The sequence below is a fragment of the Lolium rigidum genome, chromosome 1 (assembly GCF_022539505.1).
Source record: "Lolium rigidum isolate FL_2022 chromosome 1, APGP_CSIRO_Lrig_0.1, whole genome shotgun sequence".
Taxonomy (NCBI): domain Eukaryota; kingdom Viridiplantae; phylum Streptophyta; class Magnoliopsida; order Poales; family Poaceae; genus Lolium; species Lolium rigidum.
In genome coordinates, this window is record NC_061508.1 from 336,224,880 (window position 1) to 336,296,968 (window position 72,089).

Here is a 72,089-nt window from a genome sequence, read left to right on the forward strand (position 1 = left end):
TTTCATCCTCCACCACTACAAGCAAGTTAAGTATAGGCAAGCTAGCTTAAAGCCGGATGAATGTTGGCTACATCATAGCAGAAGAGGGCAAAAAGAAGGGACCTTTTGGTGGGCGGCGTCGATGGTCGTGGATGAGCCTCTTCTTGGAAGGGATGTCCAGGTCGTCCCTTTTCTCCCGTTGTATGCCGTCGGCAGCGGCATGCACACGCTGATGTAGCCGCTCCACGCTCCGGACGGCGGTGGCGGTCCAAACCCTGTTTTCAATTCAGTAAATTAACCATCAAACACCGAGATTATGTTCACACATACTAGTTGGAATTCATGAAAACCACCCGTCTCAAAGGGTAGTTGAACATTATGGATTTGAGGATTCATCTAGCAACATTTTTCAATTACTTCTAGCAAGTCCAGCATTTGGTCAGCTTTGCGTACAAATTGAAAAATTGCCGGCCACCGCATGTTAAGTCTGAATGGCTAAATTTTGGAAACTTTCACATAGAGAATGCAAGATATCTTATCGATCTGAAAGTGTCTTGACAACATGTTTGTCTCTCGTCGCCGGAGTTAGTTCATTCTAACTGAATATGTGTTCTACCAAGGCTTCAACTATCACCAACTACACAGAATATGTGAATAGCAGAAATGTTGATTACACTTACACAGGAAAAAAAACCTTAGCGGAGGACTGATATTCATAGGAAAAACTGCTGGATTTGTCGGCATCTCGGCATTTGACGAACCAAGTCTAGAAATCTTCGTCACGAACCAGCAGTTGGCTGCTACAATGCCGATATACAAAATTTAGGGATTTTTCCTGCCGTTAAGCATTTCAATACACAGGGGTGTAGTCTGACAGAAATGGATGAACCAAAAACCATGTCAAGATGGCAATTTCTACATATGTAAACAATCCTATGTAATCGTCAGTAAACTAACTCAACAAGTCGTAATTTGAGCTTAAGTGCACAAGATATCTGGCTATAGCCCCACCATGATCGCGCTCACTGAAGCAAACAGAGCCTCCAAACTGAAATCAGAATCCAAGGCCCCAGAATCCTACCGTGAAACCTTATATGTTTAAGTCAAATTCAGACAAAGCGCAAGACGTCTTGTCTCTAGTAGTCTAGAGAACAAAATCCAGTACTACACTAAGCAAGCAACATCGTCCTCCACATAGGATCGGACTGAGAGCCCTTTGGAACTAGCACACCAACCTTACTCGTACCTGACAGTTCCAATCAGATAATGCGGATCGGACAACACAGCACTAGCACGCGACCAAGCTACGCGATTCAATTGGCATCCGGATCAACGGTGGCTAGAACATAGGAGAAGGGGCAAAAAAGTGACCTTTTGGTGGGCGTCGTCGTCGTCGTGGACGAGCCCCTCCTGGCCGGGCATCTCCAGGTCGCCCCCCTCCTCTCGTAGTGCGTCGGCGGCGGCGGCGCCCACGCCCTGCTGCAGCCGTACATCGGTCCGTATGGCCGCGGCGGTTCAGCAGACGAGCCTATAGGGCTTAGCGGAGGCCGCGGAGTTGGTCCTCCATGTCCATCTCCGGCAACCGCCTCGTCCGTCTCCGTACGGGTATGCATCGAGTCAGGGAGGCGGCGGGCGCAACAATGGTTGCGCGGGGCTGTCCGAAGAGAAGGGCACTGCGGCAAGGATGGCGGGAGGATAGCAGAGGGACAGCGGCGGCGCGGTTTGGAATCGGAAATGCGCGGTGGATCGAGCGAATTGGTGAGTGAGAGAGATGTGGAGAGCGGCGGCGCTCTGAATGTGTGGGGAATCGAGGAGCTGCTGCTGCGGCGGCGACTGCGAGGAAGGAAGGGGAATCGAGGAGAGATGCCTCGGGACTCGCCATGAGAGACTTCAATTGACGAAAGCTTTCCGCGTTCAGTGGAGCGACTGGCGTGAATGCGATTCTTGTGATCTACTACACGCTCTGTTGCAAAAGAAGAGGAAGATAAGACCCCACACTATCTATATACTACTATACTACATTATTATTTACCGATGGATTAAAGCTGAGGAAAATATAGGTTGACTTTATTTGACTTTCTCTTATTTTATAGTAACAAAATATGGCATATAAGATCAAAGACCGGCTCAAACAGAGGTCAAGTTGTTACAATTTTTTGTTTGATTATTACGCACTGTGAGTTTTTTTATTATAATCCAAAAACTTATTGCAGGATATATAATCTAATTTGAGAAGGAAGTGTTGGATCCGTCGCATAGTTATTATCTATCATTTTATTTTCTATTTAGTTGACATGCATTAAGGGTTGTTATTTGATGTTAGGGGATGGTCCAAAAATAGGACTATCAAAAGCACGAATATTTTCGACTTATAGTGTGAAACCAGCATGTCGGGGCCACCAGCCCAATTAATTCGAGAACATGGGTTATTAATCATGTTGCTATGACCTACCCTAAAACTTGAAGAAAAAATTCAAATGGTATAACCTCTTTTGGAAGTAGATAAAATGGTACACAATGCGGGGTCCATGAATTAGGTTTCGCCTAAACTCACGCGGTGAAGGTCGGGTCGAAAATCATCCCCACTTGCATGAGGTCAAACTTTATGCATATGATGGTGGTGTAAAGTGCAGAAGCTAATTCACAACTCTCATGTATGACCTTCTTTTCACAAACAGGACTATCCCGCATCAAATATTATGAACTTGGAGTGCAAACCCCCAACATTGGGGCCACCAACACAATTGTTATGAGAATACGGGATCTTTTGGGGTTGATCACGTTCTTGTGACCAATGGTGCAATCCCCAACTGTATAGACAATGGATAACAAGTCTCCTCTTTCAAATTATATCTAGTGGTAGACGACGCGAGGAACATAGATTAGGGTTTCACTTGAAATAATGGAAGGAAGGGTCATAAGCCTCTCGTCCTAGTGGTTCCCATCTGCATGAATATTCTCAATTTATAATGTGAAACCCCCATATTGAGCCCAAATCTTGTGAGAACATGCATGGGCTATTTTTGGGTTCATCATGCTCCTATGACCTACACCTACATAAACAAAGAAAATTCAAATGGTATATCCCTTTTTAGGCATATCTAGGGTAGATGAAGTGGGGCCCATGGATTAGGTTTCTCCTCAAATAGTGCGGGGAAAGCTAGACCCACTTGCATGAGGTCTTAATACTAAAAGCATATAAGGGTGGTGTAAGTGGAAAGAATAGAAGAAAGAAAAGAAAATTGTAGAAAGATAAGGGAAATATAATAAATAGGTAAAAGTGGTTTATCTAGTGTTTGTTATTGGTAGTCGTCAAACATTTAAATGTATTTAAAATAACATAGATAAATATTTGTGGAGCATCCCATTAGGGGTACACTCGGCAAACATGGGCCATCGTCACGAAACCACGAGAGAAGGGACACTTGACATGTATTTTGTCGAGCATGAGATGTTGCGAATGTTTTTCCTATTCGTCGAGCATCACATGCTTGTCGGGTGAGTTTTAGAAAAATACTTAGCATCTTGTCTACATTACCGAGTATTTCTTGTTTATTGTGTTTGTTTCTAGCTATACTCGGCATGCCCGTAGTGTAACTCGTCAAAATACCAGAGAATCGGCATAGACGAGTAATGTTTCTCTATGACCCAGGTAGCAGGACCAAAACGAGAAGCATTTGCAACCCAGGTAGCAGGATCAAAAACCCCTCCATTCCTCTGCCACCTCCATCGGCCTCCCTGCTCGCGGCCAACACGATATGTGAATGTGTTGGCGCCTCACCTTGCCCCAATCTCCCCATCCGCCACCTCGACCATCGCTCTAAGATTCATCACAACCACATGGCTTGAACATACATGTTGACGACACTTTCGTATTGCATGGTCCCAGTCGTGTGTAATTATTTTGGCTTCACCAACAACATTTTTCTGCCGCCCCTGTAGTCTTGGCTATGGAATGCCTTTTCGTTGTGTTGGAGAAAAACCTCGGTGTATGTTCTTGGTTAGCGTTTGCACAATCCCATAGGTTCTTTCGGTGGTATTCTTGTCTTTGGTGTCGTGAGGTCCTCCATAGGGCTCATGGAGTCTAGCATTCCGGCTCGTGATTTCTCGAGGCGTCGTCTTGGTATACATATTCTTGGTATGCACTGACATGGACATCACGCTGACGCATGTGCCGGGTCTCGGACCCGTAGGTCCTTCACCATACTCGGGTCACAGGTTCTTCCGTTGAGGTGTCCACGCCTACCCTATAATCAGTTTTATCCTCGAACTCATTGTGCCTCGACGAAATTATTTAGAGGATCGTATCCGGAAACAATCAAGTGGAAGCTATTCCTAGTGTGACAAGTGCAACGATGATGTAGTAAGTATGCGAATGCGTGAATTTTTTTTAGCCCGTGTTGCATTGCAGAACCACACGTACATATATAGACAGTTGAGCTAGCTACTCGCCACATACATCCATACCTCTGTTAATTCGTACGTACTCCCAAAACAGGCGCCAAACCAAATTTGCCACGATGACTAGAGAGGGCAAATTTGATTTGATTTTCGGTCCAACATTTTCTTTGAGAGCCAAAAAAAAAAAGGGGGAACTTTGGCCCGAAATAACGAGACCAAATTCGGCTCCACCCAACACTCTCAACCTCCCTCTCCTCCCGAGTCCCGATCCCATTTGCGCCTCCTCCATAGCCGGGAGACCCTGGCCGGCTCCGGCGAGCTCTCGCGCCGCCGACCATCGCTTCGGCACCCTAACCTCCTCCTCTCTCTGTTGCACGCCGTGGAACCTCTGAATCGCTGCCCCACCACAAACCCTAGTTGCCCACTCGCCCAAGATCCCGGCTTGTCCCCTCCGGCGCCGGCCGCCGGCATGTCCCCTCTGTCGCTGCCTCATCTCCCACACCACTGCCCCCTCCTTCCTGTACAGCCTCCGACCCCGTCCTCCCCTCCCGCATCAGATCAACGCAGCCGCTACAGCCTCGCTGATTCGCCATCCGCCGCCACATCCTCGCTGATTCGAGATGCGCCGCCGTCCAGGAGCCACGGCGTCGCGGCGGCTTGTTCGCCGGCGCGCGCGTGCACCGGTAGGTCGGTGCGCGACGCTCCGTCGAACTCGCTCCCTGCGTCGCGCGTATGGCCGACGGAAGTTGCTGCACGCCGGCGTGGCGTCTCTGGTCACCAGGACTCGACGGCGCAGTCCTCCTTGCCGTTCACCTGTCTCTAGCGGCTGAAGGTATGATGTGCCCGAACCCCAGCCCCCAATCCTCTTCTCCCCAATCTGAAAAATCAAAGGTTTCTTGAGCAGCTAGAAGAGTGGATGGACAAATCGGCGGAGAATTCTCGGAGCAGTACGCCCAACAGTCCAGCAGTAATCGTCATCAAGGTATGGTATGATGCTGCTCTCCCGTTTCCTCTTGTGTGGACATATTTGTTTACCGAGGGTTCTAGTCATGTTTATTTGCAGCCTTGGTTTCAGAAATAGATAGAGCTTTAAACGAAATTTCAGGACAGCTTGGTTCTGATGCACAGTAATGAGTTTTGGTTCTGATGCACTTGACCAAATGGATATATATGTTGAGCTGCTGTTGCAAGTATATATAGTAATTAGGAAATATACCTTGTAAATAAACTCGGCCTAGTACGGATGAGTGGTTTGTTGTGTAGAATGAGCTGTGACGTGTGAAAGAAACAAGAGCGTTTTCTTGTAAAATCTGTTGCTCACCAGGTTAGTTTCAGTTACACCCCCCAGATGTTACTTACTGCTGGTACATGATGACCTGATGATTTTCACTTGCTGTACATATCTAGCTTAGTAAATCTTGTGTGTATGGTATTGAAAGGTGTATATTCATGCAGGCATGTTGTATCTTGTTCATTATGGTGGTACTCTATGATTCATCGAGATGAAGTAACTGTTTTGCTGTCACTAGTTGCTTGGGAAAATTAAGATGTTTAGTTTGGTGTAGCATGCTTATCTTGATCTTTACCATCTACTTCTTGTCCAGGGAAGGGGAAGTTGAGATTGTAAAGCTGATTGTTTTTTTAGAAGGAGCTGATTGCCGGCCGTGCCCGTGACCGCTTCTTTGACTTGTTTGTTCTTGCTCCGGCGGCGACGTGTTGTGGTGTTGCTGTGTGTTTATGCTCCGACAATTGCAACGAGAGGGAAGGAGCACCGGTGGCGCGGCTGTGTGGGTGCTACGTTGTTTATGTAATTGCTGTAGTTTATGGTCATAATAATCGGACTAACTTGTATCATTTATAATGATTCTCGTCGGAGCTCCTAGATATAGTGTAACGTTTTGGCTCGCGGTTTCGCGATGCATTTGTCCCGGTTTGTTGATTTTCATGGCCGGTGCTAGACTTGTGCATGGCCTTTCGGCGGGCATCATGGGAAATTATTTCGATGGACCTTATCCAGGGAAAAGAATCAATTGGAATACTAACTGTACTTGGTAGGTTTGTAATAATCGGACTCATCACCGCGGAACGAGACCAAGGGTGGAAGTGAGGATGTGGATGGGGATTTTTTTTCTTTGAGATGTCGGGTGGGGTGGGGATGAGGATTGGGGACGGAGTGGAAGAGAGGATGTCCACACTGAAGCCATCCTGCCGTGTGATTTTGATCCGACGGGCGCGGCGAGTGAGCACCGTGTGCGTGTGAGACTAAAACGAGCCCAGTCAATAATTAGATTTGGCGTACCATTTATAATGATTTTTTTCTTTTGCGTTATAATGAATTAAACCTGTAGCTTGGTGAGTAGTCCAGAAATTAGGATGTGATGTGGTGGATGTCCAGAAATTAGGCACGCGGTCATGGTGAATTAATTAAGCAATAATCAGCTACTTTTGGTAGTAGTAGGAAATTTCAACTTGGAGTAGTAGTAGGTAGGTTAGTAATAATCGGAGTTTGCACGTATGGGCAAGGAAGAAAAAGAAGATAGCTGGCTGCCAACCAACGGAAGGGAAGAAGCGCCAGCCGGTGAATTAAAAGCGAGGGATTTAATTGAATTGAATCAGCCAGCGAAGGAAACGAAGCGCGCGCCGCACCGATAAGCCAGCCAACGAAACGACCTGGAGAACATGACCTCCCTGATCGACAACCTTGACGGCAACAGTGCACTCTGCGGCGGCGATCCGCAGCTCAGGCTTCCAAGCGGTTGCTCCGATTTGTACAAGGGCTACGTCTCCATCTTCCTCCAGCAGGCGAGCCACGAAGAGACCGGAGCTGCCACGGCAAAGGGCCAATTGAGCATACTCGACCGGGACGGGATGCCATCCTGCACCAAACACATAACAGATCGAGCGCACCTTCAAGGGGCCTCCCTTCGGCTGGGGCGAAATAGACTTCGTGAAACACCAGGATCTCGACAAGGACAAGCGTCTCCACGATGGTTGCCTTACCGTCCTTTGTGACGTCACCGTCACGGAGCACTACACGCACGTCCATGTCGAGGTTGCCGCGTCAGCAGCGCCGCCGTTCGACCTGCGCGGGCAACTCGCAGAAGCCATGTGGAATATCCAGAAAGTAGATGTCCAGGTCGAGGTCCGCGGGGAGACGTTTCCCGGCCACCGGTGGGTACTTGAGGCCCAATCGCCCGTCTTCAAGACGGAACTGTCGACCGCCGACGTGACCACCAAGCTACGCATCGATGACATGGACGCCGAGGTGTTCAAGGCTCTGCTCCGGTTCATGTACACGGACTCGCCTCCGGAGACCACCCAGCTCCAGGAGGCGGCCATGGCGGAGAAGATTCTTGTCTCCGCGGACAGGTATAAGCTGGACAAGCTGAAACTCATCTGCGAGAAGACGCTGTGTCAGCACATCGACATGAGCTCTCTGGCTGCCACTCTAGCGTTGGCCGAGCGGCACCGTTGCTCCGTGCTGACCGCGACGTGCATCAAGTTCCTCTCTTCCCCCGGTAATCTCGAAGCGTTCATAGCGGCGGATGGGATCAAACAGCTAAAGGAACGTTGCCCCTCTGCTCTGTTGGACCTCGCGGTGAAGAACTGAAGATCATGGCGCTACAGAAACATTATGGACGGCCTCGTGTAAAAGGCTGCTAGATGGACAATTACAGCACTTAGTCCCCATAGTATTACAGTACTATTAAGCAGGATTCTAGTGTTAGAGATATTATAATATACTTGTGCGCAATGGTTGGATGAAATGTTATCGATTAGTTTGTCTCAGATAAATAGAGGACTTGATTAAATATGTTTTTTTGGAATATGAATGGAAGACTACAGTAATACCTCTAGAAGATGCATATAGATCATAACTTTACTCTTTTGTTTGCAGCATTTGATTCTAGCCCTGCTTCAAGAAGAACTTGCAAGAAAAGAAACAGACAAACAGTAAATTGTTTTCTTAGGGAAATAGGTCCGACTTTGTTGAACAATCTTAGTATTTATGCGTAAAAATGAACAGTCCTTCGGTGTATTATGCTCATATGTGTTGAATAAGCGATTCTCATGGTGAAGTTAACAACATCAAAGGATTGGATCCTTCTCCTGGGTAATTTTACTACACGATTCTAGCACCAGATATATCTTAAAGATGTTCAGCTTATGAAATGACAGTATAAAAATGGAAAATGAAAGTTGTTTGTGAATATTAGATTAATGGTCTTGAGCCAACTCTAGACAACACTTGCAAAATAAGACACTAGGGTCACACTTCCAAGGCTCTAATAGGGCAGGCAACCAACCAAATTCTACGCAATGTATTCTACCGAAAACTCCTTTGAGGGGGTGTTTGGATACTCGCAAGCCCGTTTCCGACACGAATATAGAATTTGGCACGTTTGATTTCCATGCTTGCATCGATTTCTTGTATACCAAATTTTTTAAAGCTGCCCAAAAGTTGGCCCAAAAACCCGCTCGAATCAACACCTGAAAATATAAATAAGTCCTTTTTCAATTACAATTGTTCATTTATCTCTTATATTATTCTAAAATTCACCTGAAAATTGAAATCCATTTTTTAACGGGATTCTTACTCAAACTGAAAAATTCTATAAACTCGTGTATCATATGATGAATCTACTTTCGTTTATACTTCCATATCTCAATCTATCTTTTTTAGATATTACCTAAAATAGTTGATGATTTTTTCATAACTTAGGTAAGTGCTTTAGTAGGAATTTAACCCTTTCATGCTTATTTTAACTAGTTGGTTAGAACAACGCTTAGCTGGAGCGCCAAGGAATTTGGTGAGATCAAAGAGCAGATTGTATGGGCAAATACTATAATTGCAATGCTTGATCAAGCAGAAGAGACTAGAAGCCTTTCGTTCCAGGAGATGTGGCTGTGAAGAGAGCTAAAAACCAAACTACTTGGTCTATGCTCTGTTGAAAAGAGCGGCGAGACAGAGATCTAGGCTTACATGGCTCAGTCTGGGAGATGCTAACACAAATTATTTTCATATACATGCAAGGCGTAGGATAAGAAATAACTTCATTGGTAGCTTGAAGGATGGGCATCAGGTCATTTCGTCAAAGAAGAACATTGAGGACACCCTCTACCAACATTACAAATAGTGTCTCGGCACACCTATGGAGAGACCTTTCACACTGGATCTGGACTATATCGGTATGGATCACTTTGATCTTTCTAATCAAGAAAATGAGTTCTCCGAAGAAGAAATTTGGTAGGCCATTAAGGACTCTCGCAAGGAGAAATCCCCTGGTCCTGATGGGTTTATCATGGCTTTTTATCACAAATGCTGGTCAATAATAAAGGCGGACCTTTTGGAAGCATTAAGATGTTTTTACCACCTCGACGGTCATGCGCTAGATCAAATCAATAGCGCATATACTGTCCTACTCCCTAAGAATCCTGGAGCTTGTGAGCCTGGAGATGTTAGGCCTATTAGCCTAGTTCATGGTCTTACTAAATTGCACTCAAAAGTTTTGGCCACAAGATTAAGCCCGGTGCTCCCAAACATCATTGGGAATAATCAAGGGGCCTTCTTGAGGGGTTGATCCTTGCATGCCAATTACAAGTTGTCAAAGAGTCAGCTAAGTTTTTAAGGAACAAAAAGTGCAGCAGAGCCTTTCTCAAACTGGATATAGCAAAAGCTTTTGACACACTTGCATGGCAATTCCTCCTGGAAGTTCTTCAACAGAGGGTTTTGGAGTAGTATGGAGGAATTGGATTTCGCTGCTGTTAGGTTCAGTGTCATCAAGTATACTCTTAAATGGAATCCTAGGTACCAAAATATGGCATGTGAGAGGGCTGCGTCAAGGATACTCTATCTCTCACCGATGCTCTTCATCATTGCTATGGATGCTCTCAATCTCATCTTCGATAAAGTAGAAACCATGGGAATTATGGCATCTTTCCCAGCAGGTCATCCTATACCACAAAACCAATCTATTTATGCAGACAATGCCATTGTCTTCCTCAAAACCTCAAGGGTCGAAACAGAGACGGAGAAGACTGTTGACACTCCCTTTCTTGGAGCTTTACGTTAAACTCCGTCCGACAGATGGCTCACCATTATCTGATCCAACGCAGTACAGACAACAGGTCGGCAGTTTGGTTTTCAGAGCCATTGAAAAAAAATGAAACAGCCATATAGTCCGTATATAACACGAGCATGCACCTCCTGTTTTGCCGCACATACCTATAAACCTCCTACATCTCCAAATTGCCGTCTCCTCCGTCAAACACGGAAGCTCCCATCATGTCAATGGCGGCGCGCTTGTCCGCCCTTCGCAGCGCCGGTCGGCGGCAGGTCTCCGCTTCAACCATGGGCGTCAGGCAGGTGACCGGCTCCCACGTGCTGCGGATCGACGGATTCACGCAACTCAGCAAGACGCTGGCGAATAACACTGAGATGAGATCAGGCACGTTCAACGTCGGCGGCCACGGCGGGTGTCTTGCATGCTATCCAAACGGTTGCTCCGATTTGTACAAGGGCTACGTCTCCATCTTCCTCCAGCAGGCGAGCCACGAAAAGACCGGCGCTGCCACGGCAAAGGGCCAGTTGAGCATACTCGACCGGGACGGGATGCCATCCTGCACCAAACACATAACAGAGCGCACCTTCAAGGGGCCTCCCTTCGGCTGGGGCGAAATAGACTTCGTGAAACACGAGGATCTCGACAAGGGCAAGCATCTCCACGACGGTTGCCTCACCGTCCTTTGTGACGTCACCGTCACGGAGCACTACACGCACGACCATGTCGAGGTTGCCGCGCCAGCAGCGCCGCCGTTCGACCTGCGCGCGCGGGCAACTCGCAGAAGCCATGTGGAATATCCAGAAAGTAGATGTCCACATCGAGGTCGGCGGGGAGACGTTTCCCGGCCACCGGTGGGTACTTGAGGCCCAATCGCCCGTCTTCAAGACGGAACTGTCGACCGCCGACGTGACCACCAAGCTACGCATCGATGACATGGACGCCGAGGTGTTCAAGGCTCTGCTCCGGTTCATGTACACGGACTCGCCTCCGGAGACCACCCAGCTCCAGGAGGCGGCCATGGCGGAGAAGATTCTTGTCTCCGCGGACAGGTATAAGCTGGACAAGCTGAAACTCATCTGCGAGAAGGCGCTGTGTCAGCACATCGACATGAGCTCTCTGGCTGCCACTCTAGCGTTGGCCGAGCGGCACCGTTGCTCCGTGCTGACCGCGGCGTGTATCAAGTTCCTCTCTTCCCCTGGTAATCTCGAAGCGTTCATCGCGGCGGATGGGATCAAACAGCTAAAGGAACGTTGCCCCTCTGCTCTGTTGGATCTCGCGGTGAAGAACTGAAGATCATGGCGCTACACAAGCATTATGGACGGCATCGTGTAAAAGGCTGCTAGTTGGATAAATAAAGTAGTTAGTCCCCAGCCTCCCCATAGTATTTTACTGTTAAGCAGGATTCTAGTGCTAGAGATATTATAATACATGCACATTGGTTAGATGAAATGTCGTCGATTAGTTTGTCTCCAACAGATAGAGGACTTGATTCAGTATGTTTTTTTTTTGGAATATGAGAAGACTACAGCATGCATTACCTCTAGAAGATGCATATAGATCATAACTTTACTCTTTTGTTTGCAGCATTTGATTCTTGCCCTGCTTCAAGAAGAACTCAGAAGAAAAAAAACAGACAAACAGTAAATTGTTCTCCCGCTGCCCACGGCTACGCGTGTTCGAGCTCAGGCACAAGGTAACCACCTGGCCCGGACGGCGTCCGCGCGCACGGAGGAGAGTCCGCTCGGCCACGGTGCAGGAGCCCGATGCGCTGTTTCTTTGCCAATACTAAAACAAGGAGCCATGTTTCTTTGCCAATACTAAAACGAGGAGCCGACAATCTTCACATCATAGCTCTGGATTTAAAAAAAAAAAAAACTGCTCTGACTACTGAAACCAGGCAAGAGAAAGAAACAGAGGCCCTTACCTTCAGAGAAGAAGGATCGGCCGGAGACGCAGGGATATGTTGATGAAACAGCAGATCGAATCCACGGCGAGTGACCGGCTCATGCAACCAACACCACCTCCTCCTCCTCCTTCTCCGCCAAAGTCCAAAGTCACAAGTCACCTCACGCGCATACCGCACGCGGCTTGTCACTGTAGCCTTGTATTTATAGAGCCGCTGGTGTGATAGGTTCTGATAAGGTTTGAAGTTTGGAGGAAAAATGAGGAAGGACGTGGGCGGGAACAAGATTGTGGGGTGGTAATCGTCTGGATGATGCATGCGTCGCCTAGTAAAACGAGGGCCAGCCCGGCGGTTAGCTTGCCAGAAATTAATTTGCATTCAATCATGCCGGTGGAGCAAACAGATTGGCTCCACTCCCGTAATTCATGGGAACAGCCAAATCCATAGAAAAAAAAAACATTTTCGGTACGCATCCCAAATTCGCATGTAGATTTTGGTTCTTAAAACAACGGAACGCACCTGGCTTTGTTAAAACGGGAATGCGAGCAGCCGAAGAAATTCATCGCCAGCGACGATACACATAAAGCCTTTGCATGCGATTGGGATAGAAGGATGGGGGAATCCTTTCCATTGAAAAATCAATCAGAAAAAAATTGTCGCTTAACTGCATGACGCAAGTGTGTGTTTTATCAAGATAGATATGAGATCGTGACACAAAGCATCTCGCTCACGGCGTCATTAACTTGAGCATAGAACGATCAGGACACTTTTTTTTTGTTTTAACTTGAGCATAGAACGATTAGGACATTTTTTTGCTGCTCCCGTACGTCATGTAGTGGATGTTGCCACTGCACGCCTCAGCCATGATAATCAGTTGATTGTGTAGCTCCATTAATTAATATTACGGCCTGGACGGAGAACAACATATACTGAGTAGTTTCTTCAGATTCACATATTCAGCACCTCCATTAACAATCTTTAAAACCTACATATAGGTTCAGCTTGCATCTCCGGCACCACTATTAAAAATCTTGTATCCAGCTTCCTCATTCAAAGTTTTGGAGTCATGGAACACTACTTATCTCTGGCAGTACATGAAAAGAAAAGAAATAGCAGCATGTGTGCTCTGTGGTTCATATCCAATTACATATACTCTATTGAACTCCATTTCACAGCACATGCATCCATCTACTCATACATAGAAGTTTCTTCACATTGAGTGATTCGACGATCAACCGATCCTCAGGGCTGAGCAATGATCATCTCATGGATGCCAGAAACAACACTCGTTTAGACATCTCTAGAAAGAACACACGGACGCCAACTAGACAGCAATCATGGATACACATGGCTTCTTTCACCACATCAAATCAACATAGATAATGTCCTCCGCCACCCTAATGCTTAACTTTCTTTCTATGCCCGTTCCCTGGGAGCTCGCTATTGTCCACGCAGTGGACCATCAATCCGCGAGCATGATGCCATTCATGGACTTTGCCCTCTTTTCTTTAGGGTTTTCTCATCATGTTCCAACAAGTAGCAAGATGTCGCAGAATCTGAAAGCAGAAAGAGAGAACATAAAAGGTCAAAACACTTTCTGTGGAATGCTTAGTTCAAACTATACATTGTCCCTGTTCAAAAAAAAAATCTATACATTCTCAAAAAAAAGAATAGAACTGTGAATGTCGATATAGAATGATTTCAAGTCACCGATTCAGCAAACCAGTGGCTAAGAATCACAAGCATCAAAACCTATAGCAGACTCTCAAAGATGCTGATACTCTCATCATGTTAAAAATTAAATAAAGAGTGTACAACAATTTGGGTAAAAAGACATGAGAAGTAGAAGGCTAGAAAATTTCTTTCATTTGCTAAACATCACATATATCAATCTGTACATGACTTAGTGTTACACAGGTTAACTTTTAGCTTATTGCAGCTATAAAATGCAGTTTAGTTCAAATATATAGTCATAAATCTACTTTCGGCATCACAACTCAGTTACAGCTTTCCCCTACAACACGTGGTAAATCAATGAAGACATGATCATCTACTCCAAGCAAGGGGCTGAACCATTAGGTGTTCTACAAAATTCTATTGCGTCTCTCATGAATAGAAGCTTCGTATGGTTGAATTGGATCTTCTTGTAAGTAATAGAAGAAATAAATAGGAGATAAAACACAAAACAATCACACAAAACAAAGACACTGTCTTTTCTATCCTAATTTGCATATACCATTACCAGTAAGATCAAATGAATGGGAAGCTCACTAAACTCAGCTCATGCATAGAGCAGGAACACAAACAAAGTACGTATAGGAGAAATGATAGAATCAGAAACTTAATGGCAATTCGATGGCCATGGTATCACAAAGCATGCACAAGAGAAAGGTTAGGAACCAGAAACTGACCTAGGAGATGGAGAAGAATGCTACCGCTATCGTTGTTGCGGCGCGGTGAACTCGTTATCATCAGACAACAGCAAGGACAGAGGTGAAGGGGGAATGGCCAGCTAGGAATACAACAGCAATACTGGGAAATGTTAACTTCTAGGAAAAGAAGTAATAAGATGTTGAACAATAAAAACATATATATCTAGTCCTACAAATAATGTGAGTTCGAATGACCACAAGTGTAGGAAAGCACATGAAATAGATATCAAGAATAGCATGTAAGTAAGGAAGTGACCAAATGAAAGTAATACACTGCAACACATCCGCAAGAGGATGAATTTGACCAAAGGAAAGTAATATGTGAGAAAATTACTACCAGTAGCAAATTCCAGACCTCACCACCAACATAGTGATATACCCACATAAGCAATTAAAGCATCAGGACACCGGGAGCAATTAGATCAAACTCCTCGTAATCCTAAATATTACAGAGAAGAAACTAAAGCAGTGTACTTGTGTGTGTTATAGCCAAAGCCTAGGAACTATACCATCATTACCAATTAGAAAATCATTGGCTCGATTGTAGGGGTATCACACATGGCATGTACATGAACAAGAAAAGGAAATCGATAATTTACCTCAACCACGGAGGCTCTATAGAAGGCCATTGCTGCCATGGTTGTGGATGGTTAACTCGCTGCTAACGCATGGCAGTGAGAACCAGATGTGGAGGAAGTAGTCGATGTCGAGGGCTGACTGGGCATCAAACCGGCACATCAGTCGCGAGAGGCTGCACATACAGTTGTTCACAAGAAATAACTCAATCACGACATGATCCTGTATCATGCATTTACACTTTCAATGTTAAATATCAGTATGTACAGAAAGTCAAAACAATGCAATGCCACTTTAAGATGATCAAACTTTATAAAGAGATAACAAATAAAGGACCGCCATTTGTTTCTTCTAAAAAGATCCTTGAACGTGGAACATGTAACTACCACAAACTGCAGATGAGCATCTGCAACAACCATACTGAACCAACAAGGTTGTGAGAGTGAGGTCACCTTGTTGCCGTACTTAATGGTGTTTCTTGTGAGCATGCCCATCCCCGTGCTTGAGGAAATTGTTGGACAGATGGATGCTATAACCCAGCGTCGTGGTAGCCAGGTTGCGTAGAGGGGCACTGCCACTGACCACTGCTGGTGGTGGGATCGAGTGCTCATCATTGACCTGAAAAAGAGAACACACATGCAGATTAGGTTGCTGCCGCAACTCAAGAATGATGTGGCTCCCCATGACCGCGGCAGCGCACACCTAACTTGCTACTGAACCCCACCCTCCATGGCAGCGCAATCATCCGAATCGATGAAAAAGGTGGCCCTTTTCAGAACCTAACTAACAATACACCTAAACCAAGAAACAGATTAGAAAAAATGTTCTCTTAAAAAAATGTCTTGATTTCCATAGGGTGTAATAGAGTGGTTAAAATCTGACTTGTCATCTGTTCTCATCCTCACAGAAAAACATCTAACAACAATATCAACTACTTAGGTCATGCAAGCAATCTAGCAAATCTACTCATATCTAACACAAACAATCACAACTTATATCTAAAATAGTAGAAGGCAAAGACTAAAGCGAACATAAATAAATATTCTCAAAGACAAATTCGTTGATAGCGAATATGGTGTAATAGAATGCCTTACATGGGACTACTCATCTGTTCATCGTCACGGAGAACTAGCAGTATCAACTATTTACCCAACACAAGAAGCACAGAGTACATCATAAATTTATGGCTTCTCTCATACAAATGCCTATATTATCCATATTGTTACATAGAATGGATTATATTGGTGTACCAGACTCATCATGCGTGTTCATAGTCATAGAGAACCATACAGTGTCAACGATTAGAGTGACACAGACGGTCAAGCATACCTACTCCATCAAACACACAACGCACAACACTATATACACATAGCACTAGCATCACATGGCAAAGGCAAATAAAACGACTCTGTTCTCTCAAACAAATGCCTCGCGTTGTCCCATCAATGTTTCATGATCACAAGGAATCACAAACACAAATGAGCAGCAAAAACACAATAATTTGGCAAACACAAAGCACCACTAGGCCTAGATCACACTACATCCAAATCAATGTTCTCAACAGATAAACCCAGATAAATAAAAAGAAAACCCACAGCATCAGCAAAACAGAAACGGGCAGGTCCAGGATGATGTCTCGGGTGTACTCACCGGCGTGTGCCAGCGGCAAGGGTCAATCAGCAGCTGCCCATCCCTGGCATCGTCGTATGTTGTCGGAGGAGACCTGCAACATGTTAGCCCCTTGTCGCGGCAGCATAGCATGGGGAGGACCTACTTTTTCAATAATAAGTGAGGGATTTTACAAAGCTAATGGTATGTATGATTTTTCATATACGTTAAACTTCAACGCTTATAATAATGCTAGAATGAAACTTTAGATTGCTTGACTAGCTACTTTCTGAAAAGAAGTCGCGAGGTATTATTCTTCTCCCTTGCATTGCATTTTCCAAGATACGGAACCAGCAAAGCTTAGGCCGGACCACTATTCAGGACTGTCACTTTTAATAATAAATATGCAATGAACTTGAACAAGCAATACCACATGTGGATGTTGTATTCCACTATGTTTTCATAAATAATCGTAAGAAGCACTCACCAGCCAGTGTCAGCCTCCAACACAAAAAACCACTCATCACCGCCCTTGTATTGAGGCAGAGACAACATCCACAATGAGCAAACATCGGTCCTCATCATCATGATGCTGCTTTGCTGGCATGATCCCTTCCTAGTGACACAAAAATTTAATAAATCTAGTAATACACAACAAACTCAATTCAAGGAATATGGCATGATTAACTCTTGGACAGCAGCAAAACAATAAATGGGAGCCATAACCCAGTGCAAGACAAATTACCCTCAAATTAGCATACTACTCCCGATTTATACTGGCAGAGCGCAAAAGCTATGGATTTGTCAACAGTTGATGTACAAAAATCTAAGCCTTACTCAGTTACGACACACCAAATTTTTACTAGTGTATGGAATATTAAAGTACACGACATGATAAAAGATTTAGGAGGCACAACTTGCAAGCATATGGTTAATTCTCAAACCAATCCGAACAAAGTCCATAATAATGAAGAAATAGTATGTATTGCATAATCTGAGGCAATGAAGGCAAGAACAAACAAAGCAGCCATATTTCATGATATGTGAAAAATAATTATTGTTATTTCTTAGTATATGGAATACATTAGTAACAGATAATGATCTGCCTCGCTCTTCTGCTATCATTATACTTTCCCTGATGGAAGAATTTCAGCAAGCCACAGAACAAAAACCCGCTTTGTTATCTTTGGACCGCGTCGACAAGTGCTAGCTCCACGGCCGAATCAGCAAGCAAATCAGGAAGTATCCACAAGCAGTTATCACCGAGTAAACAACTAGTGACTTTGCTTATGTTGCCACCCTTTCATTAAGCAATCCATGCTCACACGCTACAATTTATAAAATGATACAAGTAGAGCGTCTCTTCTGTTAAAAGTCAAGCATGACACACACGACAATATATACAACTGATAGAACGTCTTCCTTGCAACACGACATCGTCTTCCAAACACTGTGCAATTCAGTGCAAATCTAATGTAAAAGAAGATGGAATGATCAACAAACTGGCAGGCCATGTTTTATGATTGGTAGGCCATGTTTTATGATTTTACCATTGTATGGCAGGCTTTTGCGTCATTCTTATGATTTGCGGCTCATACTTGGAAGAACATAAGTTATCTAGTTACTTGACTAGTATTATTTTAATCAAGTACAGAATAGTGTCAAACTGTCACAGAAAGCAAGGATGCGCTTGATGTGAAAACTTGGAGCTTTGCGATACAATAGACAGTTACATTGCGGATAAATTATGAAGGGCAACAACTCACAAACACAAAGGCCATATACACTAGCAGCACTAGTGCTCTAGGAAAATTATGGACAAGAGCTTCTCTTGTGTTGTGCAAAGTAATACATCTATCCAATAGCAAGATAATTACCTAACCTATTCCTCACATTCAGAAAGAACATTCATAATACACACAATGGATCGGCATATGCAGCAATCATACCGAATCTACATAGCATACTACTCCGGATTTATACTCGCATAGCGCAAGAAGCCACGAACCAAAGCATATCTGGAGGATTTGTGAACAGTTCATGTACATAAATCTGAGCTATACTCAGTTAGGACACACCAGAATTTTACTAGTATATGGGATATAAAACTAAAGAGTATGATAAAAGATTTAGGAGGCACAACTTGCAAGCATATGGATAATTCTGAAACCAATCCAAACAAAGTTCATAATGATGAAGAAACAGTATGGACCAAATAATATGAGGCAATGAAGGCAAGAACAAACAAAGCAGCCATATTTCATGATATGTAGAAAATAATCAATCTTATTTCATAGTATTTGGAGTACATCAGTAACAGATAATGATCTGCCTTGCTCTTCTCCTTCATAAGCCATTTAGAAAAATAATGATCGTTATAGTTTCCCTGATTGAAGAGTTTCAGCAAGCCACAAAACAAAAACCCACTTTGTTATCTCTGGACAGCGCTGACAAGTGGAAGGCTCGAGGGGCACTTCCGTGGAAAGCAAATCAGGAAGCATCAACAAGTTATCCCCGATTAAACAACTAGTGACTTTGCTTATGTTGCCGCCTTTTCATTAAGCAATCCATGCTCACAAGGTACAATTTATAAAATGACAAGTAGAGCATCTCTTTGTTTCAAAGTCAAGCATTACGGCAATATATAAAAAAGTTAGAACGTCTTCCTTGCAACACGAAAGCGACTTCCAAACACTATGCAATTAAGTGGCAATCAGCTGTAAAAGAAGATGGAATGATCAAGAAACCCGCATGCCATGTTCTATGATTTTACTATTGAATGGCAGACTTTTGCGTCTTTCTTAAGATTTACGGTGTCAAGATCTTTTTGAACAAGAATTGTTCACAACTGATACATCTGGGCTGACCGACTTGATCAGTCGCCATATCCCGAGTTTTTCATCAACACACTGGGAGAAGCTGTCTGAGGACTCAATCCATCAGTTCTGCAGCATACTGGGATAGACTAGGAATAGCATAATTAATGTAGTTGTATTAGATGGTTTCCAAGGAGTGCTGAACTTGTTGAAGCGAACCCCAGTAATGGCTGCCAAAAAAAGGAGTGGCAGGCCGTGAAACAGCTTCCCATTCCCATCGACATTGGGCCAGAGTTCTAGCACCACTCTGTCTTTGTGTGCCCGGTGCTCAGAGAGCAATCAGGTGATGAGAACCCTCCTATGTTGACGCCCTCTGTACATGTTGTACCAAAGCTATGGTTCATGAAGCTATCGAAGAGCAACTCCAGAATTTTCAAGTGCCGATACTGTCCCTCTGAGGCGGCAGCTTGACAGTGCAAGCAGCTTCATTTCTTAAATTGGTTCATCTTTTTCAGATCAAAATCTGTTTGTACAAGCTCTTTCTTCATGTTTTTGTTTCACCCATCTAATAACTTGGCTGTAATATAATCTTGTATATTTATTGAATCCTGGATGTTAATCTGTACAGTAGCAAATTGTTGACTGTTGCTACAATATTTACTGATTACATTTTTTTTTTTGCATTACTGGTTTAGTCTGTCATTTTAATCATGCATATTCCCAAAGTATGGGTCTTTCTTGTGGAAATGTTACTTTTTTGACAACTTGCTGCAAGGTTACTTCATTCATGATCATTGCCTATTTTATCTGGCTACGAGTACCAGAATCACCTCAAATCACAGTTGTCTTCTACTTGACTGAGAAAAAATCTTCTATATTTCTTCATTGCGCATTGTTGAACCTACACTTTTCATTTGGCAACATCCTCGAAACCCACTATGAACCATTGCGTTGTGTGATATGAATTCTTAGAGTGCATCTGGATTGTAACTGTTTTGTCATTTAAAAGTTGTAAGTGCTGAAATAACCAACCTTCATGGTCATAGTAGCATATATCAACACTCTCAAGCTCAATGCATTCACACTAGTTGAGGTCGGTAATGTAGGCAAGACAAAGATATGGTTCTCAAGATGTCTAAGAACAGAAGCGCGTTTAGAATAGCGGGCAAAGAACAAAAGAGCTAGATGAATTTAAAGAGCTAGTGAGGTATTGACATGTAAAGTGTAGCTTGGACATAGTTTATGAAAGACTGGAACACCATTTACCTAGTGCTGATGCCAACACTCCGTCTTATAATTGTGGATGCCATCTATGCAAAGCCTCCAGTGGAGTTGAGGAAGCTTGCTGCTCCAGGTATAATTTCCACTGACCGGGTTGCTCAGCTCATTTAGGAATAAGATATATAACCACCAGAAGCTGATAAGAGAAGAATGAAAGAATTATACACTTCGTAAAACATAAAAAGGTAGCAATAGAGCTTAATCACTTGGTAAAACATAAACAGGTAGCAATAGAGCTTAATCAACACTTTTCACTTCGAATGAACAATTGAACACTCTAAACAAATATTGATTTGTATAGTTTTTGTAACCGAAGATAATATTAAGGTGTGCTTGGCCGATAAACCATAGGTTTCTTAAACTAGATACCTGGTAAAAAAGGCAATCTTTAATAATGCATCAAACATATGTTTCAACAATACAACTTTAAAATACAAAAATAAGATAACATGTCTACAATGCTAAAGCGCTAAGAAAGAATCATGTATCTATTCCTCACATAATATGAGCATATGTGCAAGATAATTACCTAACCTGTTCCTCGCATTCAGCAAGAACATTCATAATACACAACAAATGAGCATATGCGCAACCATACCGAACCTACAAAGCATACTACTCCAGATTTATACTCACAGAGGGCAAGAAGCCACGAACCAAAGCATATCTAGAGAATTTGTGAACAGTTCATGTACATAAATCCGAGCTATACTCAGTTAGGACACACCAGAATCTTACTCGTATATGGGATATAAAACTCAACAGTATGATAAAACATTTAGGAGGCACAACTTGCAAGCATATGGATAATTCTCAAACCAATTCGAACAAAATTCATAATAATGAAGAAACAGTATGGACTGCATAACATGAGGCAATGAAGGCAAGAACAAACGAAGCAGCCATATTTCATGATATGCGGAAAATAATCATTCTTATTTCATAGTATATGTAATACATATGCTTTTCTCTTATCCTTCTTAAGCCATATAGAAAAAAATGATGATTATAGTTTCCCTGATTGAAGAGTTTCAGCAAGCCAGAAAACAAAACCCCACTTTATTATCTCTAGACAGCGCTAACAAGTGGAAGGCTCCAGGGGCACATCCAAGGCAAGCAAATCAGGAAGCTAACAAGCAGTTATCGCCGACTAGTGACTTTGCTTATGTTGCTGCTTTTCATTAAGCAATCCATGCTCACAAGCTACAATTTACAAAATGACACAAGTAGTGCATCTCTTCGTTTCAAAGTCAAGCATTACAACAGTATATACAATGTTAGAACATCTTTCTTGGAATACGAAAGCGACTTCCAAACACTATAAGATTCAGTGGGAATCTACTGTAAAAGAAGATAGGAATGACTACTACGAAACTGGCAGGCCATGTTCTATGATTTTACTATTGAATGGCAAGCTTTTGCGTCTTTCTTAAGATTTACGGCTCATACTTGGAAGGACGTAAGTTATCTACTTACTTGACCAGTATAATTGCCAATCAAGTACAGAAAAGCGTCAAACTCTTGGGGAAATCAAGGATACGCTTGATGTGAAAACTCAGTGCTTTGGGACAAGTAGACAGTACATTGCATATAAATTATGAAGGGAAACAACTCACAAACACAAAGGCCATATACACCAGCAGCACTACTGCTCTAGGAAAATTATGCACAAGAGCATCTCTTGTGTTGTGCAAAGTATTCCATCTATCCAAACTTGCACATAAAATTCCTAGCAAGATAATTCCCCAACCTATTCCGCGCATTCATCAAGAACATACATAACGCACACAACATATGAGCATCTGCAGCAGTCGTACCAAACCTACATGATGAGAGTGAGGTTACCTCGCCACCATACCTAATGGTGATACCGGTGAGCCTTTGCATCCTCATCCTTGAGGAACTCGTTGGATATATCGTGCAAGAACCCGACATTGTGGTTCACGGGTTGCGCTGAGAGGCACTTTCTGTGAGAACGGCAGTGGTGGGATCCAGGGCTCAGCATTGACCTGAAAACAGACACACAAATAGATGAGTTGCTGCTGCAACACAAGAATGCCACGGATATCCATGACCAGAGCTGCGCCCACCTAATTAGCTACTAAACCCCACCCTCCATGTAGAGTATAGACTAATGTCAAGAAAACAAACCCAATGTTTTTTAGAGTTTGGTCCACCATGTTAATCATCCTAATGCAAGCAAAGCAGTTACAGCTTGAATAATTTAGTCAAGTGCATGGGTTCTCAAATACACTAAGTTGAAAGTGAAAGAGTAAGTACATCTAGTCAAATTCATCTAAAGAAGAATAATACGCAGATAGGGATATCATTCTTCAATTTCTCAGTAGACAACTACATTCTAAGAACAAGACAACTTGTGACATAATTAATCTAACATAAGGGCTACTTGAGATTTGTTTAGCACCATTTCAATCTAATGTTTCAAAACCAAGATGTAGAGATCACATAGATCCCACATGTCGCACAACAAAAGGAGGACAAAAAAAGAGATGGCTTGAGATTCATATAGTTTTTGTAACCGAAGATAATATTAAGGTGTACTTGGCCGATAAACCACATGTTTCTTAAATTACCTGGTTAAAAAAATTCCATCTTTAATAAGGCATCAAACATATGTTTCAACAATACAACTATTAAATAAAAAAACAAGATAACATGTACAATGCCGATGCGTTAAGAAAGAATCATGTATCTGAAAAAGACAAGATATGCATAAGCAATACAATTTAAAAAAAAATACAGGTTACACACCATAGGAGACACTATGGTCCAGATTAAACTAGTCCTGACACTACTAATCACTTCTATCTAAAAATATATACTAATCCATCTTCTACAAATTAAGGTGGTTCAGTGAAGTATTATATTTTAGTCTATAGAGTGCATCAATTTAACATTTTACTACTAATACTTCAAGATAGGAATCGTTTGAAATCCAGACCATATCCAAACAAAACCATGCAACTATACATCCAACAACCAGACCAAACAAAATCCAAAATTAATAAGCTAATGCACAGTCCCAAACCGAATTGTACGTGTTTTCCACCCAAACCAATTCATTCCATCTTGCACTTCTGGTTTGAACCCACTGTTCCAAACAGTGTAAAACCCATGTGCGGTGTAGGAACTGAGTAGCGCTGCAGATTGTTTCCATCACTGATTGTTTGAGATACAGATAGCTGATTTACCAACTGCAGGTACAAGATTGTTGGCTCCTACAAGATTTGCATCTTACAACACTACTAGTAGATGCCATAAGTTATGTATGCCGTCGACCATGCCTTGCCATAACTTTTCATCCTCCACCACTACAAGCAAGTTAAGTATAGGCAAGCTAGCTTAAAGCCAGAGGAATGCTGGCTACATCATAGCAGAAGAGGGCAAAAAGAAGGGACCTTTTGGTAGGCGGCGTCGATGGTCGTGGATGAGCTCTTCTTGGACAAGGATTTCCAGGTCGTCCCTCTTCTCCCGTTGTATGCCGTCGGCAGCGGCATGCACACGCTGATTTAGCCGCTCCACGCTCCGGAAGGCGGTGGCGGTCCAAACCCTGTTTTCAATTCAGTAAATTAACCATCAAACACCGAGATTAGTTCACACATACTAGTTGGAATTCATGAAAACCACCCGTCTCAAAGGGTAGTTGAACATTATGGATTTGAGGATTCATCTAGCAACATTTTTCAATTACTTCTAGCGAGTCTAGCATTTGGTCAGCTTTGCGTACAAATTGAAAAATTGCCGGCCACTGCATGTTAAGTCTGAATGGCTAAATTTTGGAAACTTTCACGATAGAGAATGCAAGATATCTTATCGATCTGAAAGTGTATTGACAACATGTTTGTACTCGTCGCCGGAGTTAGTTCATTCTAACTGAATATGTGTTCTACCAAGGCTTCAACTATCACCAACTACACAGAATATGTGAATAGCAGAAATGTTGATTACACAGGAAAAAAAACCTTAGCGGAGGACTGATATTCATAGGAAAAACTGCTGGATTTGTCGGCATCTCGGCATTTCACCAACCAAGTCTAGAAATCTTCGTCACGAACCAGCAGTTGGCTGCTACAATGCCGATATACAAAATTTAGGGATTTTTCCTGCCGTTAAGCATTTCAATACACAGGGGTGTAGTCTGACAGAAATGGATGAACCGAAAACCATGTCAAGATGGCAACTTCTACATATGTAAACAATCCTATGTAATCGTCAGTAAACTAACTCAACAAGTCGTAATTTGAGCTTAAGTGCACAAGATATCTGGCTATAGCCCCACCATGATCGCGCTCACTGAAGCAAACAGAGCCTCCAAACTGAAATCAGAATCCAAGGCCCCAGAATCCTACCGTGAAACCTTATATGTTTAAGTCAAATTCAGACAAAGCGCTAGACGTCTTGTCTCTAGTTGTCTAGAGAACAAAATCTAGTACTACACTAAGCAAGCAACATCGTCCTCCACATAGGATCGGACTGAGAGCCCTTTGGAACTAGCACACCAACCTTACTCGTACCTGACAGTTCCAATCAGATAATGCGGATCGGACAACACAGCACTAGCACGCGACCAAGCTACGCGATTCAATTGGCATCCGGATCAACGGTGGCTAGAACATAGGAGAAGGGGCAAAAAAGTGACCTTTTGGTGGGCGTCGTCGTCGTCATGGACGAGCCCCTCCTGGCCGGGCATCTCCAGGTCGCCCCCCTCCTCTCGTAGTGCGTCGGCGGCGGCGGCGCCCACGCCCTGCTGCAGCCGTACATCGGTCCGTATGGCCGCGGCGGTTCAGCAGACGAGCCTATAGGGCTTAGCGGAGGCCGCGGAGTTGGTCCTCCATGTCCAGCTCCGGCTACCGCCTCGGCCTTCTCCGTACGGGTATGTATCGAGTCAGGGAGGCGGCGGGAGCCAAGGTCGCGCGGGGCTGTCCGAAGAGAAGGGCGCTGCGACGTGAGCCGCCATGGTGCGGCAAGAGGAGAGCAGAGGGACGGCGGCGGCGCAGTTTGGAATCGGAATCGCGCGGTGGATCGAGGGAATTGGTGAGTGAGAGAGATGTGGAGAGGAATTGGTGAGTGAGAGGGATGTGGAGCAGGAGGAGAGCGGCGGTGCTGTGGATGGCATTGGTTGGGTGGGGAATCGAGGAGCTGCGGCGGCAAGGAAGGAAGGGGAATCGAGGAGAGATGCCTCGGGACTCGGCACCAAGAGACTTCAATTGACGACCGGAGCAATGGCATGGGAGGCGGAGCGGCGTTGGATGGTTCACTTTCCGCGTTCAGTTGGTTGACCGGCGTGAATGCGATTCTTGTGATCTACTCACACTCGGTTGTAGAAGAGGAGGAAAATAAGACTCTAGCTATTATTTACTGATGGATTAAAGCTGAGGAAAATATAGGTTGATTTTATTTGACTTTCTTATTTTATAGTACTAACAAAATATGGCATAAGATCAAAGACCAGCTCAAACAGAGGTCAAGTTGTTAGAGCATCTCCACCGGCGGGGGCCAGGAGCGAAAATGGGCTCGCACCGGCGCGTCCCAAACGGCGCCGGCCAATTTTTGAGCCTAATAGAATCGCCAACAACCCTGTTCCGTCCCCTTCGCCAAGGGCGCGAATCGGACGCGCCGGCGCCTCGCGAAACGATGGTTTTCGCAGGTGGGGGCGCCTTGTCAGTGAGGGGACGCGGCGGTTCGCATCGGAAACGATGCAATGAGCTTGGTCATCGGCGTTAATGGCCTCCCGCGCGGGAAACCAAAACGCGCGAGGGTGGCGACTGGACACGCGGCGTCCACCTACCTTACCCACGCGCCTTCAATGCGTGTCCGCCGCCTCCCATAAAACCCCACCGCCGCGCACATCTCTCTTTTCCCCGCCGTCCAACCCTAGCCGCCGCCGTCCTCAACCTCCACGCGAACCACCACCCACACCCCGCCGACGCGATGGCGCACAACGACCAGGCCGACGGCAGGCGGCGGTGGCATGCTTCGCTCGACGCAGCTGACGCTCGACGAGGCCAACGTGTTGTACTGGCACCGTATCCCCGTGCCAGTACAGTACAAGTTGCCGCATGGCTGGCACGTCTCCAACGGCGGCTTCGCCGTGCCGCCGCTCGCCACCGCGAGGAACGCAGACGCGGGCCCTCGCCAAGGAACGACGAGCCGAGATGACGCCGGAGGAGAGGAGCCTGCCGGAGAACGCCGTCGACAGCCCGTCCTGGGCAGGGCGCTTCGAGCACGAGCGCGCCGTCGAGATCGCGCGGACGGACAATCCTTCGGGCGGCCGCTTCAACAACGTCGGCCGTCGTGCCTGGTGGTACGGCCACTCCGTCGACAACACGCTCCGCGAGTACGGCTTCCGGCCACGCGTCCGCGGGCAACGGGAGCCGGTATATTTCCCGCAGGCGGCGAACATGGCGCCGCCGCCTACCATGCAGAGGGCGCCGGAACAGACAGCGGCGTCCGGAACCTCACGCACCGGATCGTCTGCCGTCGCCCGCACGCGCTCAACTCTTTACTTTCTTAGCTAGGCCTACCTGCTTGCTCGAGACCTCCTTCATCAAGTGTGTATCATGCGTGTGCCTAGCTCGACTAGCATGCAACTAGCCATTTAGCTAGCTTGATAACAAAAGTTTTTATTGACTCAATAGTTAGTATCAAGGCAATACAACCAAAAGAGTTATACCCTAAACTAGCCATTTAAATATTAGTCTTAAGGACTACTTTATCTATTAATTCACGTGATATTGCATGCTACTACTACGTAATATTTCCTTTCTTCACAAATAAGTGTCGCAATGTTTTTATAGATTCGCATGTACTTAGACATGTTTTAATATGTAGATATGCATATTGATCTAGACAAATCTGCTACATTTATTTCCAAACGGAGGGAGCAAATAATTTAGCTGTCAAAAAATATCTAGGATGGATCGATCTACTAAGGTAGAATACAAGCTAATTCTGTTTCGCTCACATGCACACAATCATACTAGAAAAAATGAGGCATGGATGCGAGTGGGGATTAACAACTATGTCAAGTTCCAACAAAACAACACTAGGTTTTCCCAAAGTGCAACTTCAGCGGTCGCTGCTAGCTTACGGTTATCTATTGCCTTGGGTAAAATTCCGACATCTGGTTTTGTCCTATAGGTGTCAAAACAAAGGTGGGGTACAAGAAGAGGGGGAGAGGGAGCACCACTGTCATTCGTGGGAGAGAAGAGGGAGAAGCTAAGATGTGCCAATAGATTATTGGTATGCATTGACTCTACATTGCCCTTTAGCGGGTGACATGGACATCACGCTGACGCATGTGCCGCGATCTCGGACCCGTAGGTCCTTCACCATACTCGGGCCACAGGTTCTTCCGTCGAGGTGTCCATGCCTACCCTATAATCGGTTTTATCCTCGAACTCATTGCGCCTCAACGGAATTATTTCGAGGGATCGTATCCGGAAACAATCAACTGGAAGTTATTCCTAGTGTGACAAATGCAATGACGATGTAGTAAGTATGTGAATGCCGTGATTTATTTATTCCATGTTGCATCGTAGAACCGCACGTACGTACGTAGACAGTTGAGCTAGCTACTCGTCACATGCGTCCATATCTCTGTTAGTAATTCGTACATACTCGCAAAACAGGCGCCAAAGGAAATTTGACACGATGACTAGAGAGACCAAATTTGATTGGATTTGATTTTCGGTCCAACATTTTCTTTGAGAGCCAAAAAAAAGAAAAAAGGGGACCCTTTGGCCCGAAATAAGGAGACCAAATTCGCCTCCACGCTCCACCCAACAATCTCAACCTCCCTCTCCCCCCGACCCCATTTCCGCCTCCTCCGTCGCCGGGAGACCCTGGCCGGCTCCGGCGAGCTCTCGCGCCGCCGACCATGGCTTCGGCACCCTAACCTCCTCCTCTCTCTGTTGCACGCCGTGGAACCTCTGAAGCGCTGCCCCACCACAAACCCTAGTAGCCCACTCGCCAAAGATCCCGGCTTGTCCCCTCCGGCGCCGGCCGCCGGCATGTTCCCTCTGTCGCTGCCTCATCTCCCACACCACTGCCCCCTCCTTCCTGTACAGCCTCCGACCCCGTCCTCCCCTCCCGCATCAGATCAACGCAGCCGCTACAGCCTCGCTGATTCGCCATCCGCCGCCACATCCTCGCTGATTCGAGATGCGCCGCCGTCCAGGAGCCACGGCGTCGCGGCGGCTTGTTCGCCGGCGCGCGCGTGCACCGGTAGGTCGGTGCGCGACGCTCCGTCGAACTCGCTCCCTGCGTCGCGCGTATGGCCGACGGAAGTTGCTGCACGACGGCGTGGCGTCTCTGGTCACCAGGACTCGACGGCGCAGTCCTCCTTGCCGTTCACCTGTCTCTAGCGGCTGAATGTATGATGTGCCCGAACCCCAGCCCCCAATCCTCTTCTCCCCAATCTGAAAAATCAAAGGTTTCTTGAGCAGCTAGAAGAGTGGATGGACAAATCGGCGGAGAATTCTCGGAGCAGTACGCCCAACAGTCCAGCAGTAATCGTCATCAAGGTATGATATGATGCTGCTCTCCCGTTTCCTCTTGTGTGGACATACTGTATTTGTTTACCGAGGGTTCTAGTCATGTTTATTTGCAGCTTTGGTTTCAGAAATAGATAGAGCTTTAAACGAAATTTCAGGACAGCTTGGTTCTGATGCACAGTAATGGAGTTTTGGTCTGAAGTGAAACATCAAATTATTAGCGCTTCTAGTAATTTTCAAGACCGACTTCAGATTGAGTATGTATGCCACATGTAGTGCATGCTCAGATGGTATGTTAATGATGGTCAGTTTGCTACGTGACATTGCTGAGAACTGTTTTCTGCTCAATGCCAGCAGTACACTTGTAGTACCCAATGAAAAAGTTTTTTCATGATTGAAACTGCAGCATAACAAGTAGGTTTAGTTTTCAAGCAGATTCTTTGATTCATCAGTTTGGGTAGTCGCTGATCTGAATTTTGAATTTTTCTGGGTGCCATAGCTGAAATTTCGTGGATTGCTGTAAGAGAAAAGGCTTGGAATTAAGTTGTTTGTCCTGATGTATTCTGAGAATTATTAACTTGTTATTCACCTTGAGGTCCTTGGCTAGGAATAGTTGGTTGGTTAATTTATTCTCATGCGTTGCACTTGACCAAATGGATATATATGTTGAGCTGCTGTTGCAAGTATATATAGTAATTAGGAAATATACCTTGTAAATAAACTCGGCCTAGTACGGATGAGTGGTTTGTTGTGTAGAATGAGCTGTGACGTGTGAAAGAAACAAGAGCGTTTTCTTGTAAAATCTGTTGCTCACCAGGTTAGTTTCAGTTACACCCCCCAGATGTTACTTACTGCTGGTACATGATGACCTGATGATTTTCACTTGCTGTACATGTCTAGCTTAGTAAATCTTGTGTGTATGGTATTGAAAGGTGTATATTCATGCAGGCATGTTGTATCTTGTTCATAATGGTGGTACTCTATGATTCATCGAGATGAAGTAACTGTTTTGCTGTCACTAGTTGCTTGGGCAAATTAAGATGTTTAGTTTGGTGTAGCATGCTTATGTTGATCTTTCCCATCTACTTCTTGCCCAGGGAAGGGGAAGTTGAGATTGTAAAGCTGATTGTTTTTTTAGAAGGAGCTGATTGCCGGCCGTGCCCGTGACCGCTTCTTTGACTTGTTTGTTCTTGCTCCGGCGGCGACGTGTTGTGGTGTTGCTGTGTGTTTATGCTCCGACAATTGCAACGAGAGGGAAGGAGCACCGGTGGCGCGGCTGTGTGGGTGCTACGTTGTTTATGTAATTGCTGTAGTTTATGGTCATAATAATCGGACTAACTTGTATCATTTATAATGATTCTCGTCGGAGCTCCTAGATATAGTGTAACGTTTTGGCTCGCGGTTTCGCGATGCATTTGTCCCGGTTTGTTGATTTTCATGGCCGGTGCTAGACTTGTGCATGGCCTTTCGGCGGGCATCATGGGAAATTATTTCGATGGACCTTATCCAGGGAAAAGAATCAATTGGAATACTAACTGTACTTGGTAGGTTTGTAATAATCGGACTCATCACCGCGGAACGAGACCAAGGGTGGAAGTGAGGATGTGGATGGGGATTTTTTTTCTTTGAGATGTCGGGTGGGGTGGGGATGAGGATTGGGGACGGAGTGGAAGAGAGGATGTCCACACTGAAGCCATCCTGCCGTGTGATTTTGATCCGACGGGCGCGGCGAGTGAGCACCGTGTGCGTGTGAGACTAAAACGAGCCCAGTCAATAATTAGATTTGGCGTACCATTTATAATGATTTTTTTTTCTTTTGCGTTATAATGAATTAAACCTGTAGCTTGGTGAGTAGTCCAGAAATTAGGATGTGATGTGGTGGATGTCCAGAAATTAGGCACGCGGTCATGGTGAATTAATTAAGCAATAATCAGCTACTTTTGGTAGTAGTAGGAAATTTCAACTTGGAGTAGTAGTAGGTAGGTTAGTAATAATCGGAGTTTGCACGTATGGGCAAGGAAGAAAAAGAAGATAGCTGGCTGCCAACCAACGGAAGGGAAGAAGCGCCAGCCGGTGAATTAAAAGCGAGGGATTTAATTGAATTGAATCAGCCAGCGAAGGAAACGAAGCGCGCGCCGCACCGATAAGCCAGCCAACGAAACGACCTGGAGAACATGACCTCCCTGATCGACAACCTTGACGGCAACAGTGCACTCTGCGGCGGCGATCCGCAGCTCAGGCTTCCAAGCGGTTGCTCCGATTTGTACAAGGGCTACGTCTCCATCTTCCTCCAGCAGGCGAGCCACGAAGAGACCGGAGCTGCCACGGCAAAGGGCCAATTGAGCATACTCGACCGGGACGGGATGCCATCCTGCACCAAACACATAACAGATCGAGCGCACCTTCAAGGGGCCTCCCTTCGGCTGGGGCGAAATAGACTTCGTGAAACACCAGGATCTCGACAAGGACAAGCGTCTCCACGATGGTTGCCTTACCGTCCTTTGTGACGTCACCGTCACGGAGCACTACACGCACGTCCATGTCGAGGTTGCCGCGTCAGCAGCGCCGCCGTTCGACCTGCGCGGGCAACTCGCAGAAGCCATGTGGAATATCCAGAAAGTAGATGTCCAGGTCGAGGTCCGCGGGGAGACGTTTCCCGGCCACCGGTGGGTACTTGAGGCCCAATCGCCCGTCTTCAAGACGGAACTGTCGACCGCCGACGTGACCACCAAGCTACGCATCGATGACATGGACGCCGAGGTGTTCAAGGCTCTGCTCCGGTTCATGTACACGGACTCGCCTCCGGAGACCACCCAGCTCCAGGAGGCGGCCATGGCGGAGAAGATTCTTGTCTCCGCGGACAGGTATAAGCTGGACAAGCTGAAACTCATCTGCGAGAAGACGCTGTGTCAGCACATCGACATGAGCTCTCTGGCTGCCACTCTAGCGTTGGCCGAGCGGCACCGTTGCTCCGTGCTGACCGCGACGTGCATCAAGTTCCTCTCTTCCCCCGGTAATCTCGAAGCGTTCATAGCGGCGGATGGGATCAAACAGCTAAAGGAACGTTGCCCCTCTGCTCTGTTGGACCTCGCGGTGAAGAACTGAAGATCATGGCGCTACAGAAACATTATGGACGGCCTCGTGTAAAAGGCTGCTAGATGGACAATTACAGCACTTAGTCCCCATAGTATTACAGTACTATTAAGCAGGATTCTAGTGTTAGAGATATTATAATATACTTGTGCGCAATGGTTGGATGAAATGTTATCGATTAGTTTGTCTCAGATAAATAGAGGACTTGATTAAATATGTTTTTTTTGGAATATGAATGGAAGACTACAGTAATACCTCTAGAAGATGCATATAGATCATAACTTTACTCTTTTGTTTGCAGCATTTGATTCTAGCCCTGCTTCAAGAAGAACTTGCAAGAAAAGAAACAGACAAACAGTAAATTGTTTTCTTAGGGAAATAGGTCCGACTTTGTTGAACAATCTTAGTATTTATGCGTAAAAATGAACAGTCCTTCGGTGTATTATGCTCATATGTGTTGAATAAGCGATTCTCATGGTGAAGTTAACAACATCAAAGGATTGGATCCTTCTCCTGGGTAATTTTACTACACGATTCTAGCACCAGATATATCTTAAAGATGTTCAGCTTATGAAATGACAGTATAAAAATGGAAAATGAAAGTTGTTTGTGAATATTAGATTAATGGTCTTGAGCCAACTCTAGACAACACTTGCAAAATAAGACACTAGGGTCACACTTCCAAGGCTCTAATAGGGCAGGCAACCAACCAAATTCTACGCAATGTATTCTACCGAAAACTCCTTTGAGGGGGTGTTTGGATACTCGCAAGCCCGTTTCCGACACGAATATAGAATTTGGCACGTTTGATTTCCATGCTTGCATCGATTTCTTGTATACCAAATTTTTTAAAGCTGCCCAAAAGTTGGCCCAAAAACCCGCTCGAATCAACACCTGAAAATATAAATAAGTCCTTTTTCAATTACAATTGTTCATTTATCTCTTATATTATTCTAAAATTCACATGAAAATTGAAATCCATTTTTTAACGGGATTCTTACTCAAACTGAAAAATTCTATAAACTCGTGTATCATATGATGAATCTACTTTCGTTTATACTTCCATATCTCAATCTATCTTTTTTAGATATTACCTAAAATAGTTGATGATTTTTTCATAACTTAGGTAAGTGCTTTAGTAGGAATTTAACCCTTTCATGCTTATTTTAACTAGTTGGTTAGAACAACGCTTAGCTGGAGCGCCAAGGAATTTGGTGAGATCAAAGAGCAGATTGTATGGGAAAATACTATAATTGCAATGCTTGATCAAGCAGAAGAGACTAGAAGCCTTTCGTTCCAGGAGATGTGGCTGTGAAGAGAGCTAAAAACCAAACTACTTGGTCTATGCTCTGTTGAAAAGAGCGGCGAGACAGAGATCTAGGCTTACATGGCTCAGTCTGGGAGATGCTAACACAAATTATTTTCATATACATGCAAGGCGTAGGATAAGAAATAACTTCATTGGTAGCTTGAAGGATGGGCATCAGGTCATTTCGTCAAAGAAGAACATTGAGGACACCCTCTACCAACATTACAAATAGTGTCTCGGCACACCTATGGAGAGACCTTTCACACTCGGATCTGGACTATATCGGTATGGATCACTTTGATCTTTCTAATCAAGAAAATGAGTTCTCCGAAGAAGAAATTTGGTAGGCCATTAAGGACTCTCGCAAGGAGAAATCCCCTGGTCCTGATGGGTTTATCATGGCTTTTTATCACAAATGCTGGTCAATAATAAAGGCGGACCTTTTGGAAGCATTAAGATGTTTTTACCACCTCGACGGTCATGCGCTAGATCAAATCAATAGCGCATATACTGTCCTACTCCCTAAGAATCCTGGAGCTTGTGAGCCTGGAGATGTTAGGCCTATTAGCCTAGTTCATGGTCTTACTAAATTGCACTCAAAAGTTTTGGCCACAAGATTAAGCCCGGTGCTCCCAAACATCATTGGGAATAATCAAGGGGCCTTCTTGAGGGGTTGATCCTTGCATGCCAATTACAAGTTGTCAAAGAGTCAGCTAAGTTTTTAAGGAACAAAAAGTGCAGCAGAGCCTTTCTCAAACTGGATATAGCAAAAGCTTTTGACACACTTGCATGGCAATTCCTCCTGGAAGTTCTTCAACGAGAGGGTTTTGGAGTAGTATGGAGGAATTGGATTTCGCTGCTCGTTAGGTTCAGTGTCATCAAGTATACTCTTAAATGGAATCCTAGGTACCAAAATATGGCATGTGAGAGGGCTGCGTCAAGGATACTCTATCTCTCACCGATGCTCTTCATCATTGCTATGGATGCTCTCAATCTCATCTTCGATAAAGTAGAAACCATGGGAATTATGGCATCTTTCCCAGCAGGTCATCCTATACCACAAAACCAATCTATTTATGCAGACAATGCCATTGTCTTCCTCAAAACCTCAAGGGTCGAAACGAGAGACGGAGAAGACTGTTGACACTCCCTTTCTTGGAGCTTTACGTTAAACTCCGTCCGACAGATGGCTCACCATTATCTGATCCAACGCAGTACAGACAACAGGTCGGCAGTTTGGTTTTCAGAGCCATTGAAAAAAAATGAAGGGCCTTCTTGTGGAATGGGACATTTTCCGTCAATGGAGGACATTGTCTCGTTAATTGGAGCACTATTTATCATCCGAAGGTTTTTGGTGGTTTGGGAGTAATGAACTTACACATCTTGTGTGTTGCGGTTCTGGTGAGATGGGCATGGAATTTGAGAACTGAGGAGAAATCATGTAATAATTTGGCCTCACCACTTAATAACAAGTCAGACAAATTCTAAATGCCGATGCAACTATCACAGTGGCTAACGGGGAGAAGACTTAAGTTTAGCTAGATAAATGGATAAATGGGAAAAAGGTGGAACAAGTGGCTCCAGAAGTCTACAAGCTTATCAATCCAACAGACAAGGCCAAAAGAACGGTGACGGAAGGGTTGCCTAACAACGCCTGGATGGATGATATAAAGAAACAAATATCGTTAAGTGCCTTTTATCAGGCGCTAACGCTTTGGGAGGAACTAAGAAATTTTCACTTGTCCATTCTTCCCGATGTTTGGAAGTGGTTGTGGGAGCCGAAGGGAATCTACTCAGTGAAATCTGTATATTTCGCACACTTCACTGGATTGACACGGTCTGGCTCTTCATCCGTGTTAGAACATGGACAACTGATCGACTAGCTAAGAGAGGGTTGCCGCATAACGAGAAGTGTGTGTTTTGCAACTCGGCAGAAAAAAAAAACACAACACTTGTTCTTTGGATGCGCGGTCATGAACATCATCTGGAGCACTACTCTGAACTTTGCAGACCTCACCGAGATTGTCCTTTCGATTGATAGCAAATTCAGAGAATGGTGGGTGCAGGCTCCAGATAGATTGCATGGATCAGCTAAAAAGAGTTTCAACACAATTATTATGCTCACGGCTTGGACGATTTGGCGAGAATGAAATGGGCGTGTGTTCTGAAATGAGTACACACCAATCCAACTTCTAATCAATGAAATCAAAACTGATGCAAAAAGGTAGTGTCTAGTGTGGTACTTGGCTTTCAGGTTTAGACTTTCAGGTCGTTTTGGTAGCTGTCAGGCCCAGGTCGTCAGGCTGTTTTTTTTTCTCGTGTGAATCTTGTTGTCTGGTTCTTGTACTTTTGCACTCTAGGTTTCTTCTCTTTTTTACTATTATATTGCAGTCCGTACGTTATCAAAAATATTTCATGTCAAACATTGGAGAAATCAAGATCGTCCAAACATCTTCTCTGGACCTTGAAACTGATGACACCGTCTGATCCTTTTTTAGGTATGCAAGCTCGCCGCCCCTTCTATCCTTATGAAATCAGTTCTTAGATCCCGATAACAAATCAGACTTGCAGTTGCCAAAATAATCTATGCATATGGATCTCAATCTCCTCTACGATGTGTGATCGTAGGTAGGTCGCAGTTTTAGGTGCTATTGTCTCTCCAAGCCTTGATGGATCGTGAGTATTAGGGAGCGCTGCCGGGTAGTCCAGCCCTTTACCCGGCGTGCCACACTATAGGCTCTCTCTCTCTCTCTCCCTCCCTCCCTCCCTCCCTCCATCTCTCTCTCTCTCTCTCTCTCTCTCTCTCTCTCTCTCTCTCTCTCTCTCTCTCTCTCTCTCTCTCTCTCTCTCTCTCTCTCTCTCTCTCTCTCTCTCTCTCTCTCTCTCTCTCTCTCTTTTCTACTCCATTGTTGAACCTCAAAAGCTTGATTCCTCTCCATCCCTCCCATAATTCGTGTATCCCCTTGAGGGATTTGAAAGAGGAGATCTAGATCTACAACCTCCACCAATTAATTTCTCCTCTAATTGAGGGGAACTCTTGGATCTAGATCATGGAGTCATTTGTTAGTTTCTTCCATTGTTCTTCCACTCAAGTTTCTCCATAGCATTTGTTGCTTTGGTGGGATTTGAATGTGAAGGATTTGAGCACCCTTGTGCTCTTGCTTTTGCATCCTTGCATAAGTGTTGATCTCTCTATTAAGATTTGTTTGAGTGAGAGACCGTACACTTGTTACTCTTAGAGGGGCAACTGATCATATGTATTGTGATCGAAACTCGTTGGAAAAGGTGAATTGCGACGTCACGGAGAGGCCGATTGGTTAGCTTTTATACATGGCCTCAGATCTAGGAAGTTTGAACGGGAATGCATGCATGCAATCTCGGATATGTAGCATGGCTAAACACGTTTGTGGAAAAAGTAGAGCACCTCTCGAAAGTATACAGAATGTATCACGATACTTCCTATTCTGGGAAGGAACTACGATCGCGGCGGAAAAGGAACTCTACGAAGTTCTCACAACCCGTGAAGACGGATGGACATAATTTTCATAAACTACAACCCTTTTCTAAAAACCAGTTTTCAAAAAACCCGCATATGCCTAGGACTCCATAATCCATGGCTCTAGATATGAGACACCTACATAGAGCTAATGCCCTTTGTCTGGTATTTACAAGTGGTAAAGGCGACATGTAGCACCATAATGTGAACCTGTGATGCGCTTGGCCGACCAAATGGTCATTTGCCGTGATATTTGGAAAGACACACGACGAAGGTTCTGTGTCTTCACTAGTCATGCACACGACAAAGGTTCAGGGCTAAATGCCATGTACGCACAAAATACACACGTCACAGATTTGAATCTTTGCCGTGCGCTAGCAGAAAACACATGGCAAATAATTTTTCCGTTAGCAACGAGCCGGCCGTGAAGTCAGTTTACTTTGCCGTGTTGACGGCAAAGGTTTTGACGACAAAGGTTCAGACAGCCTTTGCCGTGTCCTTTAATTAACCACACGGAAAAGTGCGTTCCTCATTCGCAAACTCGCGCGATGCCATCCCTAAGTGAGAGAAGTCCAATTTACCCCCCTAAACTCGTCTCAAAGTTCAGATTACAACCCTCAATTTTATTTTGGTTCAATCTTCAACCCTGAATTCTATAATCCGTTCGAAATTGGACCTTCTACCCTTTTTTGACATGTATTGAACCGGGTTTTTTCGCCAGTTAGCGCTTTTTCTTCCTATATACTGTGCCAACTCATCAACACATAACATACACGGTACAAGAAAAACCAACTTAATACAATGCAAGGGGTGATTTTTAACCGTTTTTAGAATTCAGGGTTGAAAGTTGAACCAAAGTAAAGTTGAGGGTTGTAAGCTGAACTTTGAGACAAGTTTAGGGGGGTAAATTGGACTTCTCTCTCCTAAGTTGCCAGGTTAAACTCGTGTAGCCCTGGCAAGTTTTTATTTATTTATTTTTCTGCAATCAATCTCTTGCTTACTGAAAACTCTAGTTTTGTCGGACAACCTTGCTTCTTTCTTATAGCAAAGTGCTGAATCCATAAGCTTTCGTCGGAGCTCTTTCCTGACCTTCTATGTGAGTTCTAGCTTGAGCTGGCATAGTTTGTTACACGAGCTAGAAAGCGTTCTATTCTAATCTAAAGAGAAGTTGACCCTCACTGACGCATTCAGGGCTCTGCAGTTGAAAAAGAGATACCCAAGTTTCAGAATTTACACTCTATTCATTTTATATTTTCCTTTTTAGAAGACACACTTAAATAATACAATTCGAGTGTACCAGATTCTTTATCATTTCGAGGAAAAGGTTCGGGAGGAAAGGGAAACAACAGAGGGATCCGAATCTTTCTTTATCGAGATTCTACGAACAAGAATCTTTTTTTAACCTTGCCTTAGACCTTGTGACCGAATACTCTTCGTTCGGATTGACGACTTGGACCCCCTTTTCGCACACTATTTCAGAAAAAAAGATGGTTTCATAAAATCTGTACGATTTTCCCGATCTAAATCGAGCAGGTTTCGTGTTCCTTAAATCGTCGTGATAACCACGAGGATTTATTTAGCGCTTTACCACAGCGAGATTTTTGCTGCTCTAAGGCATTGGAGGTTGATAGGCGGAGAAAACCAACACCGTTGCTGGTTTTGAGGGCTGGCAGGATGGCGTCATGCGGCGGTGACAAAATCTGAACGTCCGCGTGCGATTTCCGTCCAAGATTTTAGATTTTTGTGGTGAGATGGACTCAAGATCGATCTGGAAAGATTTTTTTTTGGTTAGAAACCAATGTCTGCTAATTAATTGAAGCCCAGGTGATGAGTAAATTTGGTTTGTGCGTGTGTGCCAAAGCAGATATGTCACGGTCTCTTCTTATTTCTACACATGGTTTAAACCTCGAGTATATTGGACGGACTACGGAAACTGAGAAGTCACGGTCACATATATACACGTCGGTTCCCAATCTGAAGTATCAGAGTCAGCTGGGCCGATGAAACAGCCATATAGTCCGTATATAACACGAGCATGCACCTCCTGTTTTGCCGCACATACCTATAAACCTCCTACATCTCCAAATTGCCGTCTCCTCCGTCAAACACGGAAGCTCCCATCATGTCAATGGCGGCGCGCTTGTCCGCCCTTCGCAGCGCCGGTCGGCGGCAGGTCTCCGCTTCAACCATGGGCGTGAGGCAGGTGACCGGCTCCCACGTGCTGCGGATCGACGGATTCACGCAACTCAGCAAGACGGTGGCGAATAACACTGAGATGAGATCAGGCACGTTCAACGTCGGCGGCCACGACTGGTGTCTTGCATGCTATCCAAACGGTTGCTCCGATTTGTACAAGGGCTACGTCTCCATCTTCCTCCAGCAGGCGAGCCACGAAAAGACCGGCGCTGCCACGGCAAAGGGCCAGTTGAGCATACTCGACCGGGACGGGATGCCATCGTGCACCAAACACATAACAGAGCGCACCTTCAAGGGGCCTCCCTTCGGCTGGGGCGAAATAGACTTCGTGAAACACGAGGATCTGGACAAGGACAAGCATCTCCACGACGGTTGCCTCACCGTCCTTTGTGACGTCACCGTCACGGAGCACTACACGCACGACCATGTCGAGGTTGCCGCGCCAGCAGCGCCGCCGTTCGACCTGCGCGGGCAACTCGCAGAAGCCATGTGGAATATCAAGAAAGTAGATGTCCAGATCGAGGTCGGCGGGGAGACGTTTCCCGCGCACCGGTGGGTACTTGAGGCCCAATCGCCCGTCTTCAAGACGGAACTGTCGCTCGCCTCGACCACAAAGCTACGCATCGATGACATGGACGCCGAGGTGTTCAAGGCTCTGCTCCGGTTCATGTACACGGACTCGCCTCCGGAGATGAGCCAGCTCCAGGAGGCGGCCATGGCGGAGAAGATTCTTGTCTCCGCGGACAGGTATAAGCTGGACAAGCTGAAACTCATCTGCGAGAAGACGCTGTGTCAGCACATCGACATGAGCTCTCTGGCTGCCACTCTAGCGTTGGCCGAGCGGCACCGTTGCTCCGTGCTGACCGCGACGTGCATCAAGTTCCTCTCTTCCCCCGGTAATCTCGAAGCGTTCATAGCGGCGGATGGGATCAAACAGCTAAAGGAACGTTGCCCCTCTGCTCTGTTGGACCTCGCGGTGAAGAACTGAAGATCATGGCGCTATAGAAACATTATGGACGGCCTCGTGTAAAAGGCTGCTAGATGGACAATTACAGCAGTTAGTCCCCATAGTATTACAGTACTATTAAGCAGGACTCTAGTGTTAGAGATATTATAATATACTTGTGCGCAATGGTTGGATGAAATGTTATCGATTAGTTTGTCTCAGATAAATAGAGGACTTGATTAAATATGTTTTTTTTTTGGAATATGAATGGAAGACTACAGTAATACCTCTAGAAGATGCATATAGATCATAACTTTACTCTTTTGTTTGCAGCATTTGATTCTAGCCCTGCTTCAAGAAGAACTTGCAAGAAAAGAAACAGACAAACAGTAAATTGTTTTCTTAGGGAAATAGGTCCGACTTTGTTGAACAATCTTAGTATTTATGCGTAAAAATGAACAATCCTTCGGTGTATTATGCTCATATGTGTTGAATAAGCGATTCTCATGGTGAAGTTAACAACATCAAAGGATTGGATCCTTCTCCTGGGTAATTTTACTACACGATTCTAGCACCAGATATATCTTAAATAAGTTCAGCTTATGAAATCACCATATAAAAATGGATAATGAAAGTTGTTTGTGAATATGAGATTAATGTGCTTGAGCCAACTCGAGACAACACTTGCAGAATAAGACACAGGGTCACACTTCCAAGGCTCTAATAGGGCAGGCAGCCGGGACGGGGAAGTGCCCCCGGAAGGCTCCTCCATCGACACTACCGCCATCTTCATCAACGCTGCTGTCTCCCATGAGGAGGGAGTAGTTCTCCATCGAGGCTCGGGGCTGTACCGGTAGCTATGTGGTTAATCTCTCTCCTATGTGCTTCAATACAATAATCTCATGAGCTGCCTTACATGATTGAGATTCATATGATGATGCTTGTAATCTAGATGTCATTGTGCTAGTCAAGTGGATTTTACTTATGTGATCTCCGGAGACTCCTTGTCCCACGTGTGTAAAGGTGACAGTGTGTGCACCGTGTGGGTCTCTTAGGCTATATTTCACATAATACTTATTCACTGTTATGAATGGCATAGTGAAGTGCTTATTAATATGCTTGAGCCAACTCCAGACACACTGGTGGAAAAACAGGCTTCGGGTGAGCCCCATAAGTCGCGATGCTGCAGGAACCGCGACTAATGGTACCTTTAGTCGCGGTTCGGGAGGCGAACCGCGACCAAAGGCCTGGGCCCAGGGCGCTCGGTGGCCAGCCGGTGCACGTGGGGGCTTTAGTCGCGGTTGGCCAGGCCAACCGCGACTAAAGGTGCCCGAAGGCCTTTAGTCGCGGTTGGCCAGGCCAACCGGGACTAAAGCCCCTCCCTATATATATCCACCCAGACAGCCAACACTTAGCCATTTGGTGCCAATCTCTTCACAAGCTTCACAAGTGGGTGTTAGGTTTGCTTTTGGTTCCTCTTATGCACATAAGGTGTTTGATGAAATGCCCCAAGAGCATGAAACAAACATGATATGAAGTGTTGGAGCCACACTTGAGCTTTCTCATTTATTTTTTCCTCCTCGATCGCGGTTAGCAACTTGAACCTTTGATGTGTCGTTGATAAAATGTGCATGTGTGTGTAGTTCATTGTTTAATTTATATTGTTTGTAGCTAGTTAGTTTAACAAATGCATGATGGTTAATTATATATTTTATATTATAATAATGCAGATGAATCGACAATGGATGTACGGTAACCGACTCTCCGGCGAGTTCAGTGCGGGTTTGAAAGATTTCCTCGTAGTGGCCAATGCGAACAAGCAGGGGGGTTTTGTTATCTGTCCATGTGTTAAATGTAAGAATCAGAATGGTTACTCTTCCTCAAGAGATGTTCACATGCACCTGCTTCGGCACGGTTTCATGCCAAGCTATAATTGTTGGACCAAGCATGGAGAAAGAGGGGTTATAATGGAAGAAGATGAAGAAGGGGATGATTTCAATGATGAAAGCTATCTTGCTCATTTCGGTGATACTTTCATGGAGGATGTCTGAAGGTGAAGGGGAAGGTGAAGGGGAAGGTGAAGAAGAGGCACGTGATGATCCCGTTGATGATCTTGGTCGGACCATTGCTGATGCACGGAGACGCTGCGAAACTGAAAAAGAGAGGGAGAATTTGGATCGCATGTTAGAGGATCACAGGAAGGCGCCGTACCCCGGATGCGATGATGGTCTGAAAAAGCTGGGCTGCACACTGGATTTGCCGAGATGGAAGGCACGAGCAGGTGTAGCTGACTCGGCATTTGAAAACTTGCTGAAAATGTTGAAGAATATGTTTCCAAAGAATAACGAGTTGCCCGCCACTACGTACGAAGCAAAGAAGGTTGTCTCGCCCTCTAGGTTTAGAGGTTACGAAGATACATGCATGCATCAACGGCTGCATCCTCTACCGCGGTGAATACGAGAATTTGAATGAATGCCCGGTATGCACTCGCATTGCGTTATAAGATCAGAGGCGATGACCCCGGTGACGATGTTGAGGGCCGAAACCCAGGAAGAGGGTTCCCGCCAAGGTGATGTGGTATGCTCCTATAATACCACGGTTGAAACGTCCGTTCGGGAACAAAGAGCATGCCAAGTTGTTGCGATGGCACAAAGAGGACCGTAAGTCGGACGGGGAGTTGAGACACCCCGCAGATGGAACGCAATGGAGAAAGATCGACGAGAGAGTTCAAAGATTTTGCAGCTGACGCAAGGAACATAAGATTTGGTCTAAGTACGGATGGCATGAATCCTTTTGGCGAGCGGAGCTCCGGCCATAGCACCTGGCCCGTGACTCTATGCATCTACAAACTTCCTCCTTGGTTGTGCATGAAGCGGAAGTTCATTATGATGCCAGTGCTCATCCAAGGTCCGAAGCAACCCGGCAACGACATCGATGTGTACCTAAGGCCATTAGTTGATGAGCTTTTACAGCTGTGGGGCAGACCTGGTGTCCGTGTGTGGGATGAGCACACAGGCCCACGCGCACCTTTGGCCGGTATAAGTAGGGGGCGGCGCTGCGGATTTCCTGGGCTCCGTATTCCGCCGAAACGGGTCGGCCCGAATACGGGGCCTGGTAGACAGCTCAAACCGCGTCTGCCCCGTATCCCGCCGGAATTTTACGGGGTGGGCGGGTTTTAAGGGGCCTGTTAGACATGCTCTTAGGAGAGCCGACAGGCTAGATTGGATCATAGCAATTCCGAGATCGATTCTAGCGAGGCGCGGATGGAAAGGTGAAGTTGATCGTTTCCTCACAAATTATTATAATAAACTATCCCGCGTATAATATACATGCTAATACAAATTATTATAATATACATGCAAGCCATAGGATAAGAAAGAACTTCATTGGTAGCTTGAAGGATGGGCATCAGGTCGTTTCCTCACAAAAGAACATTGGGGACACCCTCTAGCTGCCCACGGAAACGGATCAACGCGGATCCAAGAATACCGGTGTCCACGGAAACGGATCAACGTCGATCCGACGCTCAGCGCTTTCCTTTATTTTTCCCAAGAGAGAATCCCGTCGCGCGAAAGAAAGAACCCAAAACTAACAAGACGTGATCTCGGTCCATCCATGAACGGAATTGAAAAGTAAACGACGCTTTCCTTTATTTCTACTTAGGTTGCCTGCTTTTCGCAGATCAAACTTGCCTTCTCCACGTATCAGAAACCAACCGATCTACTAGGAAAATAAACTATCCCGCGTCTAAAACCACTAGATCTAGGCCCAATTCGACTTGCTCATCTCGCGCTGCTGCCTGCCAGAACTAAGTAAAAATAAAAGGAAACCCAGCTTTGATTTCTCCTACGCAAAAAAACAAGAGAAACCACGAACAAACGAATCTATTCATCCTAGCTAGGAGAACAAATCCACCAAATGGAAGAATCGAACCACTTAAGAAAATAGAGATGTATGAACCATCCGTTACCTGCTGGATCTCCACGACGAGGTCGGAAAGAGGGAAGGACCTGCTATCCTCGCCTCGCCGAGTCCCTGATCTATGCATGCCGCAGCCGGACATGGCCACCACCATTTCCATCTCCGGTCGCCAGCCATGGCAGCGTGGCTCCTCTCCTCTCCTCTCCTCTCCGAGCAAGAGTCAAAGTCTAAGTCATAGTCATTCGCGCACCCCACCCGCGGTCCGTGGCGACGGGGTTCTACTTATAGAGGCTAGCGGCCTGGTCGGATATGTTGGGGAAATTTTTTGAGCGGGAATGAGATGATATTTGGGATCCCTCTCACTTCTTGAACGGTTGCTTGATGGAATGATGGATGGCTGAGATAGGTATCACGTGGATCGTTGACATGGACTGATCTATGGAAACAAAACAAGGTGTAAATCCGGCCTGAATTACGATGTGACTGCATGCGCTTGATTGCTGGCGCCTCATTTTATGGTGTGAAGTTATGATGTTGGCCTATTCTACAGGCGCCATCTCATCCCAGTTATGGAATGGCATATCTTTAATTCCTTTGTTACATCTCTCACTAATTTCACTTACCCCGCTTGGATGCTCCTCTCATATGATGAATCGATCATCCTCAACCCTGCACATGGGACAACAATGGAGTCGGACACAACAACGTCGATCGGTCGAGGACACTAGCGCCAAGAGATCATGGGCTGCGATCGCGACATCGTTGGCTATGGGATTAGGGTCAAGTCAGCGTCAGCCATGGACTTTCTTTGGTCTAGCTAGCGAGCTCTGCTCGAACATGGGAGAAATAAGCAACTTTACTGCTGGTAACACTTCTTTGACATGCACCGAGGAATATGAAGTAGAGAAATTTATAATACCAGCAAATTCTCAAGCAAAGATCTGTTTTAACATACATTTTACAGTAGTACATATTTCTAACTTGAATGTGTAGAACAATTTTATTCATTGCCCCGTTTGGTTCGCAACATAGATATACAGGTAAACCTGGAGCAGCTAGATATACAAGGATCCAAGAAAAAACTTGACTATACATGAGTTGAACAATCTCATCCATCACATGACCATCACCATCAGCTTGTAGCAAACTGGAGTCCCAATCTATCACAGCGCTAATACTACATGTTCCACTCACTAGTTTTTTACCATTTGAAACAAGAGAAAATAAGCCTCAACTCAAAGAAATTGTAGCTGAATGCTCGCTACATATCTCAACACAAGTGGTGCACAGCTAGCAAGGATCACAATGCAGCCTCTTCTTGGCTTCTCACGTGTATAGGTTGTCAACTACTTGCAGCCTCAAAGATATGATTTCAGGTTCTTCACAGCGCCAAATGGCATGCCTCCAGAGCCTATTTGATTTTGTATATGTGAACCTGCAAGAAATAATTGCCAAATATTGTAAAATTCTGCTATACAAGATAACACAACCTAGTGTACATGCCAATTGGACACAAATTAAGCACATAAACAACCATCTTCTGGTTTGTAATGGCCGGAACACCAAACGTTTACTAGCTTAAGTAACGTTTAGTATCTAGCAATTCAGAAAACAGAAGTACATGGGCAGAATCTCTACCTGCTTGAGGAAGAACACGGAAGACGCTGATAGCGGCATCCTCTCCGGCAACATCAGGAACGGAAGTCATAGTCATTCACGCACCCCGCCCGCGGTCTGTGGCGACGGGGTTCTACTAATAGATCCTAGCCAGTCAGGTTTGATATCTTGGGGGAAATTTTGAGCGCGAATGAGATGACATTTCGGATCTCTCTCAACTCTTGCATTGTTGCTTGATGAAATGATGGACGGCTGAGATATGTATCACTTGGATCACTGACATGGACTGCATGCGCTGGTACTAGTTGGTTGTTGGCACCTCATTTTCTGGTGGGCAGCTTTGATGTTGGCCTATTATTCCGGGTCAGAGCACCTAGTTATGGCCGGTGTTACGGCATGACATATCTTTAGTTCCTTGGTTACATCTTCATTCACTAATTTCCTCATTTTCTGGTGGTTACACTCCCTCTCTTTGAGTTGTCATACCTAGTTATGGCCTTGCCGTGTCATGGCATGGAAATCTTTTATTCCTTGGTTACATCTTTCACTATTTTTTCTTAAACCTCTTGGATGCTCTTGTCATATAACGAATAAATCATTCGCAAGCTTGCACATGGGACAAAAATGGAGTCAGCCACAACAACATCCAATTGATCATGGGCCACAGTCACGTCAGCCTTGCCTATGGGATTGCGGTCATGACAGCGTCAGCCATCTAATTTCTTTGGATTAGATAGAAGCTTTGCTCGACTAGGGGGGAAATAGGCAACTTTACACCTTTGGCATGCACTAGAATATGAACATGTTGGGAAATTTCTAATACCAGCAAATTCTCAAGCAAAGATTTCTCATAACATGCATTTTGCAGCAGTATACATTTCCAACTTGAATATGTAGCCAAAATATTACCAATTTTATCCATTGTCCTGTTTGAAGCAGCTAAGATACTAGGATCCAAGAGAAAACTTTTCAATACATGACTTGGACAATCTCATTCATCACATGACCACCAGCCGCCTGGAGCAAATTGGAGTCTCAAATTCCAGCTGCGGTAAGAATGTTTACATGTCAACTATCAAGTCGCTAATATTACAGTTTATATACACTGGGTTTTTATCCCATTTGAAAACAAAAAGAGAAAACAAGACTCAATTCAAAGAATCGTATCTGAGTGCTCACTGTACATATCACAACACAAACGTTTAACATCTAGCAAGGATCAACATGCAGCCTCTTGGCTTCTCACGTGTACAAGTTGTCAACTACTTGGAGCCTCACACCGATGATTACATTTTCTTCACAAGGCCAAAGACCTTAAGAACCTATTTGCTCAGAATTGTAAATTTTACTATAAAGGAAAACACAACCTAGTGTACATGCCAATTTGACATAAATTAAGCACATAAACAAATCATGTTCTGGTTTGTAAGGGATTGAACACCAAAATTTTAACAGCTTCTCAAGTTTTGTACATTCTGTATCCAGCAATTCATTTACTACAAACAAGGTATGCCTCTATTCAAAGAACCAACCATGGAATCTTAACCTGGTCGAGGAAGAACATGGCCGAGGAGCACGACACTGGCAGTGGCGTCCTCTCCAGAAACATCATGAATGTCGCGGCTGCCGGCAACGGAGTCATCGACAGTGACCCTGGGCAGTGAGGGCCATAGACCAATATCTTTGCGCTGCAGCAAACAAACAGGGCTAGCCATCCTCCTGCTCTAAGTAGAGGTGCAACAACAGGACGTCCTAGTGGCGTCCTGCCCAGATTCACACATAGAAAAATTAAAAGAGGGTTCAGATTCACAATCAAAGCAACCAAACAAGATAAGTACATGCACTTCAGCTAGCTAGCATCATGCACACATTATTGTGCACTAGTAAGACAAAGCCTATTGACATTATAAATGCCATCAACTTCCCTTTGTTTACACAGAGTTTTGAATACCTGGCAAGAAGCTTGCATGCTTTCCTCGGCCAGTTTGGCTTCCCTCTTGAATCATCTCTTCATCGTAACACAAGGTTTCTGTGATTGTCATCCTCGCCTTATAGTTGTATCCCGAGCGAAATCTAATGCACTGGTTAATGATATTGCACATACACCAAAAGAGGTAAACAGTGGATAAAGCAAGTGATAAACTCTGACGCCTTTCTTATTTCTCTTAGCAATCAAGCAACAATGGTTTTAAGCATCACAATTAAGCAAGCAAGCAACATTGATTTTAGGTATAACCTAGCAACTTGAAGTGGGAAACAACAATCAACAAGCATTGGAACATATATTGGTTACAAAATGCCATCAGTTTTCTCTGGCAGCAAGCAGGCTCGGCTTCAATAAGTGTAAACAACAACTAAAGATCCCGAGCTACATCTAATAGCCACAACACAAACCACAGATTCTCAACTCTGTACTCATAAAACAATCTGCAACAGAAAACTGTACAAAACAAGAACCTATGTCAACATCCACCCAACAAAGAAGACCTCTAATAACCATGTAACAGCAAGTTGAGGCTACTAACACAAAATCATCAAGTTCATTGGCTTACCAAGAATACTAGCACCAAGGCATCTAATAACCAGGACAAGGTATCCGATTCTTACCAACATAATTTAGAAAGCTAAATGCCAGATATCCATTACCACCACAAGTTCCAAATAAATGTGATCAGCTCAATGACCAAAGCATAACATAGCCACAACACCATGTTCGTGGTAACAAAGAGCACATCGGAGCCAGCGCTCAAAGGTGTGAACCAGGAGCTCACCATAGAGTTTGTAACAAAGGCCCGCACGCGTGTCTTTGGTGACGAGCCACATCACCTCCGCATGCACTAGGCCAAGCATAACCTGCAGATAGCAGAAAACTCATTGTTAAGATGTTCATTAATAATCCCCGCAAAAAAATATGTTCATTAATAATACTATCGATCGCACAGAAAACATAGCGCAATGAACAATCTTAGCCAAAACAGTCTGAGCGAAGTGGTACTACAAACTACACATCAAAGGCAAATCACAGTGAAGTTTGCGTAAGATCAGTTACATTTCATCCTTGCAACCACATGTTTTTCATTATATATGCAGTCCAAATTAACAGCTTAGTAAGAAGTGAAATTGCCAGAAAACCTAAATAATGTCAACTATTGAACTAACATATATATTCTATTTAAGATGCAGCTATTCTAAAGAAAACAACAATGCCCTGTTGCTGATAAGCAACAGAACTTACTTTGATTCTGTTTCATTACTAAAGTCTTGTGTCAGTATTTAAGTGAAGTGATCATGGCAGACTAAAACTATGAATGAAAACCTGAACCATCACACTCTAAATCTTTCCAGGTTTTCAGATCAGCAATGGCCAGCACATGGATAAAATATGCATGCACATGACTACTTTGAATACTCATATAAGAGAAGCGCTATCACATCTAATGATATCAAGACCAAGAACATGTAGAAAATATTATGTCTGGCCAGCCAGAACCGGAACCTACAGTTGCAACTCCCTCCAAGGCAACTTCCAGCTCTACTTTTCCTTTCCCACTGATGTCACATCAGGGCCGCACTTCGCTGCCCCGTGTAGTGCTGCAGCATAAAACAAGCTTGGCTTGTCAGTCACCTGCATGAAAACAACGGAATAATAAAAGCTAACCTCCAAGGTACAAGATACAATTGCTATCCGAGGCTAGGGATCAACACAAGCACAAGGAATGCTCAATAAGCAACGATTAAAAATGTTCATAATTTCATATACACACACGTCATCCTCAAATTGCTCATCTTGTGATTATTTGGAAATGACATTAAATAAGAGGTTCATATCGATCTTGTTAAGCCCTGGGCAGCGGGCGATGCTCTTACCTTCGAATTCATTGGTTTTTTTTTGAATAACAATTCACTGGATTTTAATCGACGCAGGCAGCTCCACAATAGAGAAATGTTTCTACGCACACACTTTGTAAAGCAGCAGTACAACTACTCCGCTCTAGCTAGATGCTCCTCCTCGTTGCGTTGGTAGAGTGGCAGTAGTACACATACGAGAGCTGTAAAATTCGTTGGGCAAAATCCCAAGGCACAAGCACACGACACACATGACAGGCAGTTCACACTAACCATTCTCAAAAGCCGAGCCCACCACGAGGAAAAGGTAGGTCCGGGGCTGGACACCACCACTAGTAGAATCTAGCCAATCCAGTTACAATAAAGCAGGGGGGCATACCATGACTGGAAGGCGGTGGAATAAAAGTCCCGCTAGAGTCTAGACCATGCAAGTATAAAACATGAGCAAAGCAAAGGCAAACATTTTTTACACTCATGTATAGATTGCACTCAGGTAAATGTATAGACGATCTCTTGTTGTGTCTTATAAGTGCAAGCATACATGATGTGTTGTATCTCACAAATTGAGCCACAACAAGGAAAACATAAGAAGCTAGTCACCATCTAGAAAAAAGCACGCAAAACACAGTACATCTAGTTTCATGAATTAGTATACAGTCCTAAAATGGATTTTTGCAGCTAGTCGATCGCCTGAGAACTCGTTCACTGCTGCAACCACTATAAAGATTATTATACTACAACAACAAGGAAAGAAAATAGGAAAACCTAAGGACCAACTTAGGCCTTAGGATAGGCATAAACCTAGGGAAAATCCCAAATTCTAACACACAATAGTCCACACCGACAGCATACACTCAAAGTCCATACAAATAGTAAGAGGACCCAATCCAAAAAAGGCAAGAAGGGGCTCACCCGTGGCTGCCAAGCCTCGGAAAGACGCCACACCTGAGCAACGTCGCCTAACCCCACATGGCCGACAACAGATGTCTTTCGTTAGCTTCAGGTAGCTGCTTCCTACTCCGATTAGGTGCACATGCTACGACCTGGTTGAGCAAAAGGAGCATAGATGTGTGAGTAAACGAAACATCACATTTTTTTTTTCAGTACAGTTACTGAAATATACGACAATGCACCATTAAAGAATTCATTCACTAACCATGGCAAAAAATATGGACTCATAACTCTTGCAATCTTGCAACCAAACATGGTGCTTATTTCGGATCTAAAAAGCTAGGTCCATGTACGCAAACCCTTCTAAATTAAAATTGTTACCACTCTAGGTTTAGCCGAATTAGTCACATGTAAAATCTTCTATGGCATGGTTTGTTGACACAACAATACCACCACAGCACGGCAACAGTTTCATTTCAAAACTATGAATGCCCCAAATTTTCCAAAAATAAAACCAAACATTAAGCTCCTTCTTTTTCATAGTCAAAAACAAAAAAAAAGGTTGAGAAACCGACTTGGCATATGGCAAAGAAAATGGCAGCCACAAAACAAAAAAAAAACATTGGGATTAAGTAGCCAAGGAAGTATGATTAAAAATAACAAGAATGACATCTTCACAGAATATTATAAACCCAATTGTTCTTACTCTATTTCTTAACCAGAAATAGGACAATGTAAAATAATGGAGCAAGATCACACCGGATCACACCGTACTGACCAGTAGCATTCAGAACCATATAACAGAAAGCTGAGGCTACTAACATAAAATCATCAAGTCCATTAGCTTGACAGGAATAATTGCACCAGGACGCCTAGATTTCAGATTGATAGCAATAGATTATATAAAGCTAGATGGCATGATAGGCCGGAGTATAACATAGCCACGACGAGCGCAAGGGAGACAAGATCAAAGGGGTGAACCAGGAGCTCACCATAGAGGTTGTAACAGAGGTCAGGTCGCATCGACCTCGATGCATAGCCACATCACCTACGCCTGCATCATACCAAGTGGAATCTGTATATAACAGAAACAACATCAAGATAAAGTAACTCATAGTAGAAGGACATTGTTTTACAGAAATGCTCCTATAATTAACAATAATTATCCGGTAGTAAAAAAAAAATGCTTTACACTCTTTTCAGTTCACAAATACACAAGCATATAGATATGGACACGATCTCCAATATGCATATTTGACCATTATATTTTACTGGCATATGTTAGTAAGCAAATTAACAAATTCTGTATCACTAATCTAGTGATATTATTTTCACTTTAGCAACATATAAATATATTTTAGTTTCCTCAGCAAATAGTAGTTCTTCTACTCCGTTTACAAACAGGGTAGTAAACAAAAAAGTCATCAAACTGCTCCATCGTTCATGTGAAACTATCATCTATGTCACCAAATTTCACGGTTGCCATAGTACAAACTAACAAACCCATGGAATTTCTGAAAATCTAGAGTGCTCTCCAAGAAAAATAATCTCTATGAGAAAAACTTCCCTAAAAAAATTGGTATCAATCTGAGATATATAATCCAAATGGGAAAAAATCCTCTACGGAAAATAAAAATACTCAAAGGTCATCAAAACAACCACGTAATCAGCTAAAATAAAAAAAATGATGAAGTCCGAGTGACGAATAGAAATATCTCCAAGGAGAACACATAAAAAGTATGTAATGACAAAATTACTAAGAATTTATCCAAAGAAGCCCCACTAGAAAATAAACAGTGAGAATGTGCATTTATTAATACATGTCCAACAGTCAAACAATATGATATGAAACGTGATTCGATTTTACACAGGCAATCTCCTAGCATATGCCAGTTGATACTAACATAAATAACAGTGCATACATGTTAAATAGTAGGCTACTCCTTTCGGGCTTATTTTAAGTCATATTTGCAATAGTATTAAAGTTCCTACGATCGGATGAACAACAAGACATCTGCTTTTCAGCAGTAGCACGGCAAAGAACATTAATTACTATGGTAGTTATATGGATTAAAAGGCCTGGAGAAGAGACCCTCTGGATGTGTCTCCTGATATGCAGGGAAGACATTCTTTGGTCAGCATGTACCATCCTCGTCGTCATTATCGTCGCTAGGCGCTTGCTCGGGGGCTACACATCTGTGACCCGTAAGGTGCAACCATGCTGCGAGGGTCACATCAACGCTTCTTAGAGAAACAGCAAGCCCATGTGGGTTCTCGTCCTACTTACAAGGCTCGAGTCAAGGAAGAGTATTACGATGGTTATCTCATCGTAGAATTGGCGACGAACGCCTCGATCGATCTTCTCGAGAGCGGAATACCTCATCTCTATTTTCTTGGCTGCTCTGAGTAAAGCCGATTTTATGAGCCTTCTAGCTCTTCCCTGGCAAATCAAAAAGAGGTGTGAACCGAGGGCTAATTAAGCGATAGCAAGGTTTAAATATTTTTTTATGCTAAAGCTTCCAACGTAACAGTGATGCATTTTAACCCAGACTCCGTGACAAACCATAAAATGCCATGGGCTCTATTTACTACACAACATGTACAGTGTATTAAGCTTCCACCATAGCAGCGATAACAATATTAAAGCAATTTTGATGCTAAGCCTCTGCCCTAGGAGAGACGCGTTTTAACCCACTCCATGGCAAAAACAAATTGTAAAGAGTTTTATTACTATTAGAACATGTAAACCATGCGACATCAAGACTTTCTTAATTCTTTTGTATTTTATATGCACAAATGCCATGGTAATGTGTAATTTTTAATTTTCAGGAGAAAAGAGAACCGATAGAAGCTAAATAATAATTTCTTAAATGTACATTCAGAGCACAATGCAATGCCCATGGTCCGCATGCTGGTTAGTTAATCAAACAAATATTTCAGGCTTCATATGATGGATAACATATTATTATTTCATAACAGCACTATGTTAGTTCTAAGTTTGTAATATGTTAACTAGAAATATAATATCAAATAGCACACTATAATGCCATGCACTATTGTACTAGAATATACCAAGAGCTATAGTATTTATGTTTGCAAGTCACTTTTATTTACATGGGAGTGAGAAACTTACACTATGAGGGTTATTTAGAACAATGTCAACAACCTCCTGGTGGGTTAAGTGTGCCCAAAGGCCATCGGATGCAAATATGAGAAACTTATCATGTGGTTGTATTGGTTAAACACAAATAGATGGTTCTGAATTTTGTATTGGCTGGCGGAACTTTGCATAAAGAGCTTCCCTGTTGAACTCTTCTTTCTTTTAGATAGGCCTCACCTATCGATCTGCAAACCTGCAACATAAAGAAAACCAACAATCTATTTTTTTCCAACGGTAAAGCAAAAAATAGAAGTACCATAATATCTCTTACTCATAGTCATACAAGAGAAATACAACTACACATTTCATCATGAAGTGAAGAATCAGTGGGGCAAATAACAATCTTCTTTTACTAATGAACAGTAATAACTAGTGATGCAACTACCTAACTGATCCATTATAAATGCTCTTCACGTATATCTTTAGTAGAAACTCCCCATGCTGTGAGAAATAGAGATGCATGCACTAACATTATAATAATGCAAAACCTCTCAATAATTCTCAAGATACCTATTGTGGTACTCGTGAAAAAATATAGCAATATTCACCACATCTAGGGGATAATTCTCATCCACGAGCATAAGAATGTGTTTATGTATTTCTAGCCTGGGACTCGTACTAAAAATAACCACTAGGTATTGTCTGATTCTTGGACAAACAAGGATAAGATTATTCACGAAATACAATTCAGAATATAAGAATGACACAAGGCTAAACTTCTAGGTGACGAAATTGAAAGTATCTTTTGACAACTAACTACAAATAAGCAATGATATGAACATTGCATCAAAATTCGATAAAACTATTTATGACTTCGAAGTGACAGAGGACACACCTGAATTAGGCCTTCCACACTTCATACAATGTGCTTGAGAACAAGAACGTGCCTATCTTCTGGTTGTACATACTGCAAAAAAATTCTCAAATTCAATGCTTGCATTATGCTCTGCGTACAGTTGGACAACCAATAATTCTCCAGTGGCTTTAACATGTTTTCCTAACACCACACGAGAATCAGCAACATTGGCAACATAAAGCATGCCACCACATATTACACCAACCAGATAGCATGAGCCAACAACCGCTATTTGAAGGCTTGACGGGCCATTGCTTGGTGACAAATATTGAAGAATCCATCTTCTGTAGCTTGACTAGCTTCATATTCTTTTTTCAGCAAATCAGAAGATATTGTGTTTTGCTCTGATGCGAACCCTGCAATACAAACCAACGAAGAGCAACATAATCAGGAAATGGAAATACACATTGTGACCATAGAACCAAGGAAAACGAGATAATATTAATGCATAGTGATCCCAGGTTAGAAATTACTTTTCAGATGGTTGAAGAGGTTATCGTTGATGTACAAAGCTGTCTCTGGTCCACCGTGTAAACCCTGACAAAAGTGCCATGCAGGCCATAGTCTAGAAAACTCAGTGGACCCGACTCAATCTAACACTAGTCCTCAAGTAAGTTATTGTCCTGGACAACGGCCATGGAGAAGTATCCATTTACATGTCGCTCAGTGTCCTTGTATCATAGAAGTATGCCTTGCATACTGGTAGTATTAGAGCATGTCCGGTTGGATGAAGGTCTCCAAAACTCCCGTAGGAAGTTCATCAATGTCACTATCTCATCCCTCATCAGTCATCCCAACCCATGTACGCCTCCAAGCTCTCTCCATCAAATCTCCAGGAAAATTGCAGTTTCACTTATCAGTGCACCAACATTATCTTGCCTTTATACTGAAAAGAAAAGAAAGCATGTATAAGTATATGAATCACAAGGAATTGCTCATTGACAATACTATGAAGTTCATCCCTTTCACTTGGTTTGGTAACACAATTTTAGTAAAATAACATGTTTTATTTTCTATCTATACTTCAAAGTAACTATTCTCTAACACCTAATACTGAATATCAATTCAGTATTGTGTATATCACAAGTAGACGTGAGAAAATCAAACCAAATTACCTATTTTACTGCTTTTAGGGTCTACCATATGTGGTAGAAGCAGCCTACTAATGAGTAACCTACACCCTCACTATATTTCATTGCAAAAAGACATGATCTAGTATTCAATACTGCTTTTTACATTTGCACTTTCTATTGAGAAGTGACAAGTGACAGTAATGCAGCAAAATACGCAGTCTGTCGCCAGGTTTCTTACTTGAGAGCGCGCGTTTCTCATCACACTTAGTTTTTTTTACAGAAATTTACTTACATTGACTCATTAAACTTAAGTTTTGCTTATAAATTGTGAAACATAAGTGATGAAGAAAGAATGTCAATCAAGAGCCAAGACCAAATCTCTGACAACAAAAGAATGTCAATCAAGAACCAAGAATAAACCTCAAACAATTCAGTTATCCTATACACCCACCCAATGCTTATGCACACATAAGGTGTGCATCCATTCCACTATACACTACCAACAGGAGAAACAAAAAATATTTAAGCAAGAATGCATGGAGTGGGAGGGGGAGGGGAAGAGAGACATCGACAGCAGCGGTGGCATGTCAGAGTTGTGGCTGGTGGCACCAAGTCGGGGAACAAATTTTACAAGCTGCTTTGAACATTCTCATCTACTGGAGCCTGGACAAGGGAATGAGGACCAAGACCAACCTACTCGAACATCAAGAGAAGTTATTGTGACAAAAGTTTTAAACACTTGGAACAAATTTTCAAGCATGCATGTTGTTTGGACTTTCAAAATGGACCAGCTGAACTCTTAATCATGGATAGAATCCTAGGTAAAGGTCAAGCCTAAAAGTAGGAGTGGAGCTGCTGATTATTTCTAAGGCAAGACTGCATCAAGCCACTTTTCAATTTCATTCATAAATAACTATGATATGATGCAACAACCTTGAACCAAAACATGCGTAACAATAAGATTTAGCAAACCAAAAGTTATAAACACATAGAATAGTGGGTGGGACCCAAGTGCCTCAGAGAAGAGTGACTTGTAGACACCCACTCACCAGAGGAAGCGCCTCTCTCCATAAAGTACCACTAGACGTTTGCAAATGACATGTATCTACCCAGTTCCCATCTGAAAGCTGCCTTAGGCTTCGCGTCCCCCTCCTCCTATATGCTCTGAACCGGAAAATTATACTCCCTCCGATCCATATTATTTGATGCTAAAATAGATTTATCTACAACTAAAATGTGTCTACATACATCTATATTAGCATCAATTAATATGAATCGGAGGGAGTACAAGTTTTCGTCACCGCTGATGCATGATAGGCAGCAGACGAATCAAATAAAGAAAATAGCAACACACATTTATACTCCCACTGCCTATGCGCATGTACAATATCAAAAGAAGATATGTGCAGATACTCTTATGAGAAGCATAAACAATGTAAAGAATGTACATTGAGCACAAGAATTGAGCATAAGCAAACCAGAAACTGCCAAATGATATCATTGCCGAATTAAGAGACGGCACGGCGGATAGAAAAGTACTCCATATCAATGTCTCCTGCTCCAAATCAAGCCATCAGGACTTACAACCAAAGATGACTAATAATAACATGTTCCATCCGATGTATACCAAGCAAACAAAAAAAAAGCTAAACTTTAGTTGAAGAGAATCTCGACGGCTCCAGGTCGTGGCACCACAGAGAGGAAGATGAAGCAGGGAACCTGAGGATCTCACCGGAAGGGGTTGTAGCTAATACCGATCATCAACACCACCGTGGTTACGGCGACGGTAGGAGCCAAGAGGAGGTTGCCGAAGCCAGGGCCCAGCCAAGCCTACCACCCACCGTGCGGGAGGCTGTGGCCAGCATGCACACCAATATGCCTCTGAACCTGAAAATATAGAGGATCCATCACTGTCTGCGAACAAGTATAAAAGAAAAGCTCCATGCGGAAGGGCAACACCAAATCATATCCAAATCCTATATTAGCAACTGCTGCATCACTATGTAAAAACGGCAACTGAATCAAACAACACCCAAGTTAGACCATGTCAAGAATCTACTCCTTGCGGCTGTTGTACAACTATTTAGACATGTTAATTCAGTTAAGCACATGGACTGGATCAGGTCTAGATTCTTATTTTTGTGGCCCCAAAGTTAATAAGCGACTCATCAAATTTATTCATTCATGCATTCAGAACCGTGAGAGCATGAACACATTCAGCTAGCTGAAACCATACACGCTCCTAGCATGATCTGAATCTGAAGACAAATCAAGCTATCAACAGTGTCGATCCATAAGCAGGAGAAAACAATCAGCACCTTCATTTCATATGCACCCACTCGTCACAGATGAGATGTTCATCCGCTCCACACTGCCCACATCTCAGCAAGAGAAAAGGAACTAAATGCAGCAAGAATACATGGCGGAGGAGGGGAAGAGAGACCTCAACGTGGGCAGCATGTCGTTGCAGTGGGAAGTCGAGCAGCAGCAGCCTGGCCTCCTGGCGCACGTCCGAGCTGCAGATGCCTCCCGGCGGCCTTGGTATTTTCCGCCGTACACCAGGAGCAGGCGCGGTCCTTGGCAGCCGCCGCGGTCATCGGAGACAGCAGAAGCGTGAAACCGGCCTCCCCTCGTATGCCCGCAGGAGGGGGAGGAGCGGTACCGGGCCTTCCCGGCCGGCCACCAGTTCTGGGAGGAGCGCGCAAGGCCACAGTAATTTGTCGTCGACGGCGGCCTGCAGGGGCGGCGCTAGGGTTTGGCCGCGGTGGCGCGACTGGAGGCGCGGGATGGAGGCGTCGGTTGGGGGGAGACAGTGGCTAGGCTGCGCCGGCGAGCGGTGGCGAGATGCGTGCGTGATTTCTCGGGGACTCCGTCTTTGCCTTTGCCTTGGTATCGAGCGGGATTTGGGAATTGAGTAATTAAATTGTGACGCGCGCGTGATTAGTGGCAGCAGTTGATTAATCGAGGTTGATTTGCTCTTAAACCAGTGCCGATTCGATTACTTCCCTTCCTTTGATTACTTCCCTTCCTTTGTTGATTCATCATGCTGGTGGTCTACTTTTATTTTACTAGGAAATATGCCCGTGCGTTGCATCGGGAGAGAAAAGAAAATACAGCACCTCAAAACACACGCCTCAGTTGTGCCAATATTGCCATCTTGTAGAAACATATTTTTTTTTCGAGGTGGCTTGTAGAAACATATCAATTTACAATCTTTAGTGCCCCATTACTTTATCTTCCAAAGTGCGAGATAGTTTGAGTTGCAGATTATAATGGGAGCGCCTTTAGATTTTTATGTCAAACTGATCACTCTATGACTGTTGTTGTTGTTGAACGTCCACGCCGCTCAACCAGCAATTAAGTACAGTTGATATGTATGTACCTTGTGTTTCGCTTTGGCATGACTCCACCAGTTGAGATTGTTCCATTTGCTCTCCATTCCATTGGCACAATGCTTCCAAGTTACAAACACAACTCGATCGGTTTTGGCAGCGAGAGAAGGTAGATTTAATTGGTAGATCACCACTTGGTTTGGAGTTCATGACGACACACCGGTATAAAAACCACTCTACATGCATAGCTAACTGAAGATTTCAATCTTCAGTTGAAGAGCTAGATTCAGCAGCGCGCAGTCAGTACGAAGGGAATAGAGTCTCCAGCGCCAAGGCGGCTCGTCCCCGTGCGTCGGCTGCAGAGACCTCAGGGTATCCTCGCGCGGCCTCTCCCGGTGCTTCTCTCCTCCCATGCTGCTAGATCAATGGGGCGCTCTGTCGTGTCCCCGCTTTGCTCTCTCCCTCGCCGATTCCTGGCGGTGGAGCCCCTGCTATCTCATGGCGGCAACACTGAAACATCAGCGCATCTGAGCAACCTCGTGGCGCCCCACCGACCGACCTTTGCCTCCACCCGCAAGCGCCGCGTCCCCGCGGAGCTTGACGCGCCGCTTCACCCAACCTCCGGCTCCGCCCGGCTCGCCTCTAGAAGCGCCCGAGCAAACCGGCGTGTCACCGCTTTGTCGTTCCTCACGGGTCACGGCTTTTCTCCGAGCTCGCGTTCACCCGCCGGCCGTTGCCTACCCGCGGATCTCGACGAGCGCCGGCTTGCCCGGCATCCGCCCCGCCCCGGTCCCCTTCGGCCGTGCCCGCGCGACCCCGTGTAGCGGTGGCCGCCGCGCCTATTTAATTCTCCTCTCCGTCTTCGGTGTCGACGGCGGGCGTCGATAGGATCAATTTTGGCGACGATGACGGTGTCCCACCACCTCTTCTCCGCCATGGGAAGATACGGGGCTGACAACGGCTCGAGCCCCGAGCGAGGCGAGTCGGCCGTAATCGGCAGGGGACAAACGCTAGCGATCCCCTTCCCGGCCCTCCGATCTTGCTGTTCGATCAAGGAGAGGTGCCAATTTTGATTCCGCCCAGATCTGGGCTGATTGATTTCGATCTGATGGAGGGATCGCTCCATATTTAAGGCTCCTAGAAGGAAAGAAGATGAGTCGTGCTTGATTGGAACTCAATTTTCGGTCGAATCCCGTGGATGAGGGAACAAACAGAGACAAACACGGCTGGATTGGATCGGGAGTGGAGAAAAGGTTCTCTGGAGGAGGACGATGTGCGAGCAAAAAATAAGAACGAACCGGTACCACGGTGGCATTTTGCTATAATATGGGATTTGGTGGAAGGGCAAAACCGTCCAACGAAAAGTTGGACGAAAATTCTGGCAGAAACCTTAGCTCCTTTATTATTAGGTATAGATTTAGGTAAACGATCAAATACGAGTGTACTACTCCCTCCGATCCTAAAAAAGTGTCGGATGGTAATACAATTGACATTTACAGTTAAGTCCTTCTAATTAAGTGGATATTTTACTCTCTGACTAAAGTACAGAACAACGCTATCTCCCTCAGTTCTCACTCAGATCCCAATCCCATCGATCTGCAATTAGAATGACACAACAGCCGCAGGTTATCCACTAGCTGCTACCGGCCCTCCGCCCAGCACAGTGCAGCAGCTGCGCCCCTTCATCCATCGCCAGGTCGGCTGAACCCGAGCCGTTCATGTCCCTGCACGGGCCGACCACGAGTCCAAGAGCCCTTCCTGTCCCTGTCGTGCATGCTCCGGTGCTGCTTCTTCTGGCGGTGCACCAAGCGGTCGCTAGTGCAGGGCCTGAAGGTGGAGCTGACCTCCGCGCGCACCGCTAATGATGTGGTGGTCCTGGTGGATGAGAGGAGGTTGCGGTTGACGCAGGAAGAAGGGTGGAGTGCGGGTTGATGAAGCAAAAAAAAAGATAAAGGGCATTTTTGCAAAATAAACGGTTCAACTCATTTTTCGGATCGGAGGGAGTACTATTATTTTTCACACATGATCGTGGTGGACCAAATCTTGCTAAGTGGAGAACTAGTTGGTAGAGGCAAAGCGAGCTAGCTTTGCACTCGACGGCTAAGAGCATCTCTAGCAGAACAACATATCGACATGGAAACACAAGTTTGGGTCGATATAGAATTCTCGACTTGGAAAACGGATCCAGGCCGCAACCCAAACCCCCCAAAATCCCGCATATATGGCGGTTGGCGAGGCTGATGCGGGCCAAACCCCATCCGCTCCTCTGCCTCCCACCGACATCAAATCGACGTCCCGATTCCATGGGAGACCGACGACGAGCTCTCGCTCAGAGCTGTTGACACGTCTACGATCATTGACTTACTTAGAGGGGCAGAACCAATATGTGTACCTAGAAACGTCCCAGGTGTTTGCGAAAATTATATTTTGTTTCTATGGGATGACGATATAATCTGCTAAATGGTATAGAATACCCAAGACGTTGATCTACACATATTATTTGTTTGCACTATTATTATTTAATTAATGCAGGAGTTTATAGTTTGGAGAATATGTTTGTATGGATTATTATTGCAAGACATGCATCGACGTTCTAGGCAAAGCTCTTCATGATGCGGCAATGTCGAGGAGCCGCAGGATGGCCGACAAGGGCTATGGGTACCACACGATGGCGAAGACGGTGGCCGCTAACGATGTATTAAGTCACATTAATTTGATCACTCAACATGGCTAGGTAAAATTTCAACGTAATCAAAGAGCACAAGTAAAATCAAGAAAACCATAGAGAGATCCCAACATCATCGCATCGGCCCTTGGAAAGGTAGTTGATCATCCCGTATCTTCATTTATTTACCAATTAAGTTGTATGCCCCATTCCGGCCACTCCGACATTAGCTCGACGCCTACTCTGGCATCGTCACCTACAATTGACTAATCAACGTATTCACGTTCAAATTAATAGTATTGTAGATACTGTGTTAAATTGATTTAACTGAAGGCTCACTAACTATTATTTCATGTGACATTTGAATAAAATGGACGCTAGTTAAAAATAAGCTGCACTGATAGCCATGTCACAATCAAGCAACTCGACATCCAAATGACAATAAGGGATATTTAGACGTGAATTACTATGAATAAAGTTGAATTGTTACCACACATACTCCCTTCGTTTCCTAAATATAAGCCATGTAGTATTTGGCACGAAAATTAAAAAGTGCACATTGATAGAAAATTACATGATGTTTAGGCGGGATTAACCCTAGGCAGCTGACATGATCTTGCATAAGATAAGGGAACATAATCAAATCTCTAAAAATATTATCCATACAAGTAGTGTTACGCAATAAACTTTATAATGTGGTTTTTTTCTCAAAAACTATATGGCTTGTATCTAGGAACGGAGGAAGTATATTTTATTCAATATTACCGTTATTTGATTTTAGTTTTACTGTTCTTATTTGTTGAAAAGAAACAAGCACATGCATGAATTAAAAGAGCCACATACTTCTATGCATGCATAGCTTGCAGATAGGTGGACTAGTTGCCCACGATGCATGTATGAATCCAACGATATGCTAGCTACAACACTTTATATACCGAGAGTTGCGTGCATCCGATAGCCATCGTTGTTGTGGATATGCTATATGGATATACTAATGATGTGGTCCAATGCCGGCAAGCCTGGGGTGGCCCATAGATGGTGGAGCCAGGCTCAACCGGGCAGCTTAGTTGTTGATTGACCAAGATGGAGAGTCCAAAGATCATAAGCTCTAGCCGGATCCACACCGACCTAGTTGGCCGGGTAGGTACTCCATAGTACCTAGTTTAGGATAATGCTAGCAGTAACCAACCTGAATAACTCCTTGTAAACACTAAATCATGTCAAATAAGTTGGATCCCAGGAGCTCTTGAGGCAGAACCAATCCTCTCATTATAACAGTGCACTTGTTGTCCTTATACTGAATTATAGCAGCATGTAGGGTTTTGCCACTATTGCGAGATCCGAAGCCGGGTGACTCGTGTATCACCGTTCCGGTAACTTCCCACCTTCCGCGCACCTATCTCTCTCTCAATTAAATGACAATAAGGGATATGTAGACGTTGAATTACTACGAATAAAGTTGAATTATTTGACTTTAGTTTTATTGTTCTTATTTGTCGAAAAGCAAAAGCACATGCATGAAATAAAAGAATCCACATACTTCCATGCATGCATACCTTGCAGATAGGTGGATTAGTTTCCCACGGCGCATGCATGAATCCAACAATCTGCTAGCTACAATGCTCCATATACGGAGTGTTGTGTGCCTTTGATAGCCATTGTGTCGTACCTTGCGCGCGTCTATGTACATACATACTTATGGCCGGAGAATCAAAGATTGGCAGTCTAAACCCCAGGTCTAAACCCTATACCTAAACATGTGTTACAAATGCCGGTGCAATTGGTGGTCTTCGCGAGCGCTAATCCATTTCCGTCTAAAGCATACCTAAACATGCGTTACAAATACCGGTGCAATTGGTGGTCTTCGCGAGCGCTAATCCGTTTCCTTAGCTGCGTGATATGAAGGTGGCCACGTCTTGCTCTTACTTCTCCCTCGCCAATTCTATACATGGAACTCGGTCTAGCTTGTCATAGTTGGGTGGCGCGTCGGTGATGGGCTCGGGGCCTGGGGAAACCCTTTGTCGGTGACCACGACCACGATTCCGCATGTGTCATCAAGGGCAATGAGGGTTATTTTGGTGATCATGAAGGGGATGGGGGTGGCGATTGGCCATGAAGATGCCACAGTTGGGCTTGCCATAGGAGAGGTCTGGTCAAGCCATTAGTTACTTTTTATGTATATATAGAATGAATTGACATTATATGGTACGACTACTTCGAGAGAAATGTCAGAAACTTTTTTATTGTTTGAACTTATATGCCGGCACAAACTAATGCATCATGTCTAATTTTTTAATCGGTACCTATTATATTTTCTTCTTCTTTGAATCGTTTATAAATAACTATTTTGGAAAGAATTAATTGAAACCACGAAATCATGAAAGTGGTCTTTCTAATTTGGTGCATGTGTACGGTGGCCATATTGCAAAACCTAATTTTACGTGTGGTGGTAGGCAGCAAGTTCAAGTGCTCGCGTGAAGCTAGCTAGTCAGCTCCACGCAAGTACCTGATTAAATTTGGCGTAAACAAAGTTCTATTTTTTGGTTCAAATATTAATTTGCTGGTCCAAATTAAACGTGCTGCCTTATTGTAATCGAACATATATAAAATGGCCTTTTATTTGGACTTGGTAGCTAGCTAAGATCGACCCATCTCACCATTCGAAGGAAAAAATGAAGAAAAGAAGCGGATGGATCAAAGTATCAAACCACGCGTACGAAATTAAGCATGGGCTCACCTTTTTCCCGCGCTGGAGTTTGGCAAACAATTTTGGATTTTGGCCCAGCGAGGTGAGACGGAAGTTTGAGCCCAACAAAACTTGACGAAATTTCGGAGCATTTGGCAAACTCCAGTCCAGCACTCCAGCCCGATCCCCCTCCCAGCGCCGCCTCCCTCTGCTACCCAAAAACTCCCCTTTTCGCCCCCTCCGGCGCTGCCAGATTCCGGCCAACTCCGGCGAGTCTCTGCCCCGGCGACCAACCGCCCCGACACCCCCTCCTGCTCCTCTCTCCACCCCACAGCGTGAACAACCAAATTGGAGCCCCAACCGCAAACCCTAGCTCACATCCTGGCTGTACATCAAGCTTCGATCTTGGCGTCCATGGCGGCGGCGCGCGAGAGCGGGGGTGGTGACGCGGCTCGGCGACCGGCTGGACCATGCATAGCCGATGTTGCCGGCCAACAAGCTAGCCGACCGCACCGACGCCGGCGGCCTGGACCGTCGGAATGCGCGTCCGGCTCCGCGGCCGGTCATCTTCCTCCTCGTCGTGCCCCATCCCTAGGACGGCCTCGACCGAGACCTCGCATCCGTTGGCAGCAGCACCTGCACGGGTGCGACCTGCTGTGGGAGACGGAGAGGTCAGGGGGAGGAGCGGCGTGCTTTTGCTGGCGCCGACGACCAGCGCCGCCGTGGCGGCGTGCGCACTGCTGCTCGGGCATAGTGCCGTGCGAGCACCCTTGCTCCGGCCTAGGTGCAGGCCGACCCAAGGAAGCTAGCTGTTGCCTGTCTTCATGGTATGAATCCTTCGGTTCTAGGTCTAACAGTCAGAGCTGCTGTTAGTTTTCTTTGCCACGCTTGTAATGTTTCAATGCTTGTTTGAAATAGAGGCGAACATGCCTTACATGTCGTTTCATTCATCTACCATCTGCATATACTAGTACAGCAGACCATTACTCTACTGCAATGTAATCTGAAACTTCTGAATGTATATAGTCTGCATTTATTTTCTGAAAATTAACCGATGCTTAAGGTCTGAAACCTGTGAGTGCATGTTGTGCGATAACATAGTAAAACTGAAGATTGGTGATCATTATCTTAATTCCACCATCTGGTTTGTAAAGGAGATTGAGCTGCTAGGAATTTTTGGTGTTAGTCCTTATCTGCACCTAATTAGTAGTTAAAATATCAGGATTCAGGAGTAGCTACAAGTGTGCGGCAATACTAGTACATGCACTAGTTGTTCTCTACCTTGCTTTACTTAATTAATCAGATCAGATAAACATGCTTGGCCAAGCTTAATTTCTTTAACCTATACTGTTTGCTATAGAAATACTTGACCAAGCTTTTTTATTTTTTCACATATGCTGCCACAGATTGAGATGTATGTTCATTTTTCTTCAATTCAATTAGCCAAAGCTTATTTATCCTGAACTGACGAAGGTAGCCTTAACTGTACATGTAGGTTATGATACAATTTGACATGAAGGCGTCGAGCCGGGTCGGCGTTAGACGGATTCAAGGCTGCCCGCTGTTTAGGATCGACAGCTTTGTGTAAGTTTGCTCCACCCTCTTCTTCATGCTCTACTGTATTATTACGACAATGGTATTCAGTTCTAGCAATAAAACTCACATGCTGATGGTTGGTATTAGAAGTTAAAGAAACTTTATTGTTGTTAATAATCTGGTGATGATTACATGTCCAGGAGCTCTATGCTGCCGCAGGGATCTCGATGCCGCTGTCCAGGCCCTCGTCAACTTCGCCCCCCAGAGGTTGAATTTCTTTCTTTGGTCGCCCTGGAATACATTGCTGCCATGCTGTGCAGTAGTGTTCTATGTGTTGTGTTTTGGGTCATGGTCTTTGTGCCACGGCCTTGCCTGCGTCTTGTGCTAGCCATGCACTATACTTCAATGTTCTATGGTAGGTGGTGTTTGCTATTTGGTAGTATCATTTGCATGTTCTGTGGTAATAACTGCTGCCCCATATTGGTCTGTGGCTATGATGGCAAAATTTTCTACTCTTGCTGATTAACCTTTAGTTACTCCCTCCGATTCATATTACTTGACGCTAATAAAGCTGTATCTAGACACATTTTAGTTGTAGATACATTAATTTTAGCATCAAGTAATATGGATCGGAGGGAGTAATAAGTTAGCTTAACTATGTCTTTTTTCTCTTATAGAAATCTCCCTGCTTTATATGGTTGTTCAGATTGGACAGTCTTGAAACCATTTCTGCTTTGGTATGTGCTAGTCATTTTTGCTCCACTTGGGTTAGTTGTGTGGGTAGAATCTTGGCTTAACCTGGAAAGGGGGAGTTAGGAGATAAAAAAATATTAAACAAGAATTTTTATTTAACGTGGCTTAATCTGCACCTTGAGTTGTTGTTATCAACTTATCATTGAATAGTGTTTTTGTTAATGCCATGGCTTGTTGCGCTCGGAGTAGGTGATATGTACTTGAATGTTCAAACTTGGCTTGGCTCTTTTGTGATTGTACAAACATAACGCAAGCCATATTGTGTGTTTGAAATAATTAATTAACAAGCGTGTACATAGTCCACTTGTACATGGCACGCGAGAGCTGCAGGGAAGCACACGCCAATTAAATCTGACCAGAGACTCCCTCCGGTCGGATTTAATTGATGCTGAGGAGTATCTGTTGATGCATGTACTTTGGGTGCAGGGGCGTCAATTAATTAAGTCAGAGGTAGTATCTATCAGAAGCTAATGCAAGTTTGAACTGGATTTCGTATTCTCCATACTGTAGTACTTATCGTATGTACACCCGCTCGGGCGGGGCGCGTGATTCGAATCATCATCACGGATTATTAAAAGGACTTTTTTTTTTTTTGTTGAGATGTTATTAAAAGGACCGCAGCTGTTTCAGTCAAGGAAATTAAAGGTGGGAGCGGAAGAAGCGTTTCGGTCGATCGCCGCGCACGCGCACGCCGTTCCGGTTGCTGCGCGCCATCTGCGCTCCCGTGGACGGCTTCTGCTCCGGACGGATTCGTACACCGGATCGAGTCGTCCATGTTGGGCCTTGGGCGTGTCCGGCCTAGTCATGACGTACGGTTGTCTTGCCGTTTGGTACTACGTCTCCATCTTCCTCCAGCAGGCGAGCCACGAAGAGACCGGCGCTGCCACGGCAAAGGGCCAGTTGAGCATACTCGACCGGGACGGGATGCCATCCTGCACCAAACACATAACAGAGCGCACCTTCAAGGGGCCTCCCTTCGGCTGGGGCGAAATAGACTTCGTGAAACGCGACGATCTCGACAAGGACAGGCATCTCCACGACGGCTGCCTCACCGTCCTTTGTGACGTCACCGTCACGCAGCACTACGCGGACGACCATGTCGAGGTTGCCGCACCAGCAGCGCCGCCGTTCGACCTGCGCGGGCAACTCGCAGAAGCCATGTGGAACATCAAGAAAGTAGATGTCCAGATCGAGGTCGGCGGGGAGACGTTTCCCGCGCACCGGTGGGTGCTTGAGGCCCAATCGCCCGTCTTCAAGACGGAACTGTCGCTCGCCTCGACCGCCGACATGACCACCAAGCTACGCATCGATGACATGGACGCCGAGGTGTTCAAGGCTCTGCTCCGGTTCATGTACACGGACTCGCCTCCGGAGACGAGCCAGCTCCAGGAGGCGGCGATGGCGGAGAAGATTCTTGTCTCCGCGGACAGGTATAAGCTGGACAAGCTGAAACTCATCTGCGAGAAGGCGCTGTGTCAGCACATCGACATGACCTCTCTGGCTGCCACTCTAGCGTTGGCCGAGCGGCACCGTTGCTCCGTGCTGACCGCGGCGTGTATCAAGTTCCTCTCTTCCCCTGGTAATCTCGAAGCGTTCATCGCGGCGGATGGGATCAAACAGCTAAAGGAACGTTGCCCCTCTGCTCTGTTGGATCTCGCGGTGAAGAACTGAAGATATATCATGGCGCTACAGAAGCATTATGGACGGCATCGTGTAAAAGGCTGCTAGATGGATAATTACAGTAGTTTGTCGTCAACTCCCATAGTATTACTAATAAGCAGGATTCTAGTGCTAGAGATATTATAACACATGTGTGCATTGGTTTGATGAAATATCGTCGATTAGTTTGTCTCCAACAAATAGAGGACTTGATTCAGTATTTTTCTTTTTTTGGAATATGAATGGAAGACTACAGCATTACCTCTAGAAGATGCATATAGTTGCAGCATTTGATTCTAGCCCTGCTTCAAGAAGAACTCGGAAGAAAAAAAACAGACAAACAGTAAATTGTTTTCTTTTTTTCGACAAAGAGTATATATTAATATCAGAGATACCAATTACACACAGTCTCTGCAACAACGCACTGCCCTAGCGACATTACGGATGCACACAGCCAAAAAAAAAAAGAATTACCAAAAAGAAAAGCCCCGCTACAGTGATCTAATCCTTTAAACAACAGCACTAACCCCACCATGATAGCACCAGAAGTTCAGCTTCTCCAAAAGCGACGCCTCCAAGAAGGTAACAAGTGCACCGCGGCTGCCGTCGCCCGATCATAGATCTTAGGTTTTCACCCTGAAGAAAATCCTCACTCTCCAAACAATCCCTTCAACAAGAACATTGCCAGGCACAACCAATTAAGGACAGACCTTGGATTTTCACCATGAAAGGTAAGATTTTGAACTTCTCCTGTGCAGTCGCCCCCACTCGCATGCCGCTGCTCCAAAGACACCGATCATGAAGCCAATTCCTCCTCGCCACCTAGACTCGAGCCACCATTGCAAGACCACAGATCTCGGCTTCCATGTCATTCTCCAGCCAGGACCACGGAATGAAAACGTGCTCCATGATAATAACCGCCAGCCAAGCTTCGAAACGCTCCCTCTGAAACCAAACGGCCAGAGTAAAAACATGGGTGCGCTCGACCGAATTCCACCCGATCTGGCAACCTCCAGGATTGAATCGCCCAATGGAGCGCCGGCGGAGCCTTTCGGAACACAACACATCCGCTGGATCGATGAGGTCAGGCACCGGCAGATCTGCATCTTGGCGCGAGAAGAAATCTAAGGACCACCACCATTATTCGCAAGACTAGCAGGTCCCCACACTGCTGGTCGTCTCCAAAGCTGAGAAGGCGGAAGAGGAACAAGGGGATCCGAGGCACGAGCACCGGCCTAACCCCACGATTACCAGATCGGGCCGCAGCCTCCACCGGATCTCGCAGGTCAGGGCACCTCCATGGGCGCCACACCCCTCCTCCTCAACGCCTCCTGCCGGAGAACCTCAGGCGCCGGCCATGAAGAGCCCCACCGCCCTGCGCCCCGGATCGACCTCCCACCTCCTCCCGTGAGGAGCCGCCGGGAAACGCCTCCCCTGCCCACGCCATCAGTCGAGGGGATGGGCGCCGCCACCGTCGCCTGGGAGGGCAGCAGCGGCGGCCAGGATGGCGGCGTACGGCGGCCGGCGGTGGTGGACTAGGGTTCCCCCGGAGTCACTCGGGAGAGGAGCGACTCGGGAGGGGTCGCGACTCTAAGTAAATTGTTTTCTTAGGGAAATAGGTCCGACTTTGTTGAACATTCTTAGTGTTTAGGCGTAAAAATGAACTATCCTTCGGTGTATTGTGCTCATATGTGTTGAATAAGCGATTCTCATGGTGAAAGTTAACAACATCAAAGGATCGGATCCTTCTCCTGGGTAATTTTACTACACGATTCTAGCACCAGATGTATCTTAAATATGTTCAGCTTATGAAATCACCGTATAAAAATGGAAAATGAAAGTTGTTTGTGAATATGAGATTAATGTGCTTGAGCCAACTCCAGACAGCACTTGCAGAATAAGACACTAGGGTCACACTTCCAAGGCTCTAATAGGGCAGGCAGCCAACAAAATTGCTACGCAATGTATTGTACCAAAAACTCCTTTTGAGGGGGCGTTTGGATACTCGCAAGCCCGTTTCTCACACCTATATAGAATTTGGCACGTTTGATTTCCATGCTTGCATCGATTTGAAAGAGGAAATAGAGAGAATGATTGCCCAGAATCGTGGTTTCCTTGTTATCTCTTATGTAGGAAACACTAGTGGAAAACAGGGCTTCCGTGGGAGCCTTTTGTCGCGGGCGCGCCTGCACCCGCGACAAATGGCCTGGCCACGTCGCCCCGAAACCATGTGGAGCCGTCAGGGCCTTTTGTCGCGGCCTTTTGTCGCGGGCTGTATTACGACCCGCGACAAAAGGGGTCCGAGGGCTGGCGCCTCCGACGGCACCCCTTTTGTCGCGGGTCGTAATACGGACCGCGACAATAGGGCCATGCCTATATATAGAAGCAGCCACCCCCCCCACCTCATATTTTCCTTGGTGGTGAAGGTGGAGGTGTATGCTAGCTCATTTTTTCTACATGTGCACAAGAGGTGTTTGATGGAATGCTTGTGAGAGGGATGCCACTTGGTTTTATTTGATAAGATTTCTCCTCTTTTTGATCCTAAAAGGTTAGCAACTATTTTCTCGACTATATATATATGCATAGTCCGTACAATACTAATTTTAGCAAGGTGATTGCATCTGATACATATATAATTGTACTTATGATGCAGATGAGTCATCCATGGATGTACGGTAACCGATGTGCTCCCGCTTTCAGAGAGGGCGTGAATTCTTTCTTGCTTGTGGCCGAGGCCAACAAGTCGAAGCAAGGTTTTATGTGCTGTCCATGTCTAAAATGTAAGAACGAGAAGGATTACTCTTGCTCAAGAGACATTAAGAGCCACCTGCTTCGGTTTGGATTCATGTCCAGCTATAATGTTTGGACCAAGCACGGAGAAGAAGGGGTTATGATGGAAGACGGCGATGAGGAAGAAGATAATGATGACCAGTACCGATCTATGTTCTCTCGAATGCTTTGATACCGCAATGGACGACAATGAAGAAGAAGGAGGTGAAGAACGGGCATCGGATGATCCTGTTGACGATGATCTTCGTCGGGCCATTTCTGATGCAAGAAGAGACTCGTGGCACGGATAAGGAGAGGTTGCGGTTCGACAAGATGTTAGAGGACCACCACAAATTGTTGTACCCAGGTTGTGAAGATGGGCATAGAAAGCTGGGTAGCATATTGGAATTGCTGAAATGGAAGGCAGAGGTCGGTGTGATCGACTCGGGATTTGAGAAATTGATGATAATATTAAAGAAGCTGTTTCCAAGAAATAATGAGTTGCCCGTCGGTACATATGAAGCAAAGAAGCTTATCTCGCCCTCTAGGATTAGATGTGCAGAAGATACATGCATGCATTAATGACTCGTATCCTCTATCGCGGTGAGAAGTACGAGAATTTGAATAAATGTCCGATATGTGGTGCATTGCGGTATAAGATCGGAAAAGATGACCCCGGTGATGTTGAGGGCGAGCCACCCGGAAGAG

At 44.8% G+C, this 72,089-nt stretch overlaps 2 protein-coding genes, 2 long non-coding RNA genes, 1 other non-coding gene and 5 pseudogenes across 5 annotated transcripts; 5 read left to right on the plus strand and 5 right to left on the minus strand.

The window, feature by feature from the left end:
* The first annotated feature begins 7,059 nt into the window (after positions 1–7,059).
* LOC124663795 lies at positions 7,060–7,990 on the plus strand (annotated as a pseudogene).
* Positions 7,991–10,732: 2,742 nt separating this feature from the next.
* On the plus strand, positions 10,733–11,735 carry LOC124663806 (annotated as a pseudogene).
* A 4,445-nt stretch (positions 11,736–16,180) lies between these two features.
* On the minus strand, positions 16,181–16,266 carry LOC124685586. Its single transcript, XR_006997569.1, has one exon. It is a non-coding gene; the product is annotated as a small nucleolar RNA SNOR75 (small nucleolar RNA).
* Positions 16,267–16,544: 278 nt separating this feature from the next.
* Positions 16,545–16,639, minus strand: LOC124685590 (annotated as a pseudogene).
* Positions 16,640–31,751: 15,112 nt separating this feature from the next.
* On the plus strand, positions 31,752–32,682 carry LOC124663817 (annotated as a pseudogene).
* Positions 32,683–39,663: 6,981 nt separating this feature from the next.
* LOC124663826 (BTB/POZ and MATH domain-containing protein 1-like) lies at positions 39,664–40,659 on the plus strand. The gene is made up of 2 exons (XM_047201483.1): positions 39,664–40,194; positions 40,258–40,659. Exons 1-2 carry the CDS (start codon positions 39,664–39,666, stop codon positions 40,657–40,659), a joined length of 933 nt encoding a protein of 310 aa, XP_047057439.1.
* A 7,005-nt stretch (positions 40,660–47,664) lies between these two features.
* On the minus strand, positions 47,665–49,008 carry LOC124700376. Its single transcript, XR_007001725.1, has 3 exons — positions 48,927–49,008; positions 48,107–48,236; positions 47,665–47,918 (listed from the first exon to the last, which is right to left on the minus strand). It is a non-coding gene; the product is annotated as an uncharacterized LOC124700376 (long non-coding RNA).
* A 1,912-nt stretch (positions 49,009–50,920) lies between these two features.
* Positions 50,921–53,002, minus strand: LOC124700367. Its single transcript, XR_007001722.1, has 3 exons — positions 52,985–53,002; positions 51,885–51,967; positions 50,921–51,044 (listed from the first exon to the last, which is right to left on the minus strand). It is a non-coding gene; the product is annotated as an uncharacterized LOC124700367 (long non-coding RNA).
* Positions 53,003–53,053: 51 nt separating this feature from the next.
* LOC124700356 lies at positions 53,054–58,455 on the minus strand (annotated as a pseudogene).
* A 9,302-nt stretch (positions 58,456–67,757) lies between these two features.
* Positions 67,758–68,624, plus strand: LOC124663830 (BTB/POZ and MATH domain-containing protein 2-like). Its single transcript, XM_047201487.1, has one exon. The coding sequence runs from the start codon at positions 67,758–67,760 to the stop codon at positions 68,622–68,624; it is 867 nt and encodes a 288-aa protein (XP_047057443.1).
* Positions 68,625–72,089: the final 3,465 nt, after the last annotated feature.

Bases quoted from the DNA above. Each gene is read 5' to 3' on its own strand.
- LOC124663826 (XM_047201483.1), top strand. From the start codon at position 39,664: ATGGGCGTGAGGCAGGTGACCGGCTCCCACGTGCTGCGGATCGACGGA. The intron at 40,195-40,257 runs GTCGGCGGGGAG...CCCGTCTTCAAG, and splicing joins AAGTAGATGTCCAGATCGAG to ACGGAACTGTCGCTCGCCTC.
- LOC124663830 (XM_047201487.1), top strand. From the start codon at position 67,758: ATGACGTACGGTTGTCTTGCCGTTTGGTACTACGTCTCCATCTTCCTC.